Here is a 72089-nt window from a genome sequence, read left to right on the forward strand (position 1 = left end):
CCACATCTCCACATCTAAACATCTCCAATGGAACCTTCCGTTAATGGACGCTTCCTACCTTGCGCCGAGAACCACAAGCACTGCACTGGACACCACAACCCCCGCAGACTCCACATCTCCAATGGAACCTTCCACTAATGGACACTTCCTACCTTGCGCCGAGAACCCCAAGCAGCGCACTGGACACCACAACCCCCGCAGACACCACATCTCCAATGGAACCTTCCGTTAATGGACGCTTCCTACCTTGCTCCGAGAACCACAAGCACCGCACTGGACACAACATCTCCACATCTCCCTTTTATTAATGGACGCTTCCTACCTTGCGCCGAGAACCACAAGTACCGCACTGGACACCACAACCCCCGCAGACTCCACATCTCCACATGTAAACATCTCCAATGGAACCTTCCGTTAATGGACGCTTCCTACCTTGCGCCGAGAACCACAAGCACCGCACTGGACACCACATCTCCACATCAACCTTCCGTTAATTTACTCTTCCTACCTTGCGCTGAGAACCACAAGCACCGCACTGGACACCACATCTCCACATCAACCTTCCGTTTATGGACGCTTCCTACCTTGCGCCGAGAACCACAAGCACCGCACTGGACACCACATCTCCACATCTGCACATCTCCACATCAACCTTCCATTAATGGACGCTTCCTACCTTGCACCGAGAACCACAAGCACCGCACTGGACACCACAACCCCCGCAGACTCCACATCTCCACATCTCCCTTCCGTTAATGGACACTTCCTACCTTGCGCCGAGAACCACAAGCACCGCACTGGACACCACAACCCCCGCAGACTCCATATCTCCACATCTCCCTTCCGTTAATGGACGCTTCCTACCTTGCGCCGAGAACCACAAGCACCGCACTGGACACCACAACAACCGCAGACTCCACATCTCCACATCTCCACTAGAACCTTCCGTTAATGGACGCTTCCTACCTTGCGCCGAGAACCACAAGCACCGCACTGGACACCACAACCCCCGCAGACTCCACATCTCCACATCTAAACATCTTCAATGGAACCTTCCGTTATTGGACGCTTCCTACCTTGCGCCGAGAACCACAAGCACCGCACTGGACACCACAACCCCCGCAGACTCCACATCTCCACTGGAACCTTCCGTTAATGGACGATTCCTACCTTGCGCCGAGAACCACAAGCACCGCACTGGACAACACAACCCCCGCAGACTCCACATCTCCACTGGAAACTTCCGTTAATGGACCCTTCCTACCTTGCGCCGAGAACCACAAGCACCGCACTGGACACCACATCTCCACATCTCCCTTCCGTTAATGGACGCTTCCTACCTTGCGCCGAGAACCACAAGCACCGCACTGGACACCACATCTCCACATCAACCTTCCATAAATAGACGATTCCTACCTTGCGCCGAGAACCACAAGCACCGCACTGGACACCACATCTCCCTTCCGTTAATGTACGCTTCCTACCTTGCGCCGAGAACCACAAGCACCGCACTGGACACAACATCTCCACATCTCCCTTCCATTAATGGATGCTTCCTACCTTGCGCCGAGAACCACAAGCACCGCACTGGACACCACATCTCCACATCAACCTTCCGTTAATTGACGCTTCCTACCTTGCGCCGAGAACCACAAGCACCGTACTGGACACCACAACCCCCGCAGACTCCACATCTCTACATCTCCACTAGAACCTTCCGTTAATGGACGCTTCCTACCTTGCGCCGAGAACCACAAGCACCGCACTGGACACCACATCTCCACATCTCCACATCTCCACATCAAACTTCCGTTAATTGACACTTCCTACCTTGCGCCGAGAACCACAAGCACCGCACTGGACACCACATCTCTACATCAACCTTCCATTAATTGACGCTTCCTACCTTGCGCCGAGAACCACAAGCAGCGCACTGGACACCACAACAACCGCAGACTCCACATCTCCACATCTCCACTAGAACCTTCCGTTAATGGACGCTTCCTACCTTGCGCCGAGAACCACAAGCACCGCACTGGACACCACAACCCCCGCAGACTCCACATCTCCACATCTCCAATGGAACCTTCCGTTAATGGACGCTTCCTACCTTGCGCCGAGAACCACAAGCAACGCACTGGACATCACAACCCCCGCAGACACCACATCTCCACATCTCCAATGGAACCTTCCGTTAATGGACGCTTCCTAACTTGCGCCGAGAACCACAAGCACCGCACTGGACACCACAACAACCGCAGACTCCACATCTCCACATCAACCTTCCGTTAATGGACGCTTCCTACCTTGCGCCGAGAACCCCAAGCACCGCACTGGACACCACAACCCCCGTAGACTCCACTGGAACCTTCCTACCTTGCGACGAGAACCACAAGCACCGCACTGGACACCACAACCCCCGCAGACTCCACATCTCCACATCTAAACATCTCCAATGGAACCTTCCGTTAATTGACGCTTCCTACCTTGCGCCGAGAACCACAAGCACTGCACTGGACACCACAACCCCCGCAGACTCCACATCTCCAATGGAACCTTCCACTAATGGACGCTTCCTACCTTGCGCCGAGAACCCCAAGCAGCGCACTGGACACCACAACCCCCGCAGACACCACATCTCCAATGGAACCTTCCGTTGTTGGCGGCCTTCTACCTTGCGCCGAGAACCACAAGCACCACACTGGACACCACATCTCCACATCTCCCTTCCATTAATGGACGCTTCCTACCTTGCGCCTTGAACCACAAGCACCGCACTGGACACCACATCTCCACATCACCCTTCCATTAATGGGCGCTTCCTACCTTGCGCCGAGAACCACATGCACCGCACTGGACACCACAACCCCCGCAGACTCCACATCTCCAATGGAACCTTCCGTTAATAGACGCTTCCAACCTTGCGCCGAGAACCATAAGCACCGCACTGGACTCCACATCTCCACATCAACCTTCCATTAATGGACGCTTCCTACCTTGCGCCGAGAACCACAAGCACCGCACTGGACACCACAACCCCCACAGACTCCACATCAACCTTCCCTAATGGACACTTCCTACCTTGCGCCGAGAACCACAAGCACCGCACTGGACACCACAACCCCCGCAGACTCCATATCTCCACATCTCCAATGGAACCCTCCGTTAATGGACGCTTCCTACCTTGCGCCGAGAACCACAAGCACCGCACTGGACACCACATCTCCACATCTCCCTTCCGTTAATGGACGCTTCCTACCTTGTGCCGAGAACCACAAGCACCGCACTGGACACCACATCTCCACATCTCCACATCAACCTTCCGTTAATTGACGCTTCCTACCTTGCGCCGAGAACCACAAGCACCGCACTGGACACCACATCTCTACATCAACCTTCCATTAATTGACGCTTCCTACCTTGCGCCGAGAACCACAAGTACCGCACTGGACACCACAACCCCCGCAACACCACATCTCCACATCTCCAATGGAACCTTCCGTTAATGGACGCTTCCTACCTTGCGCCGAGAACCACAAGCACCGCACTGGACACCACAACAACCGCAGACTCCACATCTCCACATCAACCTTCCGTTAATGGACGCTTCCTACCTTGCGCCGAGAACCCCAAGCACCGCACTGGACACCACAACCCCCGCAGACTCCACTGGAACCTTCCTACCTTGCGACGAGAACCACAAGCACCGCACTGGACACCACAACCCCCGCAGACTCCACATCTCCACATCTAAACATCTCCAATGGAACCTTCCGTTAATGGACGCTTCCTACCTTGCGCCGAGAACCACAAGCACTGCACTGGACACCACAACCCCCGCAGACTCCACATCTCCAATGGAACCTTCCACTAATGGACACTTCCTACCTTGCGCCGAGAACCCCAAGCAGCGCACTGGACACCACAACCCCCGCAGACACCACATCTCCAATGGAACCTTCCGTTAATGGACGCTTCCTACCTTGCTCCGAGAACCACAAGCACCGCACTGGACACAACATCTCCACATCTCCCTTTTATTAATGGACGCTTCCTACCTTGTGCCGAGAACCACAAGCACCGCACTGGACACCACATCTCCACATCTCCACATCAACCTTCCGTTAATTGACGCTTCCTACCTTGCGCCGAGAACCACAAGCACCGCACTGGACACCACATCTCCACATCAACCTTCCATTAATTGACGCTTCCTACCTTACGCCGAGAACCACAAGCACCGAACTGGACACCACATCTCCACATCAACCTTCCGTTAATTGACGCTTCCTACCTTGCGCCGAGAACCACAAGCACCGCACTGGACACCATATCTCCACATCAACCTTCCGTTGATGGACGCTTCCTACCTTGCGCCGAGAACCACAAGCACCACACTGGACACCACAACCCCGCAGACTCCACATCTACACATCTCCAATGGAACCTTCCGTTAATGGATGCTTTCTACCTTGCGCCGAGAACCACAAGCACCGCACTGGACACCACATCTCCACATCTCCCTTCCATTAATGGACGCTTCCTACCTTGCGCCGAGAACCACAATCACCGCACTGGACACCACATCTCCACATCACCCTTCCGTTGATGGACGATTCCTACCTTGCGCCGAGAACCACAAGCACCGCACTGGACACCACAACCCCCGCAGACTCCACATCTCCACTGGAAACTTCCGTTAATGGACCCTTCCTACCTTGCGCCGAGAACCACAAGCACCGCACTGGACACCACATCTCCACATCTCCCTTCCGTTAATGGACGCTTCCTACCTTGCGCCGAGAACCACAAGCACCGCACTGGACACCACATCTCCCTTCCGTTAATGGACGCTTCCTACCTTGCGCCGAGAACCACAAGCACCGCACTGGACACAACATCTCCACATCTCCCTTCCATTAATGGACGCTTCCTACCTTGCGCCGAGAACCACAAGCACCGCACTGGACACCACATCTCCACATCAACCTTCCGTTAATTGACGCTTCCTACCTTGCGCCGAGAACCACAAGCACCGTACTGGACACCACAACCCCCGCAGACTCCACATCTCCACATCTCCACTAGAACCTTCCGTTAATGGACGCTTCCTACCTTGCGCCGAGAACCACAAGCACCGCACTGGACACCACATCTCCACATCTCCACATCAACCTTCCGTTAATTGACGCTTCCTACCTTGCGCCGAGAACCACAAGCACCGCACTGGACACCACATCTCTACATCAACCTTCCATTAATTGACGCTTCCTACCTTGCGCCGAGAACCACAAGCACCGCACTGGACACCACAACAACCGCAGACTCCACATCTCCACATCTCCACTAGAACCTTCCGTTAATGGACGCTTCCTACCTTGCGCCGAGAACCACAAGCACCGCACTGGACACCACAACCCCCGCAGACTCCACATCTCCACATCTCCAATGGAATCTTCCGTTAATGGACGCTTCCTACCTTGCGCCGAGAACCACAAGCAACGCACTGGACATCACAACCCCCGCAGACACCACATCTCCACATCTCCAATGGAACCTTCCGTTAATGGACGCTTCCTAACTTGCGCCGAGAAACACAAGCACCGCACTGGACACCACAACAACCGCAGACTCCACATCTCCACATCAACCTTCCGTTAATGGACGCTTCCTACCTTGCGCCGAGAACCCCAAGCACCGCACTGGACACCACAACCCCCGTAGACTCCACTGGAACCTTCCTACCTTGCGACGAGAACCACAAGCACCGCACTGGACACCACAACCCCCGCAGACTCCACATCTCCACATCTAAACATCTCCAATGGAACCTTCCGTTAATTGACGCTTCCTACCTTGCGCCGAGAACCACAAGCACTGCACTGGACACCACAACCCCCGCAGACTCCACATCTCCAATGGAACCTTCCACTAATGGACGCTTCCTACCTTGCGCCGAGAACCCCAAGCAGCGCACTGGACACCACAACCCCCGCAGACACCACATCTCCAATGGAACCTTCCGTTAATGGCCGCTTTCTACCTTGCGCCGAGAACCACAAGCACCACACTGGACACCACATCTCCACATCTCCCTTCCATTAATGGACGCTTCCTACCTTGCGCCGAGAACCACAAGCACCGCACTGGACACCACATCTCCACATCACCCTTCCATTAATGGGCGCTTCCTACCTTGTGCCGAGAACCACATGCACCGCACTGGACACCACAACCCCCGCAGACTCCACATCTCCAATGGAACCTTCCGTTAATAGACGCTTCCAACCTTGCGCCGAGAACCATAAGCACCGCACTGGACTCCACATCTCCACATCTCCACATCAACCTTCCATTAATGGACGCTTCCTACCTTGCGCCGAGAACCACAAGCACCGCACTGGACACCACAACCCCCACAGACTCCACATCAACCTTCCCTAATGGACACTTCCTACCTTGCGCCGAGAACCACAAGCACCGCACTGGACACCACAACCCCCGCAGACTCCATATCTCCACATCTCCAATGGAACCCTCCGTTAATGGACGCTTCCTACCTTGCGCCGAGAACCACAAGCACCGCACTGGACACCACATCTCCACATCTCCCTTCCGTTAATGGACGCTTCCTACCTTGCGCCGAGAACCACAAGCACCGCACTGGACACCACATCTCCACATCTCCACATCAACCTTCCGTTAATTGACGCTTCCTACCTTGCGCCGAGAACCACAAGCACCGCACTGGACACCACATCTCTACATCAACCTTCCATTAATTGACGCTTCCTACCTTGCGCCGAGAACCACAAGTACCGCACTGGACACCACAACCCCCGCAACACCACATCTCCACATCTCCAATGGAACCTTCCGTTAATGGACGCTTCCTACCTTGCGCCGAGAACCACAAGCACCGCACTGGACACCACAACCCCCGCAGACTCCACATCTCCACATCTCCAATGGAACCTTCCGTTAATGGACGCTTCCTACCTTGCGCCGAGAACCACAAGCAACGCACTGGACACCACAACACCCGCAGACACCACATCTCCACATCTCCAATGGAACCTTCCGTTAATGGACGCTTCCTACCTTGCGCCGAGAACCACAAGCACCGCACTGGACACCACAACAACCGCAGACTCCACATCTCCACATCAACCTTCCGTTAATGGACGCTTCCTACCTTGCGCCGAGAACCCCAAGCACCGCACTGGACACCACAACCCCCGCAGACTCCACTGGAACCTTCCTACCTTGCGACGAGAACCACAAGCATCGCACTGGACACCACAACCCCCGCAGACTCCACATCTCCACATCTAAACATCTCCAATGGAACCTTCCGTTAATGGACGCTTCCTACCTTGCGCCGAGAACCATAAGCACTGCACTGGACACCACAACCCCCGCAGACTCCACATCTCCAATGGAATCTTCCACTAATGGACGCTTCCTACCTTGCGCCGAGAACCCCAAGCAGCGCACTGGACACCACAACCCCCGCAGACACCACATCTCCAATGGAACCTTCCGTTAATGGACGCTTCCTACCTTGCTCCGAGAACCACAAGCACCGCACTGGACACAACATCTCCACATCTCCCTTTTATTAATGGACGCTTCCTACCTTGCGCCGAGAACCACAAGCACCGCACTGGACACCACATCTCCACATCTCCACATCAACCTTCCGTTAATTGACGCTTCCTACCTTGCGCCGAGAACCACAAGCACCGCACTGGACACCACATCTCCACATCAACCTTCCATTAATTGACGCTTCCTACCTTACGCCGAGAACCACAAGCACCGAACTGGACACCACATCTCCACATCAACCTTCCGTTAATTGACGCTTCCTACCTTGCGCCGAGAACCACAAGCACCGCACTGGACACCATATCTCCACATCAACCTTCCGTTGATGGACGCTTCCTACCTTGCGCCGAGAACCACAAGCACCACACTGGACACCACAACCCCGCAGACTCCACATCTACACATCTCCAATGGAACCTTCCGTTAATGGATGCTTTCTACCTTGCGCCGAGAACCACAAGCACCGCACTGGACACCACATCTCCACATCTCCCTTCCATTAATGGACGCTTCCTACCTTGCGCCGAGAACCACAAGCACCGCACTGGACACCACATCTCCACATCACCCTTCCGTTGATGGACGATTCCTACCTTGCGCCGAGAACCACAAGCACCGCACTGGACACCACAACCCCCGCAGACTCCATATCTCCACATCTCCAATGGAACCCTCCGTTAATGGACGCTTTCTACCTTGCGCCGAGAACCACAAGCACCGCACTGGACACCACATCTCCACATCTCCACATCTCCACATCAACTTTCCGTTAATTGACGCTTCCTACCTTGCGCCGAGAACCACAAGCACCGCACTGGACACCACATCTCCACATCTCCACATCAACCTTCCGTTAATTGACGCTTCCTACCTTGCGCCGAGAACCACAAGTACCGCACTGGACACCACAACCCCCGCAGACTCCACATCTCCACATGTAAACATCTCCAATGGAACCTTCCGTTAATGGACGCTTCCTACCTTGCGCCGAGAACCACAAGCACCGCACTGGACACCACATCTCCACATCAACCTTCCGTTAATTTACGCTTCCTACCTTGCGCTGAGAACCACAAGCACCGCACTGGACACCACATCTCCACATCAACCTTCCGTTTATGGACGCTTCCTACCTTGCGCCGAGAACCACAAGCACCGCACTGGACACCACATCTCCACATCTGCACATCTCCACATCAACCTTCCATTAATGGACGCTTCCTACCTTGCGCCGAGAACCACAAGCACCGCACTGGAAACCACAACCCCCGCAGACTCCACATCACCACATCTCCCTTCCGTTAATGGACGCTTCCTACCTTGCGCCGAGAACCACAAGCACCGCACTGGACACCACAACCCTCGCAGACTCCACATCTCCACATCTCCACTAGAACCTTCCGTTAATGGACGCTTCCTATCAAGCACCACACTGGACACCACAACCCCCGCAGACTCCACATCTCCACATCTAAACATCTTCAATGGAACCTTCCGTTAATGGACGCTTCCTACCTTGCGCCGAGAACCACAAGCACCGCAATGGACACCACAACCCCCGCAGACTCCACATCTCCACTGGAACCTTCCGTTAATGGACGATTCCTACCTTGCGCCGAGAACCACAAGCACCGCACTGGACACTAAAACCCCCGCAGACTCCACATCTCCACTGGAACCTTCCGTTAATGGACCCTTCCTACCTTGCGCCGAGAACCACAAGCACCGCACTGGACACCACATCTCCACATCTCCCTTCCGTTAATGGACGCTTCCTACCTTGCGCCGAGAACCACAAGCACCGCACTGGACACCACATCTCCACATCAACCTTCCGTTAATTGACGCTTCCTACCTTGCGCCGAGAACCACAAGCACCGCACTGGACACCACATCTCCACATCTCCCTTCCGTTAATGGACGCTTCCTACCTTGCGCCGAGAACCACAAGCACCGCACTGGACACAACATCTCCACATCTCCCTTCCATTAATGGACGCATCCTACCTTGCGCCGAGTACCACAAGCACCGCACTGGACACCACATCTCCACATCAACCTTCCGTTAATTGACGCTTCCTACCTTGCGCCGAGAACCACAAGCACCGCACTGGACACCACAACCCCCGCAGACTCCACATCTCCACATCTCCACTAGAACCTTCCGTTAATGGACGCTTCCTACCTTGCGCCGAGAACCACAAGCACCGCACTGGACACCACAGCAACCGCAGACTCCACATCTCCACATCAACCTTCCGTTAATTGACGCTTCCTACCTTGCGCCGAGAACCCCAAGCACCGCACTGGACACCACAACCCCCGCAGACTCCACATCTCCACATCTCCACTGGAACCTTCCTACCTTGCGTCGAGAACCACAAGCACCGCACTGGACACCACAACCCCCGCAAACTCCACATCACAACATCTAAACATCTCCAATGGAACCTTCCGTTAATGGACGCTTCCTACCTTGCGCCGAGAACCACAAGCACCGCACTGGACACCACAACCCCCGCAGACTCCACATCTCCACTGGAACCGTCCGTTAATGGACGCTTCCTACCTTGCGCCGAGAACCCCAAGCACCGCACTGGACACCACAACCCCTGCAGACACCACATCTCCACATCTCCAATGGAACCTTCCGTTAATGGCCGCTTTCTACCTTGCGCCGAGAACCACAAGCACCGCACTGGACACCACAACCCCCGCAGACTCCACATCTCCACATCTCCAATGGAACCTTCCGTTAATGGACGCTTCCTACCTTGCGCCGAGAACCACAAGCACCGCACTGGACACCACATCTCCCTTCCGTTAATGGAGGCTTCCTTCGTTGCGCCGAGAAACACAAGCACCGCACTGGACACAACATCTCCACATCTCCCTTCCATTAATGGACGCTTCCTACCTTGCGCCGAGAACCACAAGCACCGCACTGGACACCACATCTCCACATCTCCCTTCCGTTAATGGACGCTTCCTACCTTGCGCCGAGAACCACAAGCACCGCACTGGACACCACATCTCCACATCTCCCTTCTGTTAATGGACGCTTCCTACCTTGCGCCGAGAACCACAAGCACCGCACTGGACACCACAACCCCCGCAGACTCCACATCTCCCCATCTCCAATGGAACCCTACGTTAATGGACACTTTCTACCTTGCGCTGAGAACCACAAGCACCGCACTGGACACCACAACCCCCGCAGACTCCACATCTCCAATGGAACCTTCCGTTAATGGACGCTTCCTACCTTGCGCCGAGAACCACAAGCACCGCACTGGACACCACATCTCCACATCTCCAATGGAACCTTCCGTTAATGGACGCTTCCTACATTGCGCCGAGAACCACAAGCACCACACTGGACACCACATCTCCACATCTCCCTTCCATTAATGGACGCTTCCTACCTTGCGCCGAGAACCACAAGCACCGCACTGGACACCACATCTCCCTTCCGTTAATGGGCGCTTCCTACATTGCGCCGAGAACCACATGCACCGCACTGGACACCACAACCCCCGCAGACTCCACATCTCCAATGGAACCTTCCGTTAATGGACGCTTCCAACCTTGCGCCGAGAACCATAAGCACCGCACTGGACTCCACATCTCCACATCAACCTTCCATTAATGGACGCTTCCTACCTTGCGCCGAGAACCACAAGCACCGCACTGGACACCACAACCCCCACAGACTCCACATCAACCTTCCCTAATGGACACTTCCTACCTTGCGCCGAGAACCACAAGCACCGCACTGGACACCACAACCCCCGCAGACTCCATATCTCCACATCTCCAATGGAACCCTCCGTTAATGGACGCTTCCTTCCTTGCGCCGAGAACCACAAGCACCGCACTGGACACCACATCTCCACATCTCCCTTCCGTTAATGGACGCTTCCTACCTTGCGCCGAGAACCACAAGCACCGCACTGGACACCACATCTCCACATCAACCTTCCGTTAATTGACGCTTCCTACCTTGCGCCGAGAACCACAAGCACCGCACTGGACACCACATCTCTACATCATCCTTCCATTAATTGACGCTTCCTACCTTGCGCCGAGAACTACAAGTACCGCACTGGACACCACAACCCCCACAGACACCACATCTCCACATCTCCAATGGAGCCTTCCGTTAATGGACGCTTCCTACCTTGCGCCGAGAACCACAAGCACCGCACTGGACACCACAACCCCCGCAGACTCCACATCTCCGCATATCCAATGGAACCTTCCGTTAATGGACGCTTCCTACCTTGCGCCGAGAACCACAAGCAACGCACTGGACACCACATCTCCACATCTCCACATCAACCTTCCGTTAATTGACGCTTCCTACCTTGCGCCGAGAACCACAAGCACCGCACTGGACACCACATCTCTACATCATCCTTCCATTAATTGACGCTTCCTACCTTGCGCCGAGAACTACAAGTACCGCACTGGACACCACAACCCCCGCAGACACCACATCTCCACATCTCCAATGGAGCCTTCCGTTAATGGACGCTTCCTACCTTGCGCCGAGAACCACAAGCACCGCACTGGACACCACAACCCCCGCAGACTCCACATCTCCGCATATCCAATGGAACCTTCCGTTAATGGACGCTTCCTACCTTGCGCCGAGAACCACAAGCAACGCACTGGACACCACAACCCCCGCAGACACCACATCTCCACATCTCCAATGGAACCTTCCGTTAATGGATGCTTCCTACCTTGCGCCGAGAACCACAAGCACCGCACTGGACACCACAACAACCGCAGACTCCACATCTCCACATCAACCTTCCGTTAATGGACGCTTCCTACCTTGCGCCGAGAACCCCAAGCACCGCACTGGACACCACAACCACCGCAGACTCCACTGGAACCTTCCTACCTTGCGACGAGAACCACAAGCACCGCACTGGACACCACAACCCCCGCAGACTCCACATCTCCAATGGAACCTTCCGTTAATGGCCGCTTTCTACCTTGCGCCGAGAACCACAAGCACCACACTGGACACCACATCTCCCCATCTCCCTTCCATTAATGGACGCTTCCTACCTTGCGCCGAGAACCACAAGCACCGCACTGGACACCACATCTCCACATCACCCTTCCGTTAATGGGCGCTTCCTACCTTGCGCCGAGAACCACATGCACCGCACTGGACACCACAACCCCCGCAGACTCCACATCTCCAATGGAACCTTCCGTTAATAGACGCTTCCAACCTTGCGCCGAGAACCATAAGCACCGCACTGGACTCCACATCTCCACATCTCCACATCAACCTTCCGTTAATGGACGCTTCCTACCTTGCGCCGAAAACCCCAAGCACCGCACTGGACACCACAACCCCTGCAGACACCACATCTCCACATCTCCAATGGAACCTTCCGTTAATGGACGCTTCCTACCTTGCGCCGAGAACCACAAGCACCGCACTGGACACCACATCTCCCTTCCGTTAATGGAGGCTTCCTACGTTGCGCCGAGAACCACAAGCACCGCACTGGACACAACATCTCCACATCTCCCTTCCATTAATGGACGCTTCCTACCTTGCGCCGAGAACCACAAGCACAGCACTGGACACCACATCTCCACATCTCCCTTCTGTTAATGGACGCTTCCTACCTTGCGCCGAGAACCACAAGCACCGCACTGGACACCACATCTCCACATCTCCCTTCCATTAATGGACGCTTCCTACCTTGCGCCGAGAACCACAAGCACCGCACTGGACACCACAACCACCGCAGACTCCACATCTCCCCATCTCCAATGGAACCCTAAGTTAATGGACACTTTCTACCTTGCGCTGAGAACCACAAGCACCGCACTGGACACCACAACCCCCGCAGACTCCACATCTCCAATGGAACCTTCCGTTAATGGACGCTTCCTACCTTGCGCCGAGAACCACAAGCACCGCACTGGACACCACATCTCCACATCTCCAATGGAACCTTCCGTTAATGGACGCTTCCTACATTGCGCCGAGAACCACAAGCACCGCACTGGACACCACATCTCCACATCTTCCTTCCGTTAATGGACGCTTCCTACCTTGTGCCGAGAACCACAAGCACCACACTGGACACCACATCTCCACATCTCCCTTCCATTAATGGACGCTTCCTACCTTGCGCCGAGAACCACAAGCACCGCACTGGACACCACATCTCCCTTCCGTTAATGGGCGCTTCCTACCTTGCGCCGAGAACCACATGCACCGCACTGGACACCACAACCCCCGCAGACTCCACATCTCCAATGGAACCTTCCGTTAATGGACGCTTCCAACCTTGCGCCGAGAACCATAAGCACCGCACTGGACTCCACATCTCCACATCAACCTTCCATTAATGGACGCTTCCTACCTTGCGCCGAGAACCACAAGCACCGCACTGGACACCACAACCCCCACAGACTCCACATCAACCTTCCCTAATGGACACTTCCTACCTTGCGCCGAGAACCACAAGCACCGCACTGGACACCACAACCCCCGCAGACTCCATATCTCCACATCTCCAATGGAACCCTCCGTTAATGGACGCTTCCTAGCTTGCGCCGAGAACCACAAGCACCGCACTGGACACCACATCTCCACATCTCCCTTCCGTTAATGGACACTTCCTACCTTGCGCCAAGAACCACAAGCACCGCACTGGACACCACATCTCTACATCATCCTTCCATTAATTGACGCTTCCTACCTTGCACTGAGAACTACAAGTACCGCACTGGACACCACAACCCCCGCAGACACCACATCTCCACATCTCCAATGGAGCCTTCCGTTAATGGACGCTTCCTACCTTGCGCCGAGAACCACAAGCACCGCACTGGACACCACAACCCCCGCAGACTCCACATCTCCACATCTCCAATGGAACCTTCCGTTAATGGACGCTTCCTACCTTGCGCCGAGAACCACAAGCAACGCACTGGACACCACAACCCCCGCAGACACCACATCTCCACATCTCCAATGGAACCTTCCGTTAATGGACGCTTCCTACCTTGCGCCGAGAACCACAAGCACCGCACTGGACACCACATCTCCCTTCCGTTAATGGAGGCTTCCTACGTTGCGCCGAGAACCACAAGCACCGCACTGGACACAACATCTCCACATCTCCCTTCCATTAATGGACGCTTCCTACCTTGCGCCGAGAACCACAAGCACAGCACTGGACACCACATCTCCACATCTCCCTTCTGTTAATGGACGCTTCCTACCTTGCGCCGAGAACCACAAGCACCGCACTGGACACCACATCTCCACATCTCCCTTCCATTAATGGACGCTTCCTACCTTGCGCCGAGAACCACAAGCACCGCACTGGACACCACAACCACCGCAGACTCCACATCTCCCCATCTCCAATGGAACCCTAAGTTAATGGACACTTTCTACCTTGCGCTGAGAACCACAAGCACCGCACTGGACACCACAACCCCCGCAGACTCCACATCTCCAATGGAACCTTCCGTTAATGGACGCTTCCTACCTTGCGCCGAGAACCACAAGCACCGCACTGGACACCACATCTCCACATCTCCAATGGAACCTTCCGTTAATGGACGCTTCCTACATTGCGCCGAGAACCACAAGCACCGCACTGGACACCACATCTCCACATCTTCCTTCCGTTAATGGACGCTTCCTACCTTGTGCTGAGAACCACAAGCACCACACTGGACACCACATCTCCACATCTCCCTTCCATTAATGGACGCTTCCTACCTTGCGCCGAGAACCACAAGCACCGCACTGGACACCACATCTCCCTTCCGTTAATGAGCGCTTCCTACCTTGCGCCGAGAACCACATGCACCGCACTGGACACCACAACCCCCGCAGACTCCACATCTCCAATGGAACCTTCCGTTAATGGACGCTTCCAACCTTGCGCCGAGAACCATAAGCACCGCACTGGACTCCACATCTCCACATCAACCTTCCATTAATGGACGCTTCCTACCTTGCGCCGAGAACCACAAGCACCGCACTGGACACCACAACCCCCACAGACTCCACATCAACCTTCCCTAATGGACACTTCCTACCTTGCGCCGAGAACCACAAGCACCGCACTGGACACCACAACCCCCGCAGACTCCATATCTCCACATCTCCAATGGAACCCTCCGTTAATGGACGCTTCCTAGCTTGCGCCGAGAACCACAAGCACCGCACTGGACACCACAACTCCACATCTCCCTTCCGTTAATGGACGCTTCCTACCTTGCGCCGAGAACCACAAGCACCGCACTGGACACCACATCTCTACATCATCCTTCCATTAATTGACGCTTCCTACCTTGCGCTGAGAACTACAAGTACCGCACTGGACACCACAACCCCCGCAGACACCACATCTCCACATCTCCAATGGAGCCTTCCGTTAATGGACGCTTCCTACCTTGCGCCGAGAACCACAAGCACCGCACTGGACACCACAACCCCCGCAGACTCCACATCTCCACATCTCCAATGGAACCTTCCGTTAATGGACGCTTCCTACCTTGCGCCGAGAACCACAAGCAACGCACTGGACACCACAACCCCCGCAGACACCACATCTCCACATCTCCAATGGAACCTTCCGTTAATGGACGCTTCCTACCTTGCGCCGAGAACCACAAGCACCGCACTGGACACCACAACAACCGCAGACTCCACATCTCCACATCAACCTTCCGTTAATGGACGCTTCCTACCTTGCGCCGAGAACCCCAAGCACCGCACTGGACACCACAACCACCGCAGACTCCACTGGAACCTTCCTACCTTGCGCCGAGAACCACAAGCACCGCACTGGACACCACAACCCCCGCAGACTCCACATCTCCAATGGAACCTTCCGTTAATGGCCGCTTTCTACCTTGCGCCGAGAACCACAAGCACCACACTGGACACCACATCTCCACATCTCCCTTCCATTAATGGACGCTTCCTACCTTGCGCCGAGAACCACAAGCACCACACTGGACACCACATCTCCACATCACCCTTCCGTTAATGGGCGCTTCCTACCTTGCGCCGAGAACCACATGCACCGCACTGGACACCACAACCCCCGCAGACTCCACATCTCCAATGGAACCTTTCGTTAATAGACGCTTCCAACCTTGCGCCGAGAACCATAAGCACCGCACTGGACTCCACATCTCCACATCAACCTTCCGTTAATGGACGCTTCCTACCTTGCGCCGAGAACCCCAAGCACCGCACTGGACACCACAACCCCCGCAGACTCCACATCTCCACATCTAAACATCTCCAATGGAACCTTCCGTTAATGGACGCTTCCTACCTTGCGCCGAGAACCACAAGCACTGCACTGGACACCACAACCCCCGCAGACTCCACATCTCCAATGGAACCTTCCACTAATGGACGCTTCCTACCTTGCGCCGAGAACCCCAAGCAGCGCACTGGACACCACAACCCCCGCAGACACCACATCTCCAATGGAACCTTCCGTTAATGGACGCTTCCTACCTTGCTCCGAGAACCACAAGCACCGCACTGGACACAACATCTCCACATCTCCCTTTTATTAATGGACGCTTCCTACCTTGCGCCGAGAACCACAAGCACCGCACTGGACACCACATCTCCACATCAACCTTCCATTAATTGACGCTTCCTACCTTACGCCGAGAACCACATGCACCGAACTGGACACCACATCTCCACATCAACCTTCCGTTAATTGACGCTTCCTACCTTGCGCTGAGAACCACAAGCACCGCACTGGACACCATATCTCCACATCAACCTTCCGTTGATGGACGCTTCCTACCTTGCGCCGAGAACCACAAGCACCACACTGGACACCACAACCCCGCAGACTCCACATCTACACATCTCCAATGGAACCTTCCGTTAATGGATGCTTTCTACCTTGCGCCGAGAACCACAAGCACCGCACTGGACACCACATCTCCACATCTCCCTTCCATTAATGGACGCTTCCTACCTTGCGCCGAGAACCACAAGCACCGCACTGGACACCACATCTCCACATCACCCTTCCGTTGATGGACGATTCCTACCTTGCGCCGAGAACCACAAGCACCGCACTGGACACCACAACCCCCGCAGACTCCATATCTCCACATCTCCAATGGAACCCTCCGTTAATGGACGCTTTCTACCTTGCGCCGAGAACCACAAGCACCGCACTGGACACCACATCTCCACATCTCCACATCAACCTTCCGTTAATTGACGCTTCCTACCTTGCGCCGAGAACCACAAGCACCGCACTGGACACCACATCTCCACATCTCCACATCTCCACATCTACACATCAACCTTCCGTTAATTGACGCTTCCTACCTTGCGCCGAGAACCACAAGTACCGCACTGGACACCACAACCCCCGCAGACTCCACATCTCCACATGTAAACATCTCAAATGGAACCTTCCGTTAATGGACGCTTCCTACCTTGCGCCGAGAACCACAAGCACCGCACTGGACACCACATCTCCACATCAACCTTCCGTTAATTTACGCTTCCTACCTTGCGCTGAGAACCACAAGCACCGCACTGGACACCACATCTCCACATCAACCTTCCGTTTATCGACGCTTCCTACCTTGCGCCGAGAACCACAAGCACCGCACTGGACACCACAACCCCCGAAAACTCCACATCTCCACATCTCCCTTCCGTTAATGGACGCTTCCTACCTTGCGCCGAGAACAAAAAGCACCGCACTGGACACCACAACCCTCGCAGACTCCACATCTCCACATCTCCACTAGAACCTTCCGTTAATGGACGCTTCCTACCAAGCACCACACTGGACACCACAACCCCCGCAGACTCCACATCTCCACATCTAAACATCTTCAATGGGACCTTCCGTTAATGGACGCTTCCTACCTTGCGCCGAGAACCACAAGCACCGCACTGGACACCACAACCCCCGCAGACTCCACATCTCCACTGGAACCTTCCGTTAATGGACGATTCCTACCTTGCGCCGAGAACCACAAGCACCGCACTGGACACCACAACCCCCGCAGACTCCACATCTCCACTGGAACCTTCCGTTAATGGACGCTTCCTACCTTGCGCCGAGAACCACAAGCACCGCACTGGACACCACATCTCCACATCAACCTTCCGTTAATTGACGCTTCCTACCTTGCGCCGAGAACCCCAAGCACCGCACTGGACCCCACAACCCCTGCAGACACCACATCTCCAATGGAACCTTCCGTTAATGGCCGCTTTCTACCTTGCGCCGAGAACCACAAGCACCGCACTGGACACCACAACCCCCGCAGACTCCACATCTCCACATCTCCAATGGAACCTTCCGTTAATGGACGCTTCCTACCTTGCGCCGAGAACCACAAGCACCGCACTGGACACCACATCTCCCTTCCGTTAATGGAGGCTTCCTACGTTGCGCCGAGAACCACAAGCACCGCACTGGACACAACATCTCCACATCTCCCTTCCATTAATGGACGCTTCCTACCTTGCGCCGAGAACCACAAGCACCGCACTGGACACAACATCTCCACATCTCCCTTCCATTAATGGACGCTTCCTACCTTGCGCCGAGAACCACAAGCACCGCACTGGACACCACATCTCCACATCAACCTTCCGTTAATTGACGCTTCCTACCTTGCGCCGAGAACCACAAGCACCGCACTGGACACCACAACCCCCGCAGACTCCACATCTCCACATCTCCACTAGAACCTTCCGTTAATGGACGCTTCCTACCTTGCGCCGAGAACCACAAGCACCGCACTGGACACCACAACAACCGCAGACTCCACATCTCCACATCAACCTTCCGTTAATGGACGCTTCCTACCTTGCGCCGAGAACCCCAAGCACCGCACTGGACACCACAACCCCCGCAGACTCCACATCTCCACATCTCCACTGGAACCTTCCTACCTTGCGTCGAGAACCACAAGCACCGCACTGGACACCACAACCCCCGCAAACTCCACATCACAACATCTAAACATCTCCAATGAAACCTTCCGTTAATGGACGCTTCCTACCTTGCGCCGAGAACCACAAGCACCGCACTGGACACCACAACCCCCGCAGACTCCACATCTCCACTGGAACCTTCCGTTAATGGACGCTTCCTACCTTGCGCCGAGAACCCCAAGCACCGCACTGGACCCCACAACCCCTGCAGACACCACATCTCCAATGGAACCTTCCGTTAATGGCCGCTTTCTACCTTGCGCCGAGAACCACAAGCACCGCACTGGACACCACAACCCCCGCAGACTCCACATCTCCACATCTCCAATGGAACCTTCCGTTAATGGACGCTTCCTACCTTGCGCCGAGAACCACAAGCACCGCACTGGACACCACATCTCCCTTCCGTTAATGGAGGCTTCCTACGTTGCGCCGAGAACCACAAGCACCGCACTGGACACAACATCTCCACATCTCCCTTCCATTAATGGACGCTTCCTACCTTGCGCCGAGAACCACAAGCACCGCACTGGACACCACATCTCCACATCTCCCTTCCGTTAATGGACGCTTCCTACCTTGCGCCGAGAACCACAAGCACCGCACTGGACACCACATATCCACATCTCCCTTCCGTTAATGGACGCTTCCTACCTTGCGCCGAGAACCACAAGCACCGCACTGGACACCACAACCCCCGCAGACTCCACATCTCCCCATCTCCAATGGAACCCTACGTTAATGGACGCTTTCTACCTTGCGCTGAGAACCACAAGCACCGCACTGGACACCACAACCCCCGCAGACTCCACATCTCCAATGGAACCTTCCGTTAATGGACGCTTCCTACCTTGCGCCGAGAACCACAAGCACCGCACTGGACACCACATCTCCACATCTCCAATGGAACCTTCCGTTAATGGACGCTTCCTACATTGCGCTGAGAACCACAAGCACCGCACTGGACACCACATCTCCACATCTCCCTTCCGTTAATGGACGCTTCCTACCTTGTGCCGAGAACCACAAGCACCACACTGGACACCACATCTCCCTTCCATTAATAGACGCTTCCTACCTTGCGCCGAGAACCACAAGCACCGCACTGGACACCACATCTCCACATCACCCTTCCGTTAATGGGCGCTTCCTACCTTGCGCCGAGAACCACATGCACCACACTGGACACCACAACCCCCGCAGACTCCACATCTCCAATGGAACCTTCCGTTAATGGACGATTCCAACCTTGCGCCGAGAACCATAAGCACCGCACTGGACTCCACATCTCCACATCTCCACATCAACCTTCCATTAATGGACGCTTCCTACCTTGCGCCGAGAACCACAAGCACCGCACTGGACACCACAACCCCCACAGACTCCACATCAACCTTCCCTAATGGACACTTCCTACCTTGCGCCGAGAACCACAAGCACCGCACTGGACACCACAACCCCCGCAGACTCCATATCTCCACATCTCCAATGGAACCCTCCGTTAATGGACGCTTCCTACCTTGCGCCGAGAACCACAAGCACCGCACTGGACACCACATCTCCACATCTCCCTTCCGTTAATGGACGCTTCCTACCTTGCGCCGAGAACCACAAGCACCGCACTGGACACCACATCTCCACATCTCCACATCAACCTTCCGTTAATTGACGCTTCCTACCTTGCGCCGAGAACCACAAGCACCGCACTGGACACCACATCTCTACATCAACCTTCCATTAATTGACGCTTCCTACCTTGCGCCGAGAACTACAAGTACCGCACTGGACACCACAACCCCCGCAGACACCACATCTCCACATCTCCACATCTCCAATGGAGCCTTCCGTTAATGGACGCTTCCTACCTTGCGCCGAGAACCACAAGCACTGCACTGGACACCACAACCCCCGCAGACTCCACATCTCCACATCTCCAATGGAACCTTCCGTTAATGGACGCTTCCTACCTTGCGCCGAGAACCACAAGCACCGCACTGGACACCACAACAACCGCAGACTCCACATCTCCACATCAACCTTCCATTAATGGACGCTTCCTACCTTGCGCCGAGAACCCCAAGCACCGCACTGGACACCACAACCCCCGCAGACTCCACTGGAACCTTCCTACCTTGCGACGAGAACCACAAGCACCGCACTGGACACCACAACCCCCGCAGACTCCACATCTCCAATGGAACCTTCCGTTAATGGCCGCTTTCTACCTTGCGCCGAGAACCACAAGCACCACACTGGACACCACATCTCCACATCTCCCTTCCATACGTTCCGGATCAATTAAGAGAGGTATAGCGCTCCCCATCTCAAAGGCCAGGTTTAATTGCATAGGCTCAATTGTTTCTCCATCCACATTGGCAAGCATCGCATGAACAATATCCTTGGATACAAAATACAGAGGTATGCGTCCCCCTGCCAATTCGATCATTCCAGTTTGCACTTCGTCGAGAAAAGCAAGTGTGTGGAACAATATTGGGTCATGCAGAAATAGAAGTTCACGCTTAAATAAGTCATGACTTTGGTGCAACTCAGTGGATTTGGCAATTAACTCCGAATGCAAATTTGTTGTAACAACTGTATCTTCCACAATAGTTAACACGTCTTGGAGAAGTGTTCTTTGCTCTTTTATCACCTGATGAATATCGTTAATGTGTTGCTTTAGCGCATAGATTTCCATATCCAGCTTTTGGACAGTAATAGAGTTGGCTGCAGACATTCCAGTTGCGACAACTGCTCCGACAGTGGCACAACTAATGCAACAATTATAGCGGTGAGGAACCTTTTGGGTCGGTTGCTCATCGAAATAGAACTGGATACAAATGGTTTCCGGGCTTGCTCCAAGATGTTTCGCACACGGTCCTGTGCTCTTTGGAGGTGCATCTGGTACCAAGTCTGTAACTCAGGAAGCTGCATCGATGAAATGTTGTACGCCTTCTCGATGGAAATCTTGGGGTCCAAGCTGACGAACACACGTCGGGTAAGGATCCTCTTCTCTGTTAAGATGAACCCTGGTGTCTCTTGAATCAGGATGCCGGAGGATGGTCCCATCTCTGCGATCGGGTCGGTCCGTAGCTCTTGGCACAGGAGCAGTACGATCCAGAAACCCGCCACATCCTTCTTGGACATCTTTCGACAGTCACGGATCAGGAACTCGTTTCAGACTTATCTACTAATGATTCAAGGTTTGTTAAGTATACAAACTTATAACAGTATGACATCACTTGGCCTAGGACAACACATTATTACGATTCATCAACATATGTATTTTCTCTAATTCTATTTTTATAACTTCATCCTTTACTACATTTATTACTGACTCCTCAGCAATATGCCTATAGCAGTTACACTAGCTAGTAACCTGCTTAGAAATGTAGTTATTGGATGGCAAGGAAATGGTTAATGACATGAACGTACATGAGATCATGACACATCACAACATTTTACATCATACTATACCACGTGAATCAAGCATTCATCCAGGTTAGTCGTTCACCCTTCTGCATCTGAATCCACACCTATAATCCTTAATTGAGATTTAGGATGACAAGCACGCAACTGGTTAATGTGAACCCACTTTTCAATAAAATCACCATCCTTAGGAATTTTTATTTTGTACGCTACTGGGGAAATTTTGTCAATGATGACATATGGCCCTTTCCAAGAAGGTAAAAATTTCTTTTCCTTGACTTGATTTCGCGCAAAATTATACAGATAGACTTGATCTGTTATCTCATATTCCTTTTTCGTGGTTTTTAAATCATAATAGGTCTTAACCCCTGTTGCTGCTTTCTCTAGATTCTTTTGGGCAAAAGCAAACGCATGTTGTAAATGCTTGCGCAAATCTTCAATATACTGATGCGTAGTGGCAGCATTGATCAAATTATGATCTGAAATACGATATAGCAAATGCTGTGGTAAAACCATATTTCTTCCTGTCATCAATTCAAAAGGTGACAATTTGGTTGCAGTGCTAGGTGTAGCTCTAATCGCCATTAAAACTAGGGGCAATTTAATGTCCCAGTCTTTACCAGACTCTTTAACATACTTCTTCAGAATATTAATGATAGACTGGTTATATCGCTCTACCCCCCCGCTAGACGCAGCGCGGTATGCAATATGTAGCTTTCGTTTAACACCTAGGATATTCCACATCTTAGCCATTATTTCGCTGGTAAAATGACTACCTCTGTCTGACTCAATTCTTTGAGGCAGACCGAACCTGGAAAAGACATGGTTAATCAACAAAGTGGCGCACACGGTACTCGTGTTCTCTTTACAAGGCAAACATTCTATCCACTTTGTGTACATACATGTAACGGTTAACATGTATTTGTTACCTCTTGAAGATCTTGTTACAGGACCTATAAAGTCAATTTGGATATCAGACCAGGGTAATGACACCCCCCTCTTCTGAAGTGGTGCACGATGGGTTGGACCATGGGGTTGATATTGCGGACAAATCAAGCATCCCTGACAGTATGTCTTAACATCTCTTAACATGTGTGGCCAATATGCATAATCACGCAATATCTCATATGTGATCTTATCACCACGATGCCCAGATGTAGGTGCATCATGTGCGTGTTGGAGCATTAACCCTCGGTATACAGTTGGGACTACCCATTGTTGAATACCATGTATAGAAGTTCTGACCAGCAACCCATCCAAGATACTAAATTGGACTTTATATCTCATCAAGATTCGTAAATCTTCATTATCTTTGCAATCCTCATCTGTGATGGGATTGGCAGTAGGGTCTTCTATATGTTTATAGAATATACTTATGACAGGATCGTCCTTCTGACTGGCAATCAGATCCTCACTAGGAGCGTCTTGACTCCATTGCACGACATTTAAGTCGGCATTATCTCTAGCCTGTCGTCTAGTTATGGCTTCAACGTGAATTGAACCCATAAGATCATCAATGTTTAGGGTTTCACCATTGATGGCTGCTTGTTTTGCCAGTGAATCGGCTAAGTCATTACCATCCTTATCAATACCTTCTATCTTAGAATGGCCTTTGGTTTTCTTCCAATATATGGTTAAACCATGTTCCTTAACCAACTCATCAATTTTACAAAACAATTTCCCATGTTTAACAGGTTTGTTATTGCTTTTCAGCATTTGGTTACGTTTCCAGCTAGGCAGATATTCAACGAAACTGTTGCGAACATAGTTGGAATCAGTTATGATAACAAATTCTTTGATACTATATTCTATTGCCATTTGAATGGTCTTATATACTGCACAGAGTTCGGCTATCTGACTGCTTTTGGGACCAATATTGTATCCTATAGATACATTGGGATAATCACCTATCCAGGCGATTCCGATACCTGCAACTAACTTCAGTTCAGCACCAGCGACGTGGTGATATGAACAACCATCAATGTATATCCACGGTAGTGGTCGACAGTATTCCTCGTCATAAACTTTATAAGGGGAAAGCAATTGCTCTTCTAGGAAGTCATCTCCGGTGTCATTATCATCCAGAGATGGAGCAGTACAGTCATGTAATTCTGCTAAACCTTGGGCAACTGGGCTTCTCTTATTATGTTTATAACGGACTTCTAACGGCCATCCCTGTAAGGATAGAGTCCATGCAGTAATCCGACTGTTAGAGAGATTACCGTCTCTAATTCTTTCACTCTGCAGATACTGTAGAGGTTGGTGAGCTGTTTCTACAATTATTTTCTCACCTTGGATATAGCTACGAAAATTTTGTAGTGCCCAGACAGTCGACAATAACGCCTTCTCACACGTGTTGAATTTAACTTCAACAGGTGACAAAGTCTTGCTAGCATATGCAATAACTTTGTTTAAACTGTCCTGCTTCTGATACAGAACAGCACTTATGCTTAAATCGGTATAACCTGTCTCCAGATAGAAAGGTTTACCCCCCTCTGGGTATGCTAAACAGGGTGCCTGAGTGAGCTTCCTCCTCAGTTCACTTACCGCTAGGTCCTGAGGCTCCCCCCAGTTCCAGGTAGTTTCCTTTTTAAGCAGGTGTAAGAGTGGTTTCGTTATTTCTGCATAGTTATCTATAAACTTACGGGAGTAGTTAGTCATACCAAGGAACGATCTTAATTCCCTGATATTTGAAGGTGTTTTAGCCTTGAGTACGGCTTCAACCTTCTTCCTCTGGGGATTTAATCCTTCAGAGGTTACCTCATGTCCGAGGAAATTGACATGGGTGCGACACCATTGCGCCTTTTGTAAAGACAGTTTAATCCCTGCCTCTCTTAACTGAGTGAGAACATGTCTAATCTCTATGATATGCTTATCAAAGGAAGTGCTTTTCAGCAAGACATCGTCGACATATGATAACGTCCCTCTCACGAGTGCGTCAGGCATAGCTTTATGCATGAACACAGCGAATTCATGACCAGAGTTTATGTAACCGAAAGGCATGCGGGTCCAGGTTTACTGCTGCTTTCCAAATGTGAAGGCCAATTTGTATTGGTCTTCATTATGGACTGGTACAGTCCAATATCCCTGCGCACAGTCAATGGCAGTGAATATTTTGGATCCCTGCATTTGTACCAAACATTGGTCTATGTATGGCACTGGCCAACCAGACATATAGACGCGTTTATTTAGCTGTCGTAAGTCAGCGCATAAACGCCATTGTCCATTAGGTTTCAGAATCCCCAAGATCGAACTGTGCACTGGACGTATAATACCCCTTTCCTTTAAGTTCTTAATGATGTCTTGTAGACCATCGTATGACGCTAATGGGAGTCTATATTGTTTGATAAATACAGGTGGTAAATTTGGGTCAGTTTGTATTCTGGCTACGTGGAGGTTAGTTAACCCACTGTCGTAGGAATCTTTGGCAAAAATATCTTGGAATTCCAAAAGGATTTCCTTTAGCTGCTGCCGCTCAGCATCGTTGGAGCAACCGTCAGCTAAAGATATTTGCTCTACTAGCCTTTCCTGAAATCCTGGAAAGATTTCAGGCTGGCCTATCTCATAAGCTTCTTCAAGCCTAGAAGTTAGGTCAGTTCGGTGTTGACTTACCTTTTCTCTTTGGTCGTGATACTCTTGTGATTCCTGCTCATTGAGCGGATGATCGAAGGTGATTGACGCTTCTTCGATTTTACACGAGCCGTCTTCGACGTTGAAGGGATATACAGATAGGATAGTAAATAATCCTTCTGGGGAGGAATGGAATATGTGATCGACAATTTCGTCCTCAGTTAAGTATTCTTCAGGGATGAGGCCTATAATTTGGTTTTGGAAACCAAATGTATAGTACTCAGCATCCAATGCTAGACCTAATAATGTTCCTTTTGGTAAAGTAACACTATTGGGTGTAACATTGTTAACCATTATACAGGTGGGATTCTTACCAATACTTACCATTGGTGTATGCGTTACCACCATCCCTAATTGTTGTATCCTGTTGGATAAACAGATTAGGGCATCAGAGTTTTCTAATCTCTGACCCTCCTTGACCTGTAGGGGTAAAAGAAAATTACTTGTCCCTTGTGGAATGGTTATGTCATCAGGTACTTGGATACTTACCGCATATGGTAGTATTTGTCCTGATTTCAGGGCGTTTTCCTCGTGTAGGTATCCACAAGGATTGCCTTTTAACCTTGTCCACAAGTTGGAATTAATCAGGTCAAGGTGTATGGCAAAGCGATGTATGACATCATTGCCAATGTAAACCTGATAGCGAGGTTCGTCTATCACTAGGAATAAATGTTTAACTGTCTTATTTCCGATAGAAATAGATAGTAAACATTTTGCTATCACATTGTGACTCTCTGATTCGCCATCCAGGTTCTGGATCCACCTGTCATGTGGGGAAGCGTACCTGATCATTTTAGGATTATCAATCTGCTTTAACAGACTTCTGCTAATATAGCTGTTCTCACTCTTTAAGTCCAGCTTTGCATTCCTATTTCTTCCTAAGTCATTTATCTGAATAGGAAAGAATAAGTTGTCATTAACCCTTTCAATTCTGGCAAGGAATTGAGCATGACCTGCCAGATCTACAGATTCAACATAATCCCTGTGGAGAGAAATGGTTAAAACATCACCTTCCAGAGAGACTGTTACAAATCGCTATTTGTAACTGGCCCTTTAAATGAGAAATTGCCCTGCTTCCCTGGATTGTGGAGAAGCATGTTTGCCAGCCTCCTGCCTCATGACTATGGCCCCTGGAAGATTGTGCCCCTGAAAACTTATTAACATTTATTGGGTGTGTATGGCCCTTTAAGAACCGTCTGGGGACATATTGTGACTTTGCTGAACAATGCCCCTTTAAGACTATGTCCCCAGACCGGTAAAATAACTTGTTCCTGGCTTTCCCCCACTTGGTTCAGTAAATAGGGCTTACTGAACCAAGTACCACACAGGCGGACCACTCAGAAGCTAAAGTGTGCAGGCAATTTACCTCCCAGGCTGTGAGGTTACTGCCGGTCAATTGCACGTGGCGGCGGCCATCTTGGTTTCCTCGAATGCGGTCAGCTGTGTATGCTAAAGATTCTGTGGAACTGAAATCGGCTACACATTTTGCCGAACACCGCTGACCCTTACCTTCTCCCATACGGAACTTGCAGCTCCAGAGACTAAGTCCCGTTCGAAATGGGACTTAGTCGTTTTTTCGCATGAAATTGACCGACCGCACAGCCCAAATCTATGGAACTGTTTTGGGCAGGAAATTGTGCTTGCGGTCGGTCATAAAGGACTTCCAGCTAACTTTTGATCCACTGGAGGGATTTGGCTGATTTTTGGAAGGGTTTATGTTTGATGTATGCTGAGTCTGAATATGCAACTTTTATTGAAATTGAATGTATGGTTTTAAAGTTACAGTGTGTGTGTAAAAACTGTATTTTTATTGTATGTAATAATTGGTTTAACTGTTTATCTGAGGGGAGGGAACCTGTGGGCTGTACTATGCTGTTATTGGTTAATTTCATCCTCCCCCTGGGAGTGTCCTGTGTGTACCTTATCCTAATAAAAAGCAGGCTGGGTGTTCCAGTCCTCAGACCTCTTCTGACCCTCAATACGGAGCCTTGTCTCGTTATTGGAGGGAACTGCTATATCACACTGGGGATTGCTATGCGCTGCATATTCCCCTGAGCTCTTAATCACTTAGCTCTTGTAAGAGCTTGTTCCGGATACGCTCTCCTGGAGGAGAGGTCTTCCCCACACGGTCCTGGAGGACAGAAGCCGATCCAGGGTGGACGGAAGACGGCGCGGCTCCAGTTAAGCTACGGCGGTTGTGGAGCCTGCGGTGGTTGTGGTGTCGTCTGCAGTGCTTGGAGTCCTCTGAGAGCGCTAGGAGCATCCATCAACGGAGGGTACTCGGTCGGAGTACACGGAGCTCCGTTACAGTGGTGGCAGCGGTGGGATGGCTTCCTAGCCTTGGGAAAACCAGCACTACTTCAGAGATGGAAGGCCGCGCAGTATCTCCCTTTGATGCCAGGCTCCAGCAGCGACTACAGGATGTGATGCGCAGTATGGAGTATCCTATCCCAGAGGAAAAAGAGACAGAGTGGAGGGTGGCGCTTCGTACCGATCTCTGGAAGGAGGACATCGACGAAATTCGACCCTTCCGGTTCGAGGAAATCCTGACCACTAACCAGCGCCAAGCAGAACAACTAGAGCTGCGGATGCCATTATTGGGAAACCAGCCCTCAGAGGAATGGGTAAGCGAACTGGAGACGCTAGTTGAGACTGAGGTGTGGCTGGATGATTCCTATCGGGCCCTGCGGTGGCATGCTTACCACCTCTACCCATGGCTGATCGAGTACAAGTGTATTGAGGGGGAAGACTACGATGGCCCTGGTTTGTTGTGGGATACTATTGAAACTAGTCTCTGGTTCGGAGACACCGACATTGCTCGCTTCTGGTCCATCCGAGCTGAGCGGGCAGACAACTGGGACCTTACGGAGATCGATGCCATTCAGCCAGATCTATCTTTTCTTGCCAACCGGGAGTGGGAACTAGAACAGGATTATGTTTGCCTATTCCAATGTATAACGCCGCCTGTCTCTGACATGATGGGGCTTATTGACTGTATGCCACCGGAAGCATTGAGTTTAGTTCTTCCTCCCCAGCAACCAAGCCTGTTATCAGGGGACCTTGGTACTGTACCACATATGTCCCAACCAGCACCAGAGATGGAAGATCTTATTGACTTGTCCTGGGAAGACACCCAGCTGGCAGGTGGAGATGGGACCGAGGTCTCTCTACCGGCCCTACAGGGATGCTGGGCAGTCGGCCCAGATCCCCAGCGGCAGTATGTATCCCAGGGAGCTGAAGGTGCCGTCCTTCCTCCCCAGCGGCAGTGTGTGTCCTTAGGAGAGGAGACAGTTGGTCCCTCTTCCCAGCAGTCCAGTGAGTCTCAGGGAGCCGAAGGTGCAGTCCTTCCTCCCAAGCGGCAGTGTGTGTCCTTAGGAGAGGAGACAGTTGGTCCCTCTCCCCAGCAGTCCAGTGAGTCTCAGGGAGCCGAAGGTGCAGTCCTTCCTCCCCAGCGGCAGTGTGTGTTACAGGGAGCTGAAGGTGTCGTCCTTCCTCCCCAGCAGCAGTGTGTGTCATTAGGAGAGGAGACAGTTAGTCTCTCTCCCCAGCGGCTGAAAGTATGTATGGGAGAGGAGCTTGTTACCCCCTCTCCCCAGCAGCTGAAAGTATGTATGGGAGAGGAGCTTGTTACCCCCTCTCCCCAGCAGCAGCTTAACCCACCAAGGGGAGACAGTAAGCTCCACAACAGTGCAGATGGGACCGTGGTCTCTGCACATGCACCACTAGGGGTAGGGACAGTCGGTCCTGTCCACCAGCAGCAGGGCTGTTTAGCCAAAGGGGAGACAGTCGGTCTCCCCCTCCAGCAGCAGGACTATGTAACCAAAGGGGAGACAGTCGGTCTCCCCCTCCAGCAGCAGCCCCAGATCCCGAGAGAGGAGCCTACCAACTCTTCTTTTCAGCATGGCTCCAACCAGGCTACTCCCGTGGTAGCGCTGGCACTCAGCAACCCACCAAGGCAGCCTATCAGTACCCCACACAGCCTTGTTGAGGCACCTGGACATGGACGAGCTAATCTTTTACCCAGGTGTAGTAACCATGTATTGTGGGTAGGCTGTATTACTGTTTGTGCTTCGTGGGTGGGTTGCTGGACTAACCAGGGCACTGACCGGCAGGAGGTCAGATAACCTGTTAGTCTGTTTGGAAAAGGGGAGAAATGTGGCGGTACCAGCCTTGCCACTGGGCATTGGAGAAGACTGATTGCCAGCCTCCTGCCATGTGACTATGGCCCCTGAGATGTATTGCCTGCTCTCCTGTACTGCTGAGGATTGCTACCCCTTAGGTGGATTTGGCTATGGAGCTTGTGTAGTGCCCTCTGTTGGTAGCAACAGTAATATGCACTACCTGAATAGCAAGACTGGTAATTTGCATATTCGGGTAGATTTGCATATCGCTAATTCTGCATGCAGGAGAGACATTTGTGTTAATTATGGTCTTCCCCACCTATTTATCAATATGTAATTATGTTATAATAAGTCACTGAATGTTGCCTGCTATGATTTGACTGTTTGTAATTTTATTGAGTTTTCACAGCAATGTTAATGTAATGACCAAATGGGCTAGTCCCAAGTAAAATAAAGATTTTGTCAGTTCTACTTCACCCTCAATTTGGAGTCCTGTCTCTTATTGGGGGAATCTGCTACAAGGGATTGCTATGCTCTGCATATTCCCTTGCTATAATCACTACTAAGCTCTTTTAAGAGCTCGTTCCTGCTTCGCTCTGGAAGGAAGAGAGGTTCGTCCTGCGGTGGTTGTGTTGTCGGCTAGAGTGCTTGGAATCCTCAAGAAGCGCTAGGAGCATCCATCAACGGAGGGTACTCGGTCGGAGTACACGGAGCTCCGTTACAGAGACATTCTGGATTCTCTCTGGAGCAATTCTTACGGAATGCTCATCTACAGGTGCGATTGCGTCATTCACCTGCAGGATAGTCACGTCAGGTGACTGACTATTCCTAAAATGTACCTCAATCGAGTCAGGTCTTTCTTCTATCACATGGCAGTTACGATCAGATTGTACATGTGATTTCTCATAGGTTATAGAAACCTTAGCTTGTGACCATACAATTCCATTTACACAGTCAATAATTGTGTTAAGTCTTCTGAGTATGTCTATACCCAGAATTAGTCGGTTATAGGGGAGATCTACCACTATCACCGGATGTCTAAAGGTTTTGTTACCTATTTTAAACTTTAACCAGGTATTGCCAATAACATGAAGTGCATTTCCTCCAACACTCAACAGAGCATTGGGGAAATTTCTTAGCTTCGGCTTATCCGTTGCTAAGTCCATTACCTGCTGGAAGTAGGTATTGGATAAGATCGTGGCTTGTGAACCAGTATCTATTAACCCTTTGAAAGGTTGGGGTAGCGAATCCTGTATTTCTACAGACATGTAGTACCTTCCTTCATGTTCTTCTAATTCACATAAGAATTTAGAATGTGTCAACATATTACTTGTTTTCCATACATTACCGGTCACAGCAGTAGTTTCTACCTGTACTGAGGAATGCTCAGTCTTACCCACAGGCCCATCCTTTTTAGGAATATCTTGAACTGTCAAGCGGGAACTAGTGGTCGGCATCTCATCAGTTAACCCTTTCAGGGCTGGATCCTGGAAACTAGTGGTTGCTGGGGCTATTTTAGCCTTTGGCTGAAATGAAAAAACAGAGGAACACGTTGCGCCTCCTTCACCCGGAAGTGAAGTGACGGGATTGGCAATAGGTTTCCTAACACAACTATTGTTTATTTGACTGTTAGTACCTGGAAGGGAAACAGGGTTAGGCATTACATCTACTGACAACCTATCCTGTTTAGTCACTGTAGCTATTGTGGCTGCGGTATTTGTTGTTGCTGTTGCAATTGCACAGGTGTCTCTGCAATTTGAGCTGTCCCTAAAAAAGCTCCATTAATTTGCCCATCTGATCTGTCAATTGACCAACCTGACGACGCAAATTATTTCCCCCATTGCCGTTTTGTCTTTGCCCATTAGAATTTGGCTGGGATGGCTGAGACTGTTGGGAGTTATTGGAAGCAGATTGGTTGTTTCTGTTTCCATATCTCCTATTTCCCTGAGGATTCCTTTTCCATTGGGAATTGCCTTGGTTCTTATTGACCCAGGGGCGTTTATTCCCATTGGAATTGGATTTTTCAGAGTTATTGTCAGAGGAGTTTGCAGAATTGCTTCTGGCGTTTTCCTGTTTCTGAGGTTTTGGTGTTTTCACCACCTCAGAATAGGTCCTCTTTTTCTGTTGGGTTTCTAAACCTAACTGAATTTTAGTCTCTGACACCATTTTATCACCAGGTTTCTTAACCTTTGGCTGATTTTCGTCATGTGCATGGTGTATGGTATACAATTTCATGCACTGACTGACTAGCCATTCTAATGGTAGCTTACAATCATAATCTCTTGCGAGATTCATTTGTATACTTACCGGCATGGCATGAAAATACAGATCTTTGAAATCTGTGCTTTCATACCTGGGTTTTCTTTGGGCCACGGAGTATGCATTTTTAAGAATTACTAAAAATTCTCTGGGGCTTTGATCTGGACGGCACTTTAAGTTATAAAGCGCCTTCTTTGCAGAAGCAACGGTTTTATACTTACCATATTCCATGATTATTTCATATTTCATCTTGGACCAGGACATTAATTGCATAGCTTGAAGACTTTCAAGATGAACACGGCACATTGAATCAAAGGTCCATGTAATGAACCATTTCTTTTGAATGTCATCATACATGCCCAATGAATTCATTGCTCTATCATAATTTTCCAGATGTTCAGATATGTTTCCTGAACCTCTAGAAAATTGTGGGACAGTCTCTCTAAGGAACTTAACAACCTTTGGCGATTCATAAACAGGCGTCGTTGATTTACGACTTCTGTTTCTGGGTAAACGTCTATGCGATCTGTCTGCTGAAGAGGAATTAGACCCGTACAAGAGTGCAGATGGCATATCAGTCACATGGCCTTCAGAGTGGACAGTGCAATCACTTTCACTCCCATCACTCTGAGCTTCTTGTTCACTGTCACAATTCTGATCAGCATCAGAATCCTGCCAGTGTACAGAACCATGTCTGTTTTCATTCCTATCATCTTGAACTGGACTCTCCCTCTCAAGTTTGGCCAAGACAGCTTTTTCAAACTGTTCTGCCCAAGATTGCCAAGGTTGTTTGGAAATGCCAGGAGATGGAGAATTCTGTTTCACAGGTGATATTCCTGAATTACTCACCTCATTCCTTACAGACTGTTTTATGAAAACCTGGTCTGGTGTGGGAAAATCATGACAAGGAGGGGATTTATAGATAGTCTTTTCTTTCATTTTTGTGCAACTTTTTGGCACAGAATGATGACTACTAACCTCACTGCCTGATTTCAGACTCTCCTCTTCATATTTATCCAATTGCATTTTGAGCTGATTTATTTCCTGTGCATATTTATCCATCAAAGCTGTCATTTCTTTTTCATGATCAGCCTGACTAGTTTTATGCTCAGCAAGTAAATCTTGGTATTTCCCATCTTGAATGCCAAATTGTTCACTGTACGTGTCCAGTTTGGTATTCAATACCTTGTTTTCATTTAACGCCTTAAGAAGTGCTGTCATAAAGAAAGGCCAAGAGTGTATTATGTACCCCATCTTTTTCTCTATGTTCTTTTGTTCAACAATTACTTTAAGTTGTTTCAGTATGTGTTCATCAGTTAACATCGTGCATTTAGCATCCCATTCTACGCTCTTTAACCAAACGTCATAGCTTAAATCATTTTTCATATGTTTATGAATATTGATTAGAGTATTTTTTCTTAAGTCTTCAATTATTTCAGTATTATCTGTTACAGATGTATCGCTGCCCATATTTTATACAATGATTTAATCTCAATACAAAACTCTTTTCTATATTAAGATTAATTGCATGAATTACACAAATATTATTGTATATAGAATATAATTTCAACTTAAACGATCTCAGCGACAGTGCCTCCAATTTGTGGGGATATTTATGGGATAATAATGTAAACAGATGAGAAATTGCCCACGATTTTCAATTCTCAGATCCCTAATCGTTATCGTGTTAAATGAAATGTATAACCATATACCGGTAATTAAAAATCACAAATTGTTATAAAAATAGATATTTATTTCTTAACAATTTAAATAATAATGAAGAGTAACATGCATGATAATAATCAATGGAATTCGAGTATAACATGAATATGTAATACAATATGGCAATAATAATTAATATGCAGTATAAAAACAATATGCAATACAATAGGCAATTTACTTCCTGGTTAGTACAGCATAGACTCCATTAGCTGTCAAGACTGATTTACGACCCTTTCTTTACAGCTAAGGAAACAAAGTTTTAAGGAGACAGAGCATTCCTTAGAGCTGCAGTAAAACTTTCTGGCAGAAGTAACTCTTTCAATGCTGGTTAGACCTCCTAAGTAGTTAAGATCTACTCCTATGTAATTTTAATAAATAACATTTAACCAGTCATCAACCTTTAAACATTTCCTTGCATCCAAAGAGAAAACCTACTATGTTCTATAAGCTGATATTTTAATTAATTTGTCTAAACAGATATTTTATCTTATTTTAGAGCCAATCAATACAGCTGGATAAATGGTCATGATATGCTAACGTGATATTAATCACACAAATACATTAATGGCTATATTAATCCCAGCTGCAGATAGGATGCTATAACCATATATATATTCTTTAATAATTAAGATTTCTAAATATGAAATCAAACATGATTTATCCAGTCATATATCATGCTATTAATTTTAATTAATTTAAATTAATTAATTAAATGCCTGTATATTTACCAGTTATGTAGATATTTTCTCATCAGATATTCCCAGGTAGCTGAGTGGTTCTCTGCATGAAGTGTGAGAGTTTCTTGGTTACTCTGGTCACCCGATTCTGCCTGGATCTCTCTGAATCCCCAGAGTGTCGTAATGTGTTTCTCTTCAATCTTTGAATTTTCGAATCTTTGAGTCTCCTTTCTTTGAATCTCCTGACTCTTCCCTTGTCTTAACTTTTTAAAGGGGAAATTCCTCTAAGTGATAGCCAATCACAAATGTGGGGTGTGGTTGCCTTCTAGGTAATCATTTTAATTTTCAGACTCTAGATGGCGGTATTGTTCCACTAGACATACCTATCCAGGAAAGAGTTAACTTTTCCTGGTGGCTATTTTTGACGTCATTTACGTTATCTTTATGATGGCTATTACTTATTTTATCTGTCAGATCAAGAGAATTTCTTCAGACTATGCGTCTGCAAATTCTGCTATAATTCCTAAAATTGATAGTTTGTGAACTAAATTTCACCTTAAACTATAATGGGACGTTGTACAATATCGAAAGTAAAATTTAATTATTTAATCTCTTCTGTCACCTAAGTCTGGGAATAGAATTTATTATATTCCATTAGTAATAAGACAGTCTGTCCACCCCCATTCTCAATGTCTTATCTATTTGGTTTGGTTATATACACATTCCATTCAGCTTGGGCAAAGCAGTCAGTCAAAGTGGAAGGATAGAAATTTTGTGTCTCTTTGTTAGCTTGAAGATAACAAAATGGAGTCTGGTCTGTTTAGCAATGACTTCAGAATATACACTTTGTATTTCTATCATAGCACAAAATGTCTGCCGATATAAATACCCTGTCAGGAACCTTCCGTTAATGGACGCTTCCTACCTTGCGCCGAGAACCACAAGCACCGCACTGGACACCACAACCCCCGCAGACTCCACATCTCCACATCTCCAATGGAACCTTCCGTTAATGGACGCTTCCTACCTTGCGCCGAGAACCACAAGCAACGCACTTGTAACGGACCGTTTCAGCATATGAGGGGTTAAAATCCGTTTAGGCGATAATCCCCTTTTCTCAGAAAGGCACAGCTACTGCAGAACATCAGAACTCACGAACTGGATATAGGTGAATAAGGTAGCACTCCAGCTGGAACCTCACAAATAGCTGCTAGCAGATGAATAGGAAAAGCAGACATCAGCTTACACTCCTAGCAGTCAAATCTCCAACAGCATACAGTGAATCCCCCCAAGAACGAGACAAGGCTCCGTGTTGAAGGTCAAGCAGTGGTCTGAGGTGCTGGGCACCCAGCCTGGTTTTTATTACATGAGTACACATACAGGCCACACCCAGGGGGAGGCATAAAATAACCAATAACATAGATGTTACCTCCCACACATCCCCTCCCCTTAGTGTGACACTTAATCCCATTATGTGTACAGTTCAAAATATACTTTTACACAACTTTCATAACTTTAAAACCATACATCACATTCACATAAAAATACATATCCACAATCAATCCATTCAGGGGAACAACATATTAAAAATGGCATGAATCAGACCAGGGGTTCAAAAGTTAGTAAAAGTATCTTTTATTCCCCCTGGCTCAAACAGTAAAAGTAAAACATCCCCACAATGCATCCTGGCTTCCTCCCTTCTGCCCTGGATATAATTGGAGAAGAAATCTAATTATCCAGGACTAGAGGCAGACTCCATTAACCACATGGTTGCAAAACAACATAAAACTCTTTAAAATACATAAAGTCACTTTTTATACATTAAACACAGACATTTAACATATCCCCAGATAGCTCAGGTCTGCGTGCACATTATTAGGTGAATGGCACGCAGACCACACAAATACAGTTTAATTGCCATGGAGCCAAAGTCTTTCCCATAGTCTTTCATTATATGAATAGGCTCCATGGCATAGCTATCTGGGGGGTATCACTGCTCACACAGGGCAAGTACCGAATGGCCCCACTGTATTTAAAGGGCCAGAATGAGTGACATGCACTCTGTTAGGGCCGAATACTGTTTGTAAAGGGCCCAATCTCCCAGGGCCATAGTCCAAAGGCAGCAGGCGGGCAACCAGGCTTCTCCAGTTCTCAGTGGCGAGGTTGGTTTCGTCACATCTCTCCCCCTTTCCAAAAAGACTAACAGGGTACCTGACCTCCTGCCGGTCAGTGCCCTTGTTAGTCCAGCAACCCACCCACAAAGCATAAACATCAGTACAGCCCACCCACAATAAATGGTTACTACACCTGGGTAGAGGAGAAAGTTGTCCATGTCCAGGTGCCTCACCCCGGCTGTGCAGGGGACTGGTAGGCTGCCTTGGTGGGTTGCTGAGTGGGCAGAGACCAGCGGTACTCTGTCCTGATGCCAGCACTACCACCGGAGTAGTCTGGTTGGAGCCTGGTTGCTGGAGACGAATTGTCTCCCCCTTCGTTGCATAGCTCTGCTGCTATGGGAGAGAATGGGGAGACCGGTTGTCTCCCCCTTGGATACATAGTTCTGTCGTGGGGGGGTAGGACCGACCATCCCTACCCCCTGTGTGGTAAGTGCAGAGACCACGGTCCCATCTGCACCGGTGGGGGGCTTACAGTCTCCCCCTGGTACATTAATCTGCTGCTGGGGAGAGGGGGTAACAAGCTCCTCTCCCGATAGAACACTCTGCCCATTAATAATCGGCCGTTGGGGAGAGGTGGTAATAAGCTCCTCTCCCATGCATACTTCCATCATCTGCGGAGGGAGACCGACCGTCTCTTCTCCTAATACAGTGTCCTGCTGTTGGGGAAAGGAGACTGGGCTCCCAATTCTCAAAAAGTCACGCTGCTGCTGGGGGGTAGGACCAACTACCTCTGCCCCCTGTAACTCAGCCTGCCGCTGGGGAGGGAGGACGCTGCTCTCCTCTCCCTCTACTTCACACTGCCGCTGGGGAATGGAGACTGGGCTCTCAATTCCCAAAAAATCATGCTGCTGCTGGGGGGTAGGACCAACTACCTCTGCCCCCTGTAACTCAGCCTGCCGCTGGGGAGGGAGGACGCTGCTCTCCTCTCCCTGCATTTCACACTGCCTTCCCGGCATATCACTCTGCTGCTGGGGGGTAGGACCAACTACCTCTGCCCCCGGTAACTCAGCCTGCCGCTGGGGAGGGAGGACGCTGCTCTCCTCTCCCTGCACTTCACACTGCCTTCCCGGCATATCACTCTGCTGCTGGGGGGTAGGACCAACTACCTCTGCTCCCTGTAACTCAGCCTGCCGCTGGGGAGGGAGGACGCTGCTCTCCTCTCCCTGCACTTCACACTGCCTTCCCGGCATATCACTCTGCTGCTGGGGGGTGGGACCAACTACCTCTGCCCCCTGTAACTCAGCCTGCCGCTGGGGAATGGAGACTGGGCTCCCAATTCCCTGCAGGGCCGGTGGAGAGACCTCGGTCCCATCTCTACAGGCCACCTGGGGTTCTTCCCAGTAAATCTCTACAATATCTTCCCAGCGGAAGGGGTCTGGATCTGGGTCTGTCACCTTACTGTCCTGCTGAGCCTTCCCAATGAAGCGGAAGAGATCTTGGTAGTTTTGCTCCAGTTCCCACTCCAGGGCTGCTAGGTGAGCCAGGTCTTTCTCTACCTCATGGGGGTCATCCCACTCATGCCTAGCCTCCCTCTCATAGAAAATGTCCTGCAGTCTGGTTTGCGCAGGGCTCCCGAAGCCAGGCTCTGCAAAGGACTCCCATCAAACTCCTCTCCCTCTGGCTTGTCATGTTCGGCTGTCCAGGGTATATACTGTGCCATATACCACCAGAGCGCCTGGTAGGCATCCTCCAGCCATAGCTCCTGCCATACCCGGTGCTCTAGTTCCTTCACCCATTCCTCCAGGGGCTGCTCTCCCAGGAAGGGCATCCGCAGGGCCACTTGCTTCTGCAACCGCTGCTCTTCACTGGGGAGACTCTCACCCCGCTGGTATTGTACATTATCCAGGGCCTGGTACCAGATGCCTTTCCTTATTGCATCCCGGTCATCCATGTCACCCTTATTGTACTCATCTGCTGGTTCCATCCTGGTGCTGTCAGGGTCGCTGTACTCAGACATGCGTTGCCCTCAAATTGTAAATCCAAAGAAATGGTGTTCTGTAGCTGTCCTTCTGGCTGTAGGAACGATCCCGCCGCTTGCCACCAATTGTAACGGACCGTTTCAGCATATGAGGGGTTAAAATCCGTTTAGGCGATAATCCCCTTTTCTCAGAAAGGCACAGCTACTGCAGAACATCAGAACTCACGAACTGGATATAGGTGAATAACGTAGCACTCCAGCTGGAACCTCACAAATAGCTGCTAGCAGATGAATAGGAAAAGCAGACATCAGCTTACACTCCTAGCAGTCAAATCTCCAACAGCATACAGTGAATCCCCCCAAGAACGAGACAAGGCTCCGTGTTGAAGGTCAAGCAGTGGTCTGAGGTGCTGGGCACCCAGCCTGGTTTTTATTACATGAGTACACATACAGGCCACACCCAGGGGGAGGCATAAAATAACCAATAACATAGATGTTACCTCCCACACATCCCCTCCCCTTAGTGTGACACTTAATCCCATTATGTGTACAGTTCAAAATATACTTTTACACAACTTTCATAACTTTAAAACCATACATCACATTCACATAAAAATACATATCCACAATCAATCCATTCAGGGGAACAACATATTAAAAAATGGCATGAATCAGACCAGGGGTTCAAAAGTTAGTAAAAGTATCTTTTATTCCCCCTGGCTCAAACAGTAAAAGTAAAACATCCCCACAATGCATCCTGGCTTCCTCCCTTCTGCCCTGGATATAATTGGAGAAGAAATCTAATTATCCAGGACTAGAGGCAGACTCCATTAACCACATGGTTGCAAAACAACATAAAACTCTTTAAAATACATAAAGTCACTTTTTATACATTAAACACAGACATTTAACATATCCCCAGATAGCTCAGGTCTGCGTGCACATTATTAGGTGAATGGCACGCAGACCACACAAATACAGTTTAATTGCCATGGAGCCAAAGTATTTCCCATAGTCTTTCATTATATGAATAGGCTCCATGGCATAGCTATCTGGGGGGTATCACTGCTCACACAGGGCAAGTACCGAATGGCCCCACTGTATTTAAAGGGCCAGAATGAGTGACATGCACTCTGTTAGGGCCGAATACTGTTTGTAAAGGGCCCAATCTCCCAGGGCCATAGTCCAAAGGCAGCAAGCGGGCAACCAGGCTTCTCCAGTTCTCAGTGGCGAGGTTGGTTTCGTCACAGCACTGGACACCACAACCCCCGCAGACACCACATCTCCACATCTACAATGGAACCTTCCGTTAATGGACGCTTCCTACCTTGCGCCGAGAACCACAAGCACCGCACTGGACACCACAACAACCGCAGACTCCACATCTCCACATCAACCTTCCGTTAATGGACGCTTCCTACCTTGCGCCGAGAACCCCAAGCACCGCACTGGACACCACAACCCCCGCAGACTCCACTGGAACCTTCCTACCTTGCGACGAGAACCACAAGCACCGCACTGGACACCACAACCCCCGCAGACTCCACATCTCCAATGGAACCTTCCGTTAATGGACGCTTTCTACCTTGCGCCGAGAACCACAAGCACCACACTGGACACCACATCTCCACATCTCCCTTCCATTAATGGACGCTTTCTACCTTGCGCCGAGAACCACAAGCACCACACTGGACACCACATCTCCACATCTCCCTTCCATTAATGGACGCTTCCTACCTTGCGCCGAGAACCACATGCACCGCACTGGACACCACAACCCCCGCAGACTCCACATCTCCAATGGAACCTTCCGTTAATAGACGCTTCCAACCTTGCGCCGAGAACCATAAGCACCGCACTGGACTCCACATCTCCACATCTCCACATCAACCTTCCATTAATGAACGCTTCCTACCTTGCGCCGAGAACCACAAGCACCGCACTGGACACCACAACCCCCACAGACTCCACATCAACCTTCCCTAATGGACACTTCCTACCTTGCGCCGAGAACCACAAGCACCGCACTGGACACCACAACCCCCGCAGACTCCATATCTCCACATCTCCAATGGAACCCTCCGTTAATGGACGCTTCCTACCTTGCGCCGAGAACCACAAGCACCGCACTGGACACCACATCTCCACATCTCCCTTCCGTTAATGGACGCTTCCTACCTTGCGCCGAGAACCACAAGCACCGCACTGGACACATCATCTCCACATCTCCACATCAACCTTCCGTTAATTGACGCTTCCTACCTTGCGCCGAGAACCACAAGCACCGCACTGGACACCACATCTCTACATTCACCTTCCGTTAATGGACGCTTCCTACCTTGCGCCGAGAACCACAAGCACCGCACTGGACACCACAACCCCCGCAGACACCACATCTCCACATCTCCAATGGAACCTTCCATTAATGGACGCTTCCTACCTTGCGCCGAGAACCACAAGCACCGCACTGGACACCACAACAACCGCAGACTCCACATCTCCACATCAACCTTCCGTTAATGGACGCTTCCTACCTTGCGCCGAGAACCCCAAGCACCGCACTGGACACCATAACCCCCGCAGACTCCACTGGAACCTTCCTACCTTGCGACGAGAACCACAAGCACCGCACTGGACACCACAACCCCCGCAGACTCCACATCTCCACATCTAAACATCTCCAATGGAACCTTCCGTTAATGGACGCTTCCTACCTTGCGCCGAGAACCACAAGCACTGCACTGGACACCACAACCCCCGCAGACTCCACATCTCCAATGGAACCTTCCACTAATGGACGCTTCCTACCTTGCGCCGAGAACCCCAAGCAGCGCACTGGACACCACAACCCCCGCAGACACCACATCTCCAATGGAACCTTCCGTTAATGGCCGCTTTCTACCTTGCGCCGAGAACCACAAGCACCACACTGGACACCACAACCCCCGCAGACTCCACATCTCCAATGGAACCTTCCGTTAATGGACGCTTCCTACCTTGCTCCGAGAACCACAAGCACCGCACTGGACACAACATCTCCACATCTCCCTTACATTAATGGACGCTTCCTACCTTGCGCCGAGAACCACAAGCACCACACTGGACACCACATCTCCACATCTCCACATCAACCTTCCGTTAATTGACGCTTCCTACCTTGCGCCGAGAACCACAAGCACCGCACTGGACACCACATCTCCACATCAACCTTCCATTAATTGACGCTTCCTACCTTGCGCCGAGAACCACAAGCACCGAACTGGACACCACATCTCCACATCAACCTTCCGTTAATTGACGCTTCCTACCTTGCGCCGAGAACCACAAGCACCGCACTGGACACCATATCTCCACATCAACCTTCCGTTGATGGACGCTTCCTACCTTGCGCCGAGAACCACAAGCACCACACTGGACACCACAACCCCCGCAGACTCCACATCTACACATCTCGAATGGAACCTTCCGTTAATGGACACTTTCTACCTTGCGCCGAGAACCACAAGCACCGCACTGGACACCACATCTCCACATCTCCCTTCCATTAATGGACGCTTCCTACCTTGCGCCGAGAACCACAAGCACCGCACTGGACACCACATCTCCACATCACCCTTCCGTTGATGGACGATTCCTACCTTGCGCCGAGAACCACAAGCACCGCACTGGACACCACAACCCCCGCAGACTCCATATCTCCACATCTCCAATGGAACCCTCCGTTAATGGACGCTTTCTACCTTGCGCCGAGAACCACAAGCACCGCACTGGACACCACATCTCCACATCTCCCTTCCGTTAATGGACGCTTCCTACCTTGCGCCGAGAACCACAAGCACCGCACTGGACACATCATCTCCACATCTCCACATCAACCTTCCGTTAATTGACGCTTCCTACCTTGCGCCGAGAACCACAAGCACCGCACTGGACACCACATCTCTACATTCACCTTCCGTTAATGGACGCTTCCTACCTTGCGCCGAGAACCACAAGCACCGCACTGGACACCACAACCCCCGCAGACACCACATCTCCACATCTCCAATGGAACCTTCCATTAATGGACGCTTCCTACCTTGCGCCGAGAACCACAAGCACCGCACTGGACACCACAACAACCGCAGACTCCACATCTCCACATCAACCTTCCGTTAATGGACGCTTCCTACCTTGCGCCGAGAACCCCAAGCACCGCACTGGACACCATAACCCCCGCAGACTCCACTGGAACCTTCCTACCTTGCGACGAGAACCACAAGCACCGCACTGGACACCACAACCCCCGCAGACTCCACATCTCCACATCTAAACATCTCCAATGGAACCTTCCGTTAATGGACGCTTCCTACCTTGCGCCGAGAACCACAAGCACTGCACTGGACACCACAACCCCCGCAGACTCCACATCTCCAATGGAACCTTCCACTAATGGACGCTTCCTACCTTGCGCCGAGAACCCCAAGCAGCGCACTGGACACCACAACCCCCGCAGACACCACATCTCCAATGGAACCTTCCGTTAATGGCCGCTTTCTACCTTGCTCCGAGAACCACAAGCACCGCACTGGACACAACATCTCCACATCTCCCTTACATTAATGGACGCTTCCTACCTTGCGCCGAGAACCACAAGCACCACACTGGACACCACATCTCCACATCTCCACATCAACCTTCCGTTAATTGACGCTTCCTACCTTGCGCCGAGAACCACAAGCACCGCACTGGACACCACATCTCCACATCAACCTTCCATTAATTGACGCTTCCTACCTTGCGCCGAGAACCACAAGCACCGAACTGGACACCACATCTCCACATCAACCTTCCGTTAATTGACGCTTCCTACCTTGCGCCGAGAACCACAAGCACCGCACTGGACACCATATCTCCACATCAACCTTCCGTTGATGGACGCTTCCTACCTTGCGCCGAGAACCACAAGCACCACACTGGACACCACAACCCCCGCAGACTCCACATCTACACATCTCGAATGGAACCTTCCGTTAATGGACACTTTCTACCTTGCGCCGAGAACCACAAGCACCGCACTGGACACCACATCTCCACATCTCCCTTCCATTAATGGACGCTTCCTACCTTGCGCCGAGAACCACAAGCACCGCACTGGACACCACATCTCCACATCACCCTTCCGTTGATGGACGATTCCTACCTTGCGCCGAGAACCACAAGCACCGCACTGGACACCACAACCCCCGCAGACTCCATATCTCCACATCTCCAATGGAACCCTCCGTTAATGGACGCTTTCTACCTTGCGCCGAGAACCACAAGCACCGCACTGGACACCACATCTCCACATCAACCTTCCATTAATTGACGCTTCCTACCTTGCGCCGAGAACCACAAGCACCGAACTGGACACCACATCTCCACATCAACCTTCCGTTAATTGACGCTTCCTACCTTGCGCCGAGAACCACAAGCACCGCACTGGACACCATATCTCCACATCAACCTTCCGTTGATGGACGCTTCCTACCTTGCGCCGAGAACCACAAGCACCACACTGGACACCACAACCCCCGCAGACTCCACATCTACACATCTCGAATGGAACCTTCCGTTAATGGACACTTTCTACCTTGCGCCGAGAACCACAAGCACCGCACTGGACACCACATCTCCACATCTCCCTTCCATTAATGGACGCTTCCTACCTTGCGCCGAGAACCACAAGCACCGCACTGGACACCACATCTCCACATCACCCTTCCGTTGATGGACGATTCCTACCTTGCGCCGAGAACCACAAGCACCGCACTGGACACCACAACCCCCGCAGACTCCATATCTCCACATCTCCAATGGAACCCTCCGTTAATTGACGCTTCCTACCTTGCGCCGAGAACCACAAGCACCGCACTGGACACCACATCTCCACATCTCCACATCTCCACATCAACCTTCCGTTAATTGACGCTTCCTACCTTGCGCCGAGAACCACAAGTACCGCACTGGACACCACAACCCCCGCAGACTTTACATCTCCACATGTAAACATCTCCAATGGAACCTTCCGTTAATGGACGCTTCCTACCTTGCGCCGAGAACCACAAGCACCGCACTGGACACCACATCTCCACATCAACCTTCCGTTAATTGACGCTTCCTACCTTGCGCCGAGAACCACAAGCACCGCACTGGACACAACATCTCCACATCTCCCTTCCGTTAATGGACGCTTCCTACCTTGCGCCGAGAACCACAAGCACCGCACTGGACACAACATCTCCACATCTCCCTTCCATTAATGGACGCTTCCTACCTTGCGCCGAGAACCACAAGCACCACACTGGACACCACATCTCCACATCAACCTTCCGTTAATTGACGCTTCCTACCTTGCGCCGAGAACCACAAGCACCGCACTGGACACCACAACCCCCGCAGACTCCACATCTCCACATCTCCACTAGAACCTTCCGTTAATGGACGCGTCCTACCTTGCGCCGAGAACCACAAGCACCGCACTGGACACCACAACAACCGCAGACTCCACATCTCCACATCAACCTTCCGTTAATGGACGCTTCCTACCTTGCGCCGAGAACCCCAAGCACCGCACTGGACACCACAACCCCCGCAGACTCCACATCTCCACATCTCCACTGGAACCTTCCTACCTTGCGTCGAGAACCACAAGCACCGCACTGGACACCACAACCCCCGCAAACTCCACATCACAACATCTAAACATCTCCAATGGAACCTTCCGTTAATGGACGCTTCCTACCTTGCGCCGAGAACCACAAGCACCGCACTGGACACCACAACCCCCGCAGACTCCACATCTCCACTGGAACCTTCCGTTAATGGACGCTTCCTACCTTGCGCCGAGAACCCCAAGCACCGCACTGGACACCACAACCCCTGCAGACACCACATCTTCACATCTCCAATGGAACCTTCCGTTAATGGCCGCTTTCTACCTTGCGCCGAGAACCACAAGCACCGCACTGGACACCACAACCCCCGCAGACTCCACATCTCCACATCTCCAATGGAACCTTCCGTTAATGGACGCTTCCTACCTTGCGCCGAGAACCACAAGCACCGCACTGGACACCACATCTCCACATCTCCCTTCCGTAAATGGAGGCTTCCTACGTTGCGCCGAGAACCACAAGCACCGCACTGGACACAACATCTCCACATCTCCCTTCCATTAATGGACGCTTCCTACCTTGCGCCGAGAACCACAAGCACCGCACTGGACACCACATCTCCCTTCCGTTAATGGACGCTTCCTACCTTGTGCCGAGAACCACAAGCACCGCACTGGACACCACATCTCCCTTCCGTTAATGGACGCTTCCTACCTTGCGCCGAGAACACCAAGCACCGCACTGGACACCACAACCCCCGCAGACTCCACATCTCCACATCTCCACTGGAACCTTCCTACCTTGCGTCGAGAACCACAAGCACCGCACTGGACACCACAACCCCCGCAAACTCCACATCACAATATCTAAACATCTCCAATGGAACCTTCCGTTAATGGACGCTTCCTACCTTGCGCCGAGAACCACAAGCACCGCACTGGACACCACAACCCCCGCAGACTCCACATCTCCACTGGAACCTTCCGTTAATGGACGCTTCCTACCTTGCGCCGAGAACCCCAAGCACCGCACTGGACACCACAACCCCTGCAGACACCACATCTCCACATCTCCAATGGAACCTTCCGTTAATGGCCGCTTTCTACCTTGCGCCGAGAACCACAAGCACCGCACTGGACACCACATCTCCACATCTCCCTTCCGTAAATGGAGGCTTCCTACGTTGCGCCGAGAACCACAAGCACCGCACTGGACACAACATCTCCACATCTCCCTTCCATTAATGGACGCTTCCTACCTTGCGCCGAGAACCACAAGCACCGCACTGGACACCACATCTCCACATCTCCCTTCCGTTAATGGACGCTTCCTACCTTGCGCCGAGAACCACAAGCACCGCACTGGACACAACATCTCCACATCTCCCTTCCATTAATGGACGCTTCCTACCTTGCGCCGAGAACCACAAGCACCGCACTGGACACCACATCTCCACATCTCACTTCCGTTAATGGACGCTTCCTACCTTGCGCCGAGAACCACAAGCACCGCACTGGACACCACAACCCCCGCAGACTCCACATCTCCCCATCTCTAATGGAACCCTACGTTAATGGACGCTTTCTACCTTGCGATGAGAACCACAAGCACCGCACTGGACACCACAACCCCCGCAGACTCCACATCTCCAATGGAACCTTCCGTTAATGGACGCTTCCTACCTTGCGCCGAGAACCACAAGCACCGCACTGGACACCACATCTCCACATCTCCAATGGAACCTTTCATTAATGGACGCTTCCTACATTGCGCCGAGAACCACAAGCACCGCACTGGACACCACATCTCCCTTCCGTTAATGGACGCTTCCTACCTTGTGCCGAGAACCACAAGCACCACACTGGACACCACATCTCCACATCTCCCTTCCATTAATGGACGCTTCCTACCTTGCGCCGAGAACCACAAGCACCGCACTGGACACCACATCTCCACATCGCCCTTCCGTTAATGGGCGCTTCCTACCTTGCGCCGAGAACCACATGCATCGCACTGGACAACACAACCCCCGCAGACTCCACATCTCCAATGGAACCTTCCGTTAATGGACGCTTCCAACCTTGCGCCGAGAACCACAAGCACTGCACTGGACACCACAACCCCCACAGACTCCACATCAACCTTCCCTAATGGACACTTCCTACCTTGCGCCGAGAACCACAAGCACCGCACTGGACACCACAACCCCCGCAGACTCCATATCTCCACATCTCCAATGGAACCCTCCGTTAATGGACGCTTCCTACCTAGCGCCGAGAACCACAAGTACCGCACTGGACACCACATCTCCACATCTCCCTTCCGTTAATGGACGCTTCCTACCTTGCGCCGAGAACCACAAGCACCGCACTGGACACCACATCTCCACATCAACCTTCCGTTAATTGACGCTTCCTACCTTGCGCCGAGAACCACAAGCACCGCACTGGACACCACATCTCTACATCAACCTTCCATTAATTGACGCTTCCTACCTTGCGCCGAGAACCACAAGCACCGCACTGGACACCACAACCCCCGCAGACTCCACATCTCCACATCTCCAATGGAACCTTCCGTTAATGGACACTTCCTACCTTGCGCCGAGAACCACAAGCAACGCACTGGACACCACAACCCCCGCAGACACCACATCTCCACATCTCCAATGGAACCTTCCGTTAATGGACGCTTCCTACCTTGCACCGAGAACCACAAGCACCGCACTGGACACCACAACAACCGCAGACTCCACATCAACCTTCCGTTAATGGACGCTTCCTACCTTGCGCCGAGAACCACAAGCACCGCACTGGACACCACAACCCCCGCAGACTCCACTGGAACCTTCCTACCTTGCGACGAGAACCCCAAGCACCGCACTGGACACCACAACCCCCGCAGACTCCACATCTCCACATCTAAACATCTCCAATGGAACCTTCCGTTAAGGGACGCTTCCTACCTTGCACCGAGAACCACAAGCACTGCACTGGACACCACAACCCCCGCAGACTCCACATCTCCAATGGAACCTTCCACTAATGGACGCTTCCTACCTTGCGCCGAGAACCCCAAGCAGCGCACTGGACACCACAACCCCCGCAGACACCACATCTCCAATGGAACCTTCCGTTAATGGCCGCATCTCCCTTCCATTAATGGACGCTTCCTACCTTGCGCCGAGAACCACAAGCACCGCACTGGACACCACATCTCCACATCACCCTTCCGTTAATTGGCGCTTCCTACCTTGCGCCGAGAACCACATGCACCGCACTGGACACCACAACCCCCGCAGCCTCCACATCTCCAATGGAACCTTCCGTTAATAGACGCTTCCAACCTTGCGCCGAGAACCATATGCACCGCACTGGACTCCACATCTCCACATCAACCTTCCATTAATGGACGCTTCCTACCTTGCGCCGAGAACCACAAGCACCGCACTGGACACCACAACCCCCACAGACTCCACATCAACCTTCCCTAATGGACACTTCCTACCTTGCGCCGAGAACCACAAGCACCGCACTGGACACCACAACCCCCGCAGACTCCATATCTCCACATCTCCAATGGAACCCTCCGTTAATGGACGCTTCCTACCTTGCGCCGAGAACCACAAGCACCGCACTGGACACCACATCTCCACATCTCCACATCAACCTTCCGTTAATTGACGCTTCCTACCTTGCGCCGAGAACCACAAGTACCGCACTGGACACCACAACCCCCGCAGACTTTACATCTCCACATGTAAACATCTCCAATGGAACCTTCCGTTAATGGACGCTTCCTACCTTGCGCCGAGAACCACAAGCACCGCACTGGACACCACATCTCCACATCAACCTTCCGTTAATTGACGCTTCCTACCTTGCGCCGAGAACCACAAGCACCGCACTGGACACAACATCTCCACATCTCCCTTCCGTTAATGGACGCTTCCTACCTTGCGCCGAGAACCACAAGCACCGCACTGGACACAACATCTCCACATCTCCCTTCCATTAATGGACGCTTCCTACCTTGCGCCGAGAACCACAAGCACCACACTGGACACCACATCTCCACATCAACCTTCCGTTAATTGACGCTTCCTACCTTGCGCCGAGAACCACAAGCACCGCACTGGACACCACAACCCCCGCAGACTCCACATCTCCACATCTCCACTAGAACCTTCCGTTAATGGACGCGTCCTACCTTGCGCCGAGAACCACAAGCACCGCACTGGACACCACAACAACCGCAGACTCCACATCTCCACATCAACCTTCCGTTAATGGACGCTTCCTACCTTGCGCCGAGAACCCCAAGCACCGCACTGGACACCACAACCCCCGCAGACTCCACATCTCCACATCTCCACTGGAACCTTCCTACCTTGCGTCGAGAACCACAAGCACCGCACTGGACACCACAACCCCCGCAAACTCCACATCACAACATCTAAACATCTCCAATGGAACCTTCCATTAATGGACGCTTCCTACCTTGCGCCGAGAACCACAAGCACCGCACTGGACACCACAACCCCCGCAGACTCCACATCTCCACTGGAACCTTCCGTTAATGGACGCTTCCTACCTTGCGCCGAGAACCCCAAGCACCGCACTGGACACCACAACCCCTGCAGACACCACATCTTCACATCTCCAATGGAACCTTCCGTTAATGGCCGCTTTCTACCTTGCGCCGAGAACCACAAGCACCGCACTGGACACCACAACCCCCGCAGACTCCACATCTCCACATCTCCAATGGAACCTTCCGTTAATGGACGCTTCCTACCTTGCGCCGAGAACCACAAGCACCGCACTGGACACCACATCTCCACATCTCCCTTCCGTAAATGGAGGCTTCCTACGTTGCGCCGAGAACCACAAGCACCGCACTGGACACAACATCTCCACATCTCCCTTCCATTAATGGACGCTTCCTACCTTGCGCCGAGAACCACAAGCACCGCACTGGACACCACATCTCCCTTCCGTTAATGGACGCTTCCTACCTTGTGCCGAGAACCACAAGCACCGCACTGGACACCACATCTCCCTTCCGTTAATGGACGCTTCCTACCTTGCGCCGAGAACCCCAAGCACCGCACTGGACACCACAACCCCCGCAGACTCCACATCTCCACATCTCCACTGGAACCTTCCTACCTTGCGTCGAGAACCACAAGCACCGCACTGGACACCACAACCCCCGCAAACTCCACATCACAATATCTAAACATCTCCAATGGAACCTTCCGTTAATGGACGCTTCCTACCTTGCGCCGAGAACCACAAGCACCGCACTGGACACCACAACCCCCGCAGACTCCACATCTCCACTGGAACCTTCCGTTAATGGACGCTTCCTACCTTGCGCCGAGAACCCCAAGCACCGCACTGGACACCACAACCCCTGCAGACACCACATCTCCACATCTCCAATGGAACCTTCCGTTAATGGCCGCTTTCTACCTTGCGCCGAGAACCACAAGCACCGCACTGGACACCACATCTCCACATCTCCCTTCCGTAAATGGAGGCTTCCTACGTTGCGCCGAGAACCACAAGCACCGCACTGGACACAACATCTCCACATCTCCCTTCCATTAATGGACGCTTCCTACCTTGCGCCGAGAACCACAAGCACCGCACTGGACACCACATCTCCACATCTCCCTTCCGTTAATGGACGCTTCCTACCTTGCGCCGAGAACCACAAGCACCGCACTGGACACAACATCTCCACATCTCCCTTCCATTAATGGACGCTTCCTACCTTGCGCCGAGAACCACAAGCACCGCACTGGACACCACATCTCCACATCTCACTTCCGTTAATGGACGCTTCCTACCTTGCGCCGAGAACCACAAGCACCGCACTGGACACCACAACCCCCGCAGACTCCACATCTCCCCATCTCCAATGGACGCTTTCTACCTTGCGATGAGAACCACAAGCACCGCACTGGACACCACAACCCCCGCAGACTCCACATCTCCAATGGAACCTTCCGTTAATGGACGCTTCCTACCTTGCGCCGAGAACCACAAGCACCGCACTGGACACCACATCTCCACATCTCCAATGGAACCTTTCATTAATGGACGCTTCCTACATTGCGCCGAGAACCACAAGCACCGCACTGGACACCACATCTCCACATCTCCCTTCCGTTAATGGACGCTTCCTACCTTGTGCCGAGAACCACAAGCACCACACTGGACACCACATCTCCACATCTCCCTTCCATTAATGGACGCTTCCTACCTTGCGCCGAGAACCACAAGCACCGCACTGGACACCACATCTCCACATCGCCCTTCCGTTAATGGGCGCTTCCTACCTTGCGCCGAGAACCACATGCATCGCACTGGACAACACAACCCCCGCAGACTCCACATCTCCAATGGAACCTTCCGTTAATGGACGCTTCCAACCTTGCGCCGAGAACCACAAGCACTGCACTGGACACCACAACCCCCACAGACTCCACATCAACCTTCCCTAATGGACACTTCCTACCTTGCGCCGAGAACCACAAGCACCGCACTGGACACCACAACCCCCGCAGACTCCATATCTCCACATCTCCAATGGAACCCTCCGTTAATGGACGCTTCCTACCTAGCGCCGAGAACCACAAGTACCGCACTGGACACCACATCTCCACATCTCCCTTCCGTTAATGGACGCTTCCTACCTTGCGCCGAGAACCACAAGCACCGCACTGGACACCACATCTCCACATCAACCTTCCGTTAATTGACGCTTCCTACCTTGCGCCGAGAACCACAAGCACCGCACTGGACACCACATCTCTACATCAACCTTCCATTAATTGACGCTTCCTACCTTGCGCCGAGAACCACAAGCACCGCACTGGACACCACAACCCCCGCAGACTCCACATCTCCACATCTCCAATGGAACCTTCCGTTAATGGACACTTCCTACCTTGCGCCGAGAACCACAAGCAACGCACTGGACACCACAACCCCCGCAGACACCACATCTCCACATCTCCAATGGAACCTTCCGTTAATGGACGCTTCCTACCTTGCACCGAGAACCACAAGCACCGCACTGGACACCACAACAACCGCAGACTCCACATCAACCTTCCGTTAATGGACGCTTCCTACCTTGCGCCGAGAACCACAAGCACCGCACTGGACACCACAACCCCCGCAGACTCCACTGGAACCTTCCTACCTTGCGACGAGAACCCCAAGCACCGCACTGGACACCACAACCCCCGCAGACTCCACATCTCCACATCTAAACATCTCCAATGGAACCTTCCGTTAAGGGACGCTTCCTACCTTGCACCGAGAACCACAAGCACTGCACTGGACACCACAACCCCCGCAGACTCCACATCTCCAATGGAACCTTCCACTAATGGACGCTTCCTACCTTGCGCCGAGAACCCCAAGCAGCGCACTGGACACCACAACCCCCGCAGACACCACATCTCCAATGGAACCTTCCGTTAATGGCCGCATCTCCCTTCCATTAATGGACGCTTCCTACCTTGCGCTGAGAACCACAAGCACCGCACTGGACACCACATCTCCACATCACCCTTCCGTTAATTGGCGCTTCCTACCTTGCGCCGAGAACCACATGCACCGCACTGGACACCACAACCCCCGCAGCCTCCACATCTCCAATGGAACCTTCCGTTAATAGACGCTTCCAACCTTGCGCCGAGAACCATATGCACCGCACTGGACTCCACATCTCCACATCAACCTTCCATTAATGGACGCTTCCTACCTTGCGCCGAGAACCACAAGCACCGCACTGGACACCACAACCCCCACAGACTCCACATCAACTTTCCCTAATGGACACTTCCTACCTTGCGCCGAGAACCACAAGCACCGCACTGGACACCACAACCCCCGCAGACTCCATATCTCCACATCTCCAATGGAACCCTCCGTTAATGGACGCTTCCTACCTTGCGCCGAGAACCACAAGCACCGCACTGGACACCACATCTCCACATCTCCACATCAACCTTCCGTTAATTGACGCTTCCTACCTTGCGCCGAGAACCACAAGCACCGCACTGGACACCACATCTCTACATCAACCTTCCATTAATTGACGCTTCCTACCTTGCGCCGAGAACCACAAGTACCGCACTGGACACCACAACCCCCACAGACACCACATCTCCACATCTCCAATGGAACCTTCCGTTAATGGACGCTTCCTACCTTGCGCCGAGAACCACAAGCACCGCACTGGACACCACAACCCCCGCAGACTCCACATCTCCACATCTCCAATGGAACCTTCCGTTAATGGACGCTTCCTACCTTGCGCCGAGAACCACAAGCACCGCACAGGACACCACAACCCCCGCAGACTCCACATCTCCACTGGAACCTTCCGTTAATGGACCCTTCCTACCTTGCGCCGAGAACCACAAGCACCGCACTGGACACCACATCTCCACATCTCCCTTCCGTTAATGGACGCTTCCTACATTGCGCCGAGAACCACAAGCACCGCACTGAACACCACATCTCCACATCAACCTTCCGTTAATTGACGCTTCCTACCTTGCGCCGAGAACCACAAGCACCGCACTGGACACCACATCTCCACATCTCCCTTCCGTTAATGGACGCTTCCTACCTTGCGCCGAGAACCACAAGCACCGCACTGGACACAACATCTCCACATCTCCCTTCCATTAATGGACGCTTCCTACCTTGCGCCGAGAACCACAAGCACCGCACTGGACACCACATCTCCACATCAACCTTCCGTTAATTGACGCTTCCTACCTTGCGCCGAGAACCACAAGCACCGCACTGGACACCACAACCCCCGCAGACTCCACATCTCCACATCTCCACTAGAACCTTCCGTTAATGGACGCTTCCTACCTTGCGCCGAGAACCCCAAGCACCGCACTGGACACCACAACAACCGCAGACTCCACATCTCCACATCAACCTTCCGTTAATGGACGCTTCCTACCTTGCGCCGAGAACCCCAAGCACCGCACTGGACACCACAACCCCCGCAGACTCCACATCTCCACATCTCCACTGGAACCTTCCTACCTTGCGTCGAGAACCACAAGCACCGCACTGGACACCACAACCCCCGCAAACTCCACATCACAACATCTAAACATCTCCAATGGAACCTTCCGTTAATGGACGCTTCCTACCTTGCGCCGAGAGCCACAAGCACCGCACTGGACACCACAACCCCCGCAGACTCCACATCTCCACTGGAACCTTCCGTTAATGGACGCTTCCTATCTTGCGCCGAGAACCCCAAGCACCGCACTGGACACCACAACCCCTGCAGACACCACATCTCCGCATCTCCAATGGAACCTTCCGTTAATGGGCGCTTTCTACCTTGCGCCGAGAACCACAAGCACCGCACTGGACACCACAACCCCCGCAGACTCCACATCTCCACATCTCCAATGGAACCTTCCGTTAATGGACGCTTCCTACCTTGCGCCGAGAACCACAAGCACCGCACTGGACACCACATCTCCACATCTCCCTTCCGTAAATGGAGGCTTCCTACGTTGCGCCGAGAACCACAAGCACCGCACTGGACACAACATCTCCACATCTCCCTTCCATTAATGGACGCTTCCTACCTTGCGCCGAGAACCACAAGCACCGCACTGGACACCACATCTCCACATCTCCCTTCTGTTAATGGACGCTTCCTACCTTGCGCCGAGAACCACAAGCACCGCACTGGACACCACATCTCCACATCTCCCTTCCGTTAATGGACGCTTCCTACCTTGCGCCGAGAACCACAAGCACCACACTGGACACAACATCTCCACATCTCCCTTCCATTAATGGACGCTTCCTACCTTGCGCCGAGAACCACAAGCACCGCACTGGACACCACATCTCCACATCTCACTTCCGTTAATGGACGCTTCCTACCTTGCGCCGAGAACCACAAGCACCGCACTGGACACCACAACCCCCGCAGACTCCACATCTCCCCATCTCCAATGGAACCCTACGTTAATGGACGCTTTCTACCTTGCGCTGAGAACCACAAGCACCGCACTGGACACCACAACCCCCGCAGACTCCACATCTCCAATGGAACCTTCCGTTAATGGACGCTTCCTACCTTGCGCCGAGAACCACAAGCACCGCACTGGACACCACATCTCCACATCTCCCTTCCGTTAATGGACGCTTCCTACCTTGTGCCGAGAACCACAAGCACCACACTGGACACCACATCTCCACATCTCCCTTCCATTAATGGACGCTTCCTACCTTGCGCCGAGAACCACAAGCACCGCACTGGACACCACATCTCCACATCACCCTTCCGTTAATGGGCGCTTCCTACCTTGCGCCGAGAACCACATGCACCGCACTGGACACCACAACCCCCGCAGACTCCACATCTCCAATGGAACCTTCCGTTAATGGACGCTTCCAACCTTGCGCCGAGAACCATAAGCACCGCACTGGACTCCACATCTCCACATCTCCACATCAACCTTCCATTAATGGACGCTTCCTACCTTGCGCCGAGAACCACAAGCACCGCACTGGACACCACAACCCCCACAGACTCCACATCAACCTTCCCTAATGGACACTTCCTACCTTGCGCCGAGAACCACAAGCACCGCACTGGACACCACAACCCCCGCAGACTCCATATCTCCACATCTCCAATGGAACCCTCCGTTAATGGACGCTTCCTACCTTGCGCCGAGAACCACAAGCACCGCACTGGACACCACATCTCCACATCTCCCTTCCGTTAATGGACGCTTCCTACCTTGCGCCGAGAACCACAAGCACCGCACTGGACACCACATCTCCACATCTCCACATCAACCTTCCGTTAATTGACGCTTCCTACCTTGCGCCGAGAACCACAAGCACCGCACTGGACACCACATCTCTACATCAACCTTCCATTAATTGACGCTTCCTACCTTGCGCCGAGAACCACAAGCACCGCACTGGACACCACAACCCCCGCAGACTCAACATCTCCACATCTCCAATGGAACCTTCCGTTAATGGACGCTTCCTACCTTGCGCCGAGAACCACAAGCAAGGCACTGGACACCACAACCCCCGCAGACACCACATCTCCACATCTCCAATGGAACCTTCCGTTAATGGACGCTTCCTACCTTGCACCGAGAACCACAAGCACCGCACTGGACACCACAACAACCGCAGACTCCACATCTCCACATCAACCTTCCGTTAATGGACGCTTCCTACCTTGCGCCGAGAACCCCAAGCACCGCACTGGTCACCACAACCCCCGCAGACTCCACTGGAACCTTCCTACCTTGCGACGAGAACCCCAAGCACCGCACTGGACACCACAACCCCCGCAGACTCCACATCTCCACATCTAAACATCTCCAATGGAACCTTCCGTTAATGGACGCTTCCTACCTTGCACCGAGAACCACAAGCACTGCACTGGACACCACAACCCCCGCAGACTCCACATCTCCAATGGAACCTTCCACTAATGGACGCTTCCTACCTTACGCCGAGAACCCCAAGCAGCGCACTGGACACCACAACCCCCGCAGACACCACATCTCCAATGGAACCTTCCGTAAATGGCCGCTTTCTACCTTGCGCCGAGAACCACAAGCACCACACTGGAACCACATCTCCACATCTCCCTTCCATTAATGGACGCTTCCTACCTTGCGCCGAGAACCACAAGCACCGCACTGGACACCACATCTCCACATCACCCTTCCGTTAATGGGCGCTTCCTACCTTGCGCCGAGAACCACATGCACCGCACTGGACACCACAACCCCCGCAGACTCCACATCTCCAATGGAACCTTCCGTTAATAGACGCTTCCAACCTTGCGCCGAGAACCATAAGCACCGCACTGGACTCCACATCTCCACATCTCCACATCAACCTTCCATTAATGGATGCTTCCTACCTTGCGCCGAGAACCACAAGCACCGCACTGGACACCACAACCCCCACAGACTCCACATCAACCTTCCCTAATGGACACTTCCTACCTTGCGCCGAGAACCACAAGCACCGCACTGGACACCACAACCTCCGCAGACTCCATATCTCCACATCTCCAATGGAACCCTCCGTTAATGGACGCTTCCTACCTTGCGCCGAGAACCACAAGCACCGCACTGGACACCACATCTCCACATCTCCACATCAACCTTCCGTTAATTGACGCTTCCTACCTTGCGCCGAGAACCACAAGCACCGCACTGGACACCACATCTCTACATCAACCTTCCATTAATTGACGCTTCCTACCTTGCGCCGAGAACCACAAGTACCGCACTGGACACCACAACCCCCACAGACACCACATCTCCACATCTCCAATGGAACCTTCCGTTAATGGACGCTTCCTACCTTGCGCCGAGAACCACAAGCACCGCACTGGACACCACAACCCCCGCAGACTCCACATCTCCACATCTCCAATGGAACCTTCCGTTAATGGACGCTTCCTACCTTGCGCCGAGAACCACAAGCAACGCACTGGACACCACAACCCCCGCAGACACCACATCTCCACATCTCCAATGGAACCTTCCGTTAATGGACGCTTCCTACCTTGCGCCGAGAACCACAAGCACCGCACTGGACACCACAACCCCCGCAGACTCCACATCTCCACTGGAACCTTCCTTTAATGGACCCTTCCTACCTTGCGCCGAGAACCACAAGCACCGCACTGGACACCACATCTCCACATCTCCCTTCCGTTAATGGACGCTTCCTACCTTGCGCCGAGAACCACAAGCACCGCACTGGACACCACATCTTCACATCAACCTTCCGTTAATTGACGCTTCCTACCTTGCGCCGAGAACCACAAGCACCGCACTGGACACCACATCTCCACATCTCCCTTCCGTTAATGGACGCTTCCAACCTTGCACCGAGAACCACAAGCACCGCACTGGACACAACATCTCCACATCTCCCTTCCATTAATGGACGCTTCCTACCTTGCGCCGAGAACCACAAGCACCGCACTGGACACCACATCTCCACATCAACCTTCCGTTAATTGACGCTTCCTACCTTGCGCCGAGAACCACAAGCACCGCACTGGACACCACAACCCCCGCAGACTCCACATCTCCACATCTCCACTAGAACCTTCCGTTAATGGACGCTTCCTACCTTGCGCCGAGAACCACAAGCACCGCACTGGACACCACAACAACCGCAGACTCCACATCTCCACATCAACCTTCCGTTAATGGACGCTTCCTACCTTGCGCCGAGAACCCCAAGCACCGCACTGGACACCACAACCCCCGCAGACTCCACATCTCCACTGGAACCTTCCTACCTTGCGTCGAGAACCACAAGCACCGCACTGGACACCACAACCCCCGCAAACTCCACATCACAACATCTAAACATCTCCAATGGAACCTTCCGTTAATGGACGCTTCCTACCTTGCGCCGAGAACCACAAGCACCGCACTGGACACCACAACCCCCGCAGACTCCACATCTCCACTGGAACCTTCCGTTAATGGACGCTTCCTATCTTGCGCCGAGAACCCCAAGCACCGCACTGGACACCACAACCCCTGCAGACACCACATCTCCGCATCTCCAATGGAACCTTCCGTTAATGGCCGCTTTCTACCTTGCGCCGAGAACCACAAGCACCGCACTGGACACCACAACCCCCGCAGACTCCACATCTCCACATCTCCAATGGAACCTTCCGTTAATGGACGCTTCCTACCTTGCGCCGAGAACCACAAGCACCGCACTGGACACCACATCTCCACATCTCCCTTCCGTAAATGGAGGCTTCCTACGTTGCGCCGAGAACCACAAGCACCGCACTGGACACAACATCTCCACATCTCCCTTCCATTAATGGACGCTTCCTACCTTGCGCCGAGAACCACAAGCACCGCACTGGACACCACATCTCCACATCTCCCTTCCGTTAATGGACGCTTCCTACCTTGCGCCGAGAACCACAAGCACCGCACTGGACACCACATCTCCACATCTCCCTTCCGTTAATGGACGCTTCCTACCTTGCGCCGAGAACCACAAGCACCGCACTGGACACAACATCTCCACATCTCCCTTCCATTAATGGACGCTTCCTACCTTGCGCCGAGAACCACAAGCACCGCACTGGACACCACATCTCCACATCTCACTTCCGTTAATGGACGCTTCCTACCTTGCGCCGAGAACCACAAGCACCGCACTGGACACCACAACCCCCGCAGACTCCACATCTCCCCATCTCCAATGGAACCCTACGTTAATGGACGCTTTCTACCTTGCGCTGAGAACCACAAGCACCGCACTGGACACCACAACCCCCGCAGACTCCACATCTCCAATGGAACCTTCCGTTAATGGACGCTTCCTACCTTGCGCCGAGAACCACAAGCACCGCACTGGACACCACATCTCCACATCTCCCTTCCGTTACTGGACGCTTCCTACCTTGTGCCGAGAACCACAAGCACCACACTGGACACCACATCTCCACATCTCCCTTCCATTAATGGACGCTTCCTACCTTGCGCCGAGAACCACAAGCACCGCACTGGACACCACATCTCCACATCACCCTTCCGTTAATGGGCGCTTCCTACCTTGCGCCGAGAACCACAAGCACCGCACTGGACACCACATCTCCACATCTCCACATCAACCTTCCGTTAATTGACGCTTCCTACCTTGCGCCGAGAACCACAAGCACCGCACTGGACACCACATCTCTACATCAACCTTCCATTAATTGACGCTTCCTACCTTGCGCCGAGAACCACAAGCACCGCACTGGACACCACAACCCCCGCAGACTCCACATCTCCACATCTCCAATGGAACCTTCCGTTAATGGACGCTTCCTACCTTGCGCCGAGAACCACAAGCAACGCACTGGACACCACAACCCCCGCAGACACCACATCTCCACATCTCCAATGGAACCTTCCGTTAATGGACGCTTCCTACCTTGCACCGAGAACCACAAGCACCGCACTGGACACCACAACAACCGCAGACTCCACATCTCCACATCAACCTTCCGTTAATGGACGCTTCCTACCTTGCGCCGAGAACCCCAAGCACCGCACTGGTCACCACAACCCCCGCAGACTCCACTGGAACCTTCCTACCTTGCGACGAGAACCCCAAGCACCGCACTGGACACCACAACCCCCGCAGACTCCACATCTCCACATCTAAACATCTCCAATGGAACCTTCCGTTAATGGACGCTTCCTACCTTGCACCGAGAACCACAAGCACTGCACTGGACACCACAACCCCCGCAGACTCCACATCTCCAATGGAACCTTCCACTAATGGACGCTTCCTACCTTGCGCCGAGAACCCCAAGCAGCGCACTGGACACCACAACCCCCGCAGACACCACATCTCCAATGGAACCTTCCGTTAATGGACGCTTTCTACCTTGCGCCGAGAACCACAAGCACCACACTGGAACCACATCTCCACATCTCCCTTCCATTAATGGACGCTTCCTACCTTGCGCCGAGAACCACAAGCACCGCACTGGACACCACATCTCCACATCACCCTTCCGTTAATGGGCGCTTCCTACCTTGCGCCGAGAACCACAAGCACCGCACTGGACACCACAACCCCCGCAGACTCCACATCTCCAATGGAACCTTCCGTTAATAGACGCATCCAACCTTGCGCCGAGAACCATAAGCACCGCACTGGACTCCACATCTCCACATCTCCACATCAACCTTCCATTAATGGATGCTTCCTACCTTGCGCCGAGAACCACAAGCACCGCACTGGACACCACAACCCCCACAGACTCCACATCAACCTTCCCTAATGGACACTTCCTACCTTGCGCCGAGAACCACAAGCACCGCACTGGACACCACAACCCCCGCAGACTCCATATCTCCACATCTCCAATGGAACCCTCCGTTAATGGACGCTTCCTACCTTGCGCCGAGAACCACAAGCACCGCACTGGACACCACATCTCCACATCTCCACATCAACCTTCCGTTAATTGACGCTTCCTACCTTGCGCCGAGAACCACAAGCACTGCACTGGACACCACATCTCTACATCAACCTTCCATTAATTGACGCTTCCTACCTTGCGCCGAGAACCACAAGTACCGCACTGGACACCACAACCCCCACAGACACCACATCTCCACATCTCCAATGGAACCTTCCGTTAATGGACGCTTCCTACCTTGCGCCGAGAACCACAAGCACCGCACTGGACACCACAACCCCCGCAGACTCCACATCTCCACATCTCCAATGGAACCTTCCGTTAATGGACGCTTCCTACCTTGCGCCGAGAACCACAAGCACCGCACTGGACACCACAACCCCCGCAGACACCACATCTCCACATCTCCAATGGAACCTTCCATTAATGGACGCTTCCTACCTTGCGCCGAGAACCACAAGCTCCGCACTGGACACCACAACAACCGCAGACTCCACATCTCCACATCAACCTTCCGTTAATGGACGCTTCCTACCTTGCGCCGAGAACCCCAAGCACCGCACTGGACACCACAACCCCCGCAGACTCCACTGGAACCTTCCTACCTTGCGACGAGAACCACAAGCACCGCACTGGACACCACAACCCCCGCAGACTCCTCATCTCCACATCTATACATCTCCAATGGAACCTTCCGTTAATGGACGCTTCCTACCTTGCGCCGAGAACCACAAGCACTGCACTGGACACCACAACCCCTGCAGACTCCACATCTCCAATGGAACCTTCCACTAATGGACGCTTCCTACCTTGCGCCGAGAACCCCAAGCAGCGCACTGGACACCACAACCCCCGCAGACACCACATCTCCAATGGAACCTTCCGTTAATGGCCGCTTTCTACCTTGCGCCGAGAACCACAAGCACCACACTGGACACCACAACTCCCGCAGACTCCACATCTCCAATGGAACCTTCCGTTAATGGACACTTCCTACCTTGCTCCGAGAACCACAAGCACCGCACTGGACACAACATCTCCACATCTCCCTTACATTAATGGACGCTTCCTACCTTGCGCCGAGAACCACAAGCACCGCACTGGACACCACATCTCCACATCTCCACATCAACCTTCCGTTAATTGACGCTTCCTACCTTGCGCCGAGAACCACAAGCACCGCACTGGACACCACATCTCCACATCAACCTTCCATTAATTGACGCTTCCTACCTTGCGCCGAGAACCACAAGCACCGAACTGGACACCACATCTCCACATCAACCTTCCGTTAATTGACGCTTCCTACCTTGCGCCGAGAACCACAAGCACCGCACTGGACACCACAACCCCCGCAGACTCCACATCTACACATCTCCAATGGAACCTTCCGTTAATGGACGCTTCCTACCTTGCACCGAGAACCACAAGCACCGCACTGGACACCACATCTCCACATCTCCCTTCCATTAATGGACGCTTCCTACCTTGCGCCGAGAACCACAAGCACCGCACTGGACACCACATCTCCACATCACCCTTCCGTTGATGGACGATTCCTACCTTGCGCCGAGAACCACAAGCACCGCACTGGACACCACAACCCCCGCAGACTCCATATCTCCACATCTCCAATGGAACCCTCCGTTAATGGACGCTTTCTACCTTGCGCCGAGAACCACAAGCACCGCACTGGACACCACATCTCCACATCACCCTTCCGTTAATGGGCGCTTCCTACCTTGCGCCGAGAACCACAAGCACCGCACTGGACACCACATCTCCACATCTCCACATCAACCTTCCGTTAATTGACGCTTCCTACCTTGCGCCGAGAACCACAAGCACCGCACTGGACACCACATCTCTACATCAACCTTCCATTAATTGACGCTTCCTACCTTGCGCCGAGAACCACAAGCACCGCACTGGACACCACAACCCCCGCAGACTCCACATCTCCACATCTCCAATGGAACCTTCCGTTAATGGACGCTTCCTACCTTGCGCCGAGAACCACAAGCAACGCACTGGACACCACAACCCCCGCAGACACCACATCTCCACATCTCCAATGGAACCTTCCGTTAATGGACGCTTCCTACCTTGCACCGAGAACCACAAGCACCGCACTGGACACCACAACAACCGCAGACTCCACATCTCCACATCAACCTTCCGTTAATGGACGCTTCCTACCTTGCGCCGAGAACCCCAAGCACCGCACTGGTCACCACAACCCCCGCAGACTCCACTGGAACCTTCCTACCTTGCGACGAGAACCCCAAGCACCGCACTGGACACCACAACCCCCGCAGACTCCACATCTCCACATCTAAACATCTCCAATGGAACCTTCCGTTAATGGACGCTTCCTACCTTGCACCGAGAACCACAAGCACTGCACTGGACACCACAACCCCCGCAGACTCCACATCTCCAATGGAACCTTCCACTAATGGACGCTTCCTACCTTGCGCCGAGAACCCCAAGCAGCGCACTGGACACCACAACCCCCGCAGACACCACATCTCCAATGGAACCTTCCGTTAATGGACGCTTTCTACCTTGCGCCGAGAACCACAAGCACCACACTGGAACCACATCTCCACATCTCCCTTCCATTAATGGACGCTTCCTACCTTGCGCCGAGAACCACAAGCACCGCACTGGACACCACATCTCCACATCACCCTTCCGTTAATGGGCGCTTCCTACCTTGCGCCGAGAACCACAAGCACCGCACTGGACACCACAACCCCCGCAGACTCCACATCTCCAATGGAACCTTCCGTTAATAGACGCTTCCAACCTTGCGCCGAGAACCATAAGCACCGCACTGGACTCCACATCTCCACATCTCCACATCAACCTTCCATTAATGGATGCTTCCTACCTTGCGCCGAGAACCACAAGCACCGCACTGGACACCACAACCCCCACAGACTCCACATCAACCTTCCCTAATGGACACTTCCTACCTTGCGCCGAGAACCACAAGCACCGCACTGGACACCACAACCCCCGCAGACTCCATATCTCCACATCTCCAATGGAACCCTCCGTTAATGGACGCTTCCTACCTTGCGCCGAGAACCACAAGCACCGCACTGGACACCACATCTCCACATCTCCACATCAACCTTCCGTTAATTGACGCTTCCTACCTTGCGCCGAGAACCACAAGCACCGCACTGGACACCACATCTCTACATCAACCTTCCATTAATTGACGCTTCCTACCTTGCGCCGAGAACCACAAGTACCGCACTGGACACCACAACCCCCACAGACACCACATCTCCACATCTCCAATGGAACCTTCCGTTAATGGACGCTTCCTACCTTGCGCCGAGAACCACAAGCACCGCACTGGACACCACAACCCCCGCAGACTCCACATCTCCACATCTCCAATGGAACCTTCCGTTAATGGACGCTTCCTACCTTGCGCCGAGAACCACAAGCACCGCACTGGACACCACAACCCCCGCAGACACCACATCTCCACATCTCCAATGGAACCTTCCATTAATGGACGCTTCCTACCTTGCGCCGAGAACCACAAGCTCCGCACTGGACACCACAACAACCGCAGACTCCACATCTCCACATCAACCTTCCGTTAATGGACGCTTCCTACCTTGCGCCGAGAACCCCAAGCACCGCACTGGACACCACAACCCCCGCAGACTCCACTGGAACCTTCCTACCTTGCGACGAGAACCACAAGCACCGCACTGGACACCACAACCCCCGCAGACTCCTCATCTCCACATCTATACATCTCCAATGGAACCTTCCGTTAATGGACGCTTCCTACCTTGCGCCGAGAACCACAAGCACTGCACTGGACACCACAACCCCTGCAGACTCCACATCTCCAATGGAACCTTCCACTAATGGACGCTTCCTACCTTGCGCCGAGAACCCCAAGCAGCGCACTGGACACCACAACCCCCGCAGACACCACATCTCCAATGGAACCTTCCGTTAATGGCCGCTTTCTACCTTGCGCCGAGAACCACAAGCACCACACTGGACACCACAACCCCCGCAGACTCCACATCTCCAATGGAACCTTCCGTTAATGGACACTTCCTACCTTGCTCCGAGAACCACAAGCACCGCACTGGACACAACATCTCCACATCTCCCTTACATTAATGGACGCTTCCTACCTTGCGCCGAGAACCACAAGCACCGCACTGGACACCACATCTCCACATCTCCACATCAACCTTCCGTTAATTGACGCTTCCTACCTTGCGCCGAGAACCACAAGCACCGCACTGGACACCACATCTCCACATCAACCTTCCATTAATTGACGCTTCCTACCTTGCGCCGAGAACCACAAGCACCGAACTGGACACCACATCTCCACATCAACCTTCCGTTAATTGACGCTTCCTACCTTGCGCCGAGAACCACAAGCACCGCACTGGACACCACAACCCCCGCAGACTCCACATCTACACATCTCCAATGGAACCTTCCGTTAATGGACGCTTCCTACCTTGCACCGAGAACCACAAGCACCGCACTGGACACCACATCTCCACATCTCCCTTCCATTAATGGACGCTTCCTACCTTGCGCCGAGAACCACAAGCACCGCACTGGACACCACATCTCCACATCACCCTTCCGTTGATGGACGATTCCTACCTTGCGCCGAGAACCACAAGCACCGCACTGGACACCACAACCCCCGCAGACTCCATATCTCCACATCTCCAATGGAACCCTCCGTTAATGGACGCTTTCTACCTTGCGCCGAGAACCACAAGCACCGCACTGGACACCACATCTCCACATCTCCCTTCCGTTAATGGACGCTTCCTACCTTGCGCCGAGAACCACAAGCACCGCACTGGACACCACATCTCCACATCAACCTTCCGTTAATTGATGCTTCCTACCTTGCGCCGAGAACCACAAGCACCGCACTGGACACCACATCTCCACATCAACCTTCCATTAATTGACGCTTCCTACCTTGCGCCGAGAACCACAAGTACCGCACTGGACACCACAACCCCCGCAGACTCCACATCTCCACATCTCCCTTCCGTTAATGGTCACTTCCTACCTTGCGACGAGAACCACAAGCACCGCACTGGACACCACAACCCCCGCAGACTCCACATCTCCACATCTCCCTTCCGTTAATGGACGCTTCCTACCTTGCGCCGAGAACCACAAGCACTGCACTGGACACCACAACCCCCGCAGACTCCACATCTCCACATCTCCACTAGAACCTTCCGTTAATGGACGCTTCCTACCTTGCGCCGAGAACCACAAGCACCGCACTGGACACCACATCTCCACATCTCCCTTCCGTTAATGGACGCTTCCTACCTTGCGCTGAGAACCACAAGCACCGCACTGGACACAACATCTCCATATCTCCACATCTCCCTTCCATTAATGGACGCTTCCTACCTTGCACCGAGAACCACAAGCACCGCACTGGACACCACATCTCCACATCACCCTTCCGTTGATGGACGCTTCCTACCTTGCGCCGAGAACCACAAGCACCGCACTGGACACCACATCTCCACATCTCCAATGGAACCTTCCGTTAATGGACGCTTCCTACCTTGCGCCGAGAACCACAAGCACCGCACTGGACACCACAACCCCCGCAGACTCCAAATCTCCACATCTCCAATGGAACCCTCTGTTAATGGACGCTTTCTACCTTACGCCGAGAACCACAAGCACCGCACTGGACACCACATCTCCACATCTCCCTTCCGTTAATGGACACTTCCTACCTTGCGCCAAGAACCACAAGCACCGCACTGGACACCACAACCCCCGCAGACTCCACATCTCCACATCTCCCTTCCGTTAATGGACGCTTCCTACCTTGCGCCGAGAACCACAAGCACCGCACTGGACACCACAGAGCCCGCAGACTCCACATCTCCAGTAGAACCTTCTGTTAATGGACGCTTCCTACCTTGCGCCGAGAACCACAAGCACCGCACTGGACACCACAACCCCCGCAGACTCCACATCTCCACAGGAACCTTCCTACCTTGCGTCGAGAACCACAAGCACCGCACTGGACACCACAACCCCCGCAGACTCCACATCTCCACATCTAAACATCTCCAATGGAACCTTCCGTTAATGGACGCTTCCTACCTTGCGCCGAGAACCACAAGCACCGCACTGGACACCACAACCCCCGCAGACTCCACATCTCCACATCTCCACTGAAACCTTCCGTTAATGGACGCTTCCTACCTTGCACCGAGAACCCCAAGCACTGCACTGGACACCACAACCCCCGCAGACACCACATCTCCACATCTCCACTGGAACCTTCCGTTAATGGACGCTTCCTACCTTGCACCGAGAACCCCAAGCACTGCACTGGACACCACAACCCCCGCAGACTCCGCATCTCCACATCTCCACTGGAACCTTCCTACCTTGCGTCGAGAACCACAAGCACCGCACTGGACACCACAACCCCCGCAGACTCCACATCTCCACATCTAAACATCTCCAATGGAACCTTCCGTTAATGGACGCTTCTCCTACCTTGCGCCGAGAACCACAAGCACCGCACTGGACACCACAACCCCCACAGACTCCACATCAACCTTCCGTTAATGGACACTTCCTACCTTGCGCCGAGAAACACAAGCACCGCACTGGACACCACAACCCCCGCAGACTCCATATCTCCACATCTCCAATGGAACCCTCCGTTAATGGATGCTTTCTACCTTGCGCCGAGAACCACAAGCACCGCACTGGACACCACATCTCCACATCTCCCTTCCGTTAATGGACGCTTCCTACCTTGCGCCGAGAACCACAAGCACCGCACTGGACACCACATCTCCACATCAACCTTCCGTTAATTGACGCTTCCTACCTTGCGCCGAGAACCACAAGCACCGCACTGGACACCACATCTCCACATCAACCTTCCATTAATTGACGCTTCCTACCTTGCGCCGAGAACCACAAGTACCGCACTGGACACCACAACCCCCGCAGACTCCACATCTCCACATGTAAACATCTCCAATGGAACCTTCCGTTAATGGACGCTTCCTACCTTGCGCCGAGAACCACAAGCACCGCACTGGACACCACATCTCCACATCAACCTTCCGTTAATTTACGCTTCCTACCTTGCGCTGAGAACCACAAGCACCGCACTGGACACCACATCTCCACATCAACCTTCCGTTTATGGACGCTTCCTACCTTGTGCCGAGAACCACAAGCACCGCACTGGACACCACATCTCCACATCTGCACATCTCCACATCAACCTTCCATTAATGGACGCTTCCTACCTTGCGCCGAGAACCACAAGCACCGCACTGGACACCACAACCCCCGCAGACTCCACATCTCCACATCTCCACTAGAACCTTCCGTTAATGGATGCTTCCTACCTTGCGCCGAGAACCACAAGCACCGCACTGGACACCACAACCCCCGCAGACTCCACATCTCCACAGGAACCTTCCTACCTTGCGTCGAGAACCACAAGCACCGCACTGGACACCACAACCCCCGCAGACTCCACATCTCCACATCTAAACATCTCCAATGGAACCTTCCGTTAATGGACGCTTCCTACCTTGCGCCGAGAACCACAAGCACCGCAACATCTCCCTTCCGTTAATGGACGCTTCCTACCTTGAGCCGAGAACCACAAGCACCGCACTGGACACCACATCTCCACATCAACCTTCCGTTAATTGACGCTTCCTACCTTGCGCCGAGAACCACAAGCACCGCACTGGACACCACATCTCCACATCTCCCTTCCGTTAATGGACGCTTCCTACCTTGCGCCGAGAACCACAAGCACCGCACTGGACACAACATCTCCATATCTCCACATCTCCCTTCCATTAATGGACGCTTCCTACCTTGTACCGAGAACCACAAGCACCGCACTGGACACCACATCTCCACATCACCCTTCCGTTGATGGACGCTTCCTACCTTGCGCCGAGTACCACAAGCACCGCACTGGACACCACATCTCCACATCTCCAATGGAACCTTCCGTTAATGGACGCTTCCTACCTTGCGCCGAGAACCACAAGCACCGCACTGGACACCACAACCCCCGCAGACTCCAAATCTCCACATCTCCAATGGAACCCTCTGTTAATGGACGCTTTCTACCTTACGCCGAGAACCACAAGCACCGCACTGGACACCACATCTCCACATCTCCCTTCCGTTAATGGACACTTCCTACCTTGCGCCAAGAACCACAAGCACCGCACTGGACACCACAACCCCCGCAGACTCCACATCTCCACATCTCCCTTCCGTTAATGGACGCTTCCTACCTTGCGCCGAGAACCACAAGCACCGCACTGGACACCACAGAGCCCGCAGACTCCACATCTCCAGTAGAACCTTCTGTTAATGGACGCTTCCTACCTTGCGCCGAGAACCACAAGCACCGCACTGGACACCACAACCCCCGCAGACTCCACATCTCCACATCTAAACATCTCCAATGGAACCTTCCGTTAATGGACGCTTCCTACCTTGCGCCGAGAACCACAAGCACCGCACTGGACACCACAACCCCCGCAGACTCCACATCTCCACAGGAACCTTCCTACCTTGCGTCGAGAACCACAAGCACCGCACTGGACACCACAACCCCCGCAGACTCCACATCTCCACATCTAAACATCTCCAATGGAACCTTCCGTTAATGGACGCTTCCTACCTTGCGCCGAGAACCACAAGCACCGCACTGGACACCACAACCCCCGCAGACTCCACATCTCCACATCTCCACTGAAACCTTCCGTTAATGGACGCTTCCTACCTTGCACCGAGAACCCCAAGCACTGCACTGGACACCACAACCCCCGCAGACACCACATCTCCACATCTCCACTGGAACCTTCCATTAATGGAGGCTTCCAACGTTGCGCCGAGAACCACAAGCACCGCACTGGACACAACATCTCCACATCTCCACATCTCCCTTCCATTAATGGACGCTTCCTACCTTGCGCCGAGAACCACAAGCACCGCACTGGACACCACATCTCCACATCTCCCTTCCGTTAATGGACGCTTCCTACCTTGCGCCGAGAACCACAAGCACGGCACTGGACACCACAACCCCCGCAGACTCCACATCTCCACATCTCCAATGGAACCTTCCGTTAATGGACGCTTCCTACCTTGCGCAGAGAACCACAAGCACCGCACTGGACACCACATCTCCACATCTCCCTTCCATTAATGGACGCTTCCTACCTTGCGCCGAGAACCACAAGCACTGCACTGGACACCACATCTCCACATCTCCCTTCCGTTAATTGACGCTTCCTACCTTGCGCCGAGAACGACAAGCACCGCACTGGACACCACAACCCCCGCAGACTCCACATCTCCAATGGAACCTTCCGTTAATGGTTGCTTCCTACCTTGCGCCGAGAACCACAAGCACCGCACTGGACACCACATCTCCACATCAACCTTCCATTAATTGACGCTTCCTACCTTGCACCGAGAACCGCAAGTACCGCACTGGACACCACAACCCCCGCAGACTCCACATCTCCACATGTAAACATCTCCAATGGAACCTTCCGTTAATGGACGCTTCCTACCTTGCGCCGAGAACCACAAGCACCGCACTGGACACCACAACCCCCGCAGACTCCACATCTCCACATCTCCAATGGAACCTTCCGTTAATGGACGCTTCCTACCTTGCGCCGAGAACCTCAAGCAACGCACTGGACACCACAACCCCCGCAGACACCACATCTCCACATCTCCCTTCCGTTAATTTACGCTTCCTACCTTGCGCCGAGAACCACAAGCACCGCAC

Source organism: Pelobates fuscus, chromosome 5, assembly GCF_036172605.1.
Source record: "Pelobates fuscus isolate aPelFus1 chromosome 5, aPelFus1.pri, whole genome shotgun sequence".
NCBI classification, from domain to species: Eukaryota; Metazoa; Chordata; class Amphibia; order Anura; family Pelobatidae; genus Pelobates; species Pelobates fuscus.